Here is a 72,089-nt window from a genome sequence, read left to right on the forward strand (position 1 = left end):
GGATCCGGCATGAGGTATTGTTATACTAGGTTTAAAACTCTGGGTTTATTTGTTCTAGACCTGGCTTACCCGAGCGGACAACTCGAGCCGAGGGGGGTTGCGTACCGGTAACCAAAAGATCATCCGACTTTGCAACTTGTTCGAACCTCATTCTATTTGGGATATGACACTAACAGAAAGAAGTCACTACCAGCGTGCACTCCTCAAGAGAGAGAAGAGAGGGATTTCGTAGCAATTTATATATACAGTTCATATAATATCAAAGCGGTAAAAGCAACAATTAGCACATTAGGCCCAAACATGTGATAAAATCAGATAATAAATAAAGCCAAAATAATAACAATTATTCTAAGCTCGAATTCTGAACCCTGAACTAGAGATTCTGGGTTCGATCTCTAGCAGAGTCTCCAGAGCTGTCACACCTCCTTTTTACCTACACCCCGAGGAAGGGAGTATATAAGGGAGTTTTTTCCAACTTAAAGTGACAATCGAGACGGGATTTATTATTAAAAGATTCAGAGTCTCCACTTGGGAGATTTATGGTGTCCCAAGTCACCGGTTCCAATCCCGAATCAAGGAAAAGGTTGACTCTGTTTAACAGTACGTAAACCAGAAATTCGGGTAAGGAATTCTGTTAACCCGGGAGAAGGTGTTAGGCATTCCCAAGTTCTGTGGTTCTAGCACGGTCGCTCAACTGTTATATTTGGCTTAATTATCTGGTTTAAACAATTATGAACCTATGTGCAAATTTTAGTTTTAACCACTTTTATTCATTTTTAAAGAAAATTGCAATGTTATTAAAACACGTCTCGAACCACGTCACATAAATGCACCCGTGGTTTTTGACATATTTTAACATCGTTGAGATTTGAATTTGGGTCACATAAATGCGCACCCGAATTTAGGAAGGTAATATTATTAAATGACGCATCTAAAGCAACTACGTATTTGTAACTTTGCGAGGGCCATGAAAATTTGCTAAATGGCACTCCTCGAGTTCTAAGAATTTTAAGGGATATAATTAAGTGAGGGCTACGCATTCGGGATTATAATTAGCGTAGCGCACCTCAACTCCATTTGTTAAAGGGTATTCAAACTAAAGTTTGGAGGGCCATAACTATTATTATCTAATATGGTATGCCTCACATCCAAACGTCTAAAATTCTTTATTTGACATTATGAGGGCCATAAACCATTAATATTTTAATATGGCATGCCTCAACTATAAAGGGTTATTCTGAAATCACGTAATTATGGGCTATTGCTTGGGCGGATATCATTCATATTGTTTTTCAGGCCCTTGGACCATGCCTGTTACGAACGAGACTGGCAGCAACGGTCAAATAATAATTGGGCCCAACTCGGTTCCGAGAATGAACTACAAGCACTCACTCAGAAATGGGCTACGAGTCCAGGCCCAAATGGGTTGCAGCGTGCTATATGTTCAGTAACATAGCACTGATGGAGAGATCTGGGCTCCAGGCTAAGCCTAGAGGTAGAGAAAAGAACAAACAATATAGCCCAATGCCAAATCTGACTCAAGCTAACACGTTGGTCAGAGATATGCCTTTAATTATTGCCGCAAAAGAAAACAACAAGATGTAAAGAATTAAGCTAATCTGAGAACTCTCAAGTTTGAAATTAAACCCTACATCTATTTGAAAGCCTTTATGAATTCAAGTCATTCATTCATGGGCAAAGCAAGGCAAGGTACCAAACTTGGGCATTTTGAACCATGTGGGTAACTGAACATCTGGGAATAGACATAAATCCTTGTAGGCTACACTTACTTAACCTCCTAACCCCCTCATATCTCTGAACGATTGTTCTAAGCTTTTGACCTTTCTGATCATCTCCTCGTGTTCGGGATTCTTGGGTGGCTTCTCGGTTTCTGCCGTGAGATCAAGATGAGGGGTGTGAGAATATGGTTCTGGAACTTTGAAGGTGGGTTCAGGGGGATAATACTGGTTGTCGTGAGTTTGGAACAGAGGTTCACTGGAAGATCGGTGTAATTTAGCAGGTGGAGGTGCCACAAAAACAGGTGTGATTGGTGGGGGAGGGTATGGGACTTGTTTGGGTGGTGGAGCTTGAGAAGTATAGGAAGTGGTGCCATAGCATTGTTGGTAGAGGGGAAAGGCTGGAGATGAGTTCACAGTGGGAGGCTCCTGAGGTTGGGCCGATGGTGGGATATAAGCAGGGTTGGCGGGATAAACTGGTGGTGGATGCCCTTTTGCCCCGGCTTGGTACATTTCAGCCATCTACTGCTTTAACTTATACATCTCTTCCTTCATTGCATTAACATCTAGTTCTTCCACCTCTTTTGATGGGTCAACAATACTTGCCTTCAATTCTTGGTTGGCCATGTTCAGCTTATCTTTTGATCGGGTATTGTATGAGTGAGTTGCCAGAATGCCGATCAACTAACCACCTACCTGAACTCAATACATCAACAACAACCTTGTTAGTGGTTAGGGCTTTAACAAATTGGTAACCGCACATTTGGGGAATGAATACACCTAAGCAGTTAACCGTTTCTATCATGCATTTGATCGGCTGCTTGCGTCATCCCGGCTTTTCCACTTACAACTTTCCTTCTTTTCCTCTTTCTTTTCATTCTGGCCTTTGCTTTTCTTTTTCATTTCCCTCTTGTTCTGCCATTGTTTCTTTTCTCTCTTTTTCTTTTCTTCTTCTCTCTTGTTTTTCTCTCTCTTTTCTTTGGTTATGGTCGAATCCTATGAAGATTGCCTACGTATCATGACCCCGCATGAATCAGACCGAGCGTAGTTCTAAGAGATAAGTGTGAAATAAAACATTTTTGGGATTTTCAATTTTCATAAAAAGCAAAGACTTTGATTACAAAGGCTCCAAACTAACAGACTCCGAGAGAAACTAACAGACGCGGATGAAGAGACAAAATACAGACTCCAAAAATAAACTATCATACTCCAACAAAAGAAATACAGACTCGAACACAATTGACAGACTCCAGCAAAAGAAAATACAAACTCAACACAACTGACAGACTCTAACGGAAAAGGAAATACAGACTCAAATGAGAAATCATGAATACATCAATGTTCCTGGTGCCCGCGGGACATCATTCGGTCTCGCTGCGGGCCTATATGCAAGATCCCTTTGAAGTCGGTCCAAGTCACTCATTATCTTCTTAACAAATGTAATCACTACCGCGAAGAAGGTAGTCCGAGTCATATCCTCACAGACTTGGCACTTCATAACAATGTAATAGGCGATGTTTCTAATTCTCTCTCTTATGACACCTTTTTCTTGTAACAAACGCCCGATCTACTGGGCCCTGGCTTCTAAAGTTTGCTCGGCCACATGATTCTGCTCCTGAAGTTGTCGCAAGCCTATTTCTAATTATGCCAATGCTGTGTAACAATGTTCTCTTTCAACCTTGAAGTCTTTCGCCTGTTTGATCATTTTGTTTTCTGTGGCGATGACCCTTTTCTTTAATCCTGCGACCTCATTGTCGTACTTTTCTTTCAACTGCTTAACCAAGTGCGCTCGTTCATCTGCGTTTTTAGCCAATTGCTTTCGAGCCCTGGCTAGTTCACTTTCTGCTTTGTTCAAATCAAAACTGTAGTCGTTCACTTTCTGCCTCAGGTTATTGATGAGCTTTTCATCTTTGGCATTTCGGGTGGGGTTTTCTGCTACTATTTTCATTTTCTGAATTTGGGCTCGAAGGGCCTCATTTTCTTTGGCTAGCCTTTTCTTTTCTACTTCGTCCGCCACAACTTGCAAGCCACTCTCGAATTGAAGCTCTCTGACTTGCTTTTCCAATTTTCCTATTGTGGCCCTGTACTCATTCTCCTTAGCCAACCAAGCCCACTGTTCTTGTGACGCCTCAACGAATTCCTGAATCTGAGGCTTTTTGGCTGGTCTTTCTGGTTCGGCCCTTGTAGTGTTCTTCTTTCTATACCAAGAAGATAGGCGGGGAAGACTTCGCCTCTAGATAGGTCACGCACTCAAGTGTCCACCGTCAAATACTGGCATACATTCCAAATAGAACGAACTGTTTCTTCATGAAATTGGCCGTCAGAACTAACCTCGACCGCATAAACGCTAAGATCTTCATCTGGGTGCATCACCTGACACCTTCCCAACTGTCTCATCACTCGGTAAGGAGCGTAGGGCTGAATACCTTGCAGACCCATTAGGAGGAAGTAATGACCAGTGGCGGGCATATACACAATTTCTTCAACAGGAAGCCAACCCAATGTCCATTCTATTTGTCCTGCAGTAATGGAACGAAGGCGGGATACCCAATCTCCAAACCCATCTAGCAGCTTGAACCCTGAAATCCTTGTGTCAAACTCTTCAATGCAACTTTTCTTTATAGATCCATAACTCATATACTGAGGGCGATGACACAAGTGCTCAATCATCCACATCTGTAATAGCACATTGCATCCCTCGAAGAAATCTGCCCCAGCTTTACATGCTCTGAGAGCCCGGTATATCTTAGACACTATCATAGGGGCAAGAATGCTCTTGGCGTGGTAATCAGGACCTTGACGACTCCAGCCACCCACAAATCGATATTCCCGTCTTTTCAGGGAAACACCACAAGGACGAGAAAAGCTACCATGAAGGCGAAATGCCTATGCTCACCCCATTTTGTTCGGTTTCCTTTGCTACAAACCCCTCTTTTCGGATCGTTGAACCCTCCTACATGCTCGTACCTCTGATATATAAAGCGTAGAGTGGAAAAACCACCCTCCAACTCGGCGTACGGGACTCCCTTGCTTATCTTTAACAAATCCATGAATTTGTGAGAGTTAACGGCTCTTGGAGCGATCAGATACTTATGTCTCAGCCCTTCAGTACTTCCCATATAACCTGTTATCTCTTCCAAAGTTGGAGTGAGTTCAAAATCGGAGAAGTGAAATACGTTATGAGCCGGGTCCCAAAACGTAACCAAAGCCTTTATGATATCTCCTCTAGGTCTGATTTTCAACAACCCGGTGAGACCTCCCAAATGTAGATTGACTTTATCTTGCTCCGATTTTCCCAGATCCTCCCACCACATATGCAACTCCAAAAGGATCTTGTTCATGACTATTATCGGCAAACTTGGACTCCTGCTCATTCTGCACATTTATTAGGGTGATTAAGCAAAAAAATCAAGACTCATTTGACTCAAAGACAAAATTGACACTCTTTTTTTTTATTTTTTTCTTCATTTAAAAATAAAATTCGGTTTTGCAAATACGGCCTTTCAGCACCTCGGAGACGAAGATTTTAAGGCTGTGTTGGCTAACCGGTGAAAACCTTGAAAAAATAACCACAGGCGGTTGTTCTTGCAAAAGCAGCCTTCCGGCGCCCTTTTAGGGACATTCGGCTATTTCTGACAAGAATAGCATCACCCTAATTACTTTCAAATAAAAGTAAAATTTTTGTTCTTTTGGGCTCTTTTGCAAAAATAAAAAAAAAAGTTGGACCCGATGGGGATTGCCTACGTATCCCACATCCAGTGGAAATCAAACTGGCGTAGTTCGGGCAAATAAAATGGACTATTTTTGAAAACCAAACTTTCTTCTTCTTTTTTTTTCAATTCGTTTTTCTCCTCTTTTTTTCAAAAATTCGGCAGAGTTTCGGTGCTTAACCCCCTACACTGGTATTTCTTTTCCGAACTCTCTCATTTTATTCAAAAGTCGGTCAGCATACAAATCCGAAGCAAATAAATGCACAAGTATCAAGTAAGATGCATCAGGATGGTCTTTTTATTTCGGGTGCACCTGTCCTAGACAGACCCAACCCCTGTGTTGAGTCTCCAAAGTTAAAATGCACATGATGCAAACAATCGTTCCTACTAGGGATCCGGCATGAGGTATTGTTATACTAGGTTTAAAACTCTGGGTTTATTTGTTCTAGACCTGGCTTACCCGAGCGGACAACTCGAGCCGAGGGGGGTTGCGTACCGGTAACCAAAAGATCATCCGACTTTGCAACTTGTTCGAACCTCATTCTATTTGGGATATGACACTAACAGAAAGAAGTCACTACCAGCGTGCACTCCTCAAGAGAGAGAAGAGAGGGATTTCGTAGCAATTTATATATACAGTTCATATAATATCAAAGCGGTAAAAGCAACAATTAGCACATTAGGCCCAAACATGTGATAAAATCAGATAATAAATAAAGCCAAAATAATAACAATTATTCTAAGCTCGAATTCTGAACCCTGAACTAGAGATTCTGGGTTCGATCTCTAGCAGAGTCTCCAGAGCTGTCACACCTCCTTTTTACCTACACCCCGAGGAAGGGAGTATATAAGGGAGTTTTTTCCAACTTAAAGTGACAATCGAGACGGGATTTATTATTAAAAGATTCAGAGTCTCCACTTGGGAGATTTATGGTGTCCCAAGTCACCGGTTCCAATCCCGAATCAAGGAAAAGGTTGACTCTGTTTAACAGTACGTAAACCAGAAATTCGGGTAAGGAATTCTGTTAACCCGGGAGAAGGTGTTAGGCATTCCCAAGTTCTGTGGTTCTAGCACGGTCGCTCAACTGTTATATTTGGCTTAATTATCTGGTTTAAACAATTATGAACCTATGTGCAAATTTTAGTTTTAACCACTTTTATTCATTTTTAAAGAAAATTGCAATGTTATTAAAACACGTCTCGAACCACGTCACATAAATGCACCCGTGGTTTTTGACATATTTTAACATCGTTGAGATTTGAATTTGGGTCACATAAATGCGCACCCGAATTTAGGAAGGTAATATTATTAAATGACGCATCTAAAGCAACTACGTATTTGTAACTTTGCGAGGGCCATGAAAATTTGCTAAATGGCACTCCTCGAGTTCTAAGAATTTTAAGGGATATAATTAAGTGAGGGCTACGCATTCGGGATTATAATTAGCGTAGCGCACCTCAACTCCATTTGTTAAAGGGTATTCAAACTAAAGTTTGGAGGGCCATAACTATTATTATCTAATATGGTATGCCTCACATCCAAACGTCTAAAATTCTTTATTTGACATTATGAGGGCCATAAACCATTAATATTTTAATATGGCATGCCTCAACTATAAAGGGTTATTCTGAAATCACGTAATTATGGGCTATTGCTTGGGCGGATATCATTCATATTGTTTTTCAGGCCCTTGGACCATGCCTGTTACGAACGAGACTGGCAGCAACGGTCAAATAATAATTGGGCCCAACTCGGTTCCGAGAATGAACTACAAGCACTCACTCAGAAATGGGCTACGAGTCCAGGCCCAAATGGGTTGCAGCGTGCTATATGTTCAGTAACATAGCACTGATGGAGAGATCTGGGCTCCAGGCTAAGCCTAGAGGTAGAGAAAAGAACAAACAATATAGCCCAATGCCAAATCTGACTCAAGCTAACACGTTGGTCAGAGATATGCCTTTAATTATTGCCGCAAAAGAAAACAACAAGATGTAAAGAATTAAGCTAATCTGAGAACTCTCAAGTTTGAAATTAAACCCTACATCTATTTGAAAGCCTTTATGAATTCAATTCATTCATTCATGGGCAAAGCAAGGCAAGGTACCAAACTGAGCTATTCTGCGGATCATGACAGAACAATCTAACATAAAGAAGCTAATGGATGGACAACATAACATAAACCTGATTTGCTAAGGAGGAAAAAATAAGGAACTAATCTGATGGATGTTTAAACACGACTAAAAAAACATCTCCAAAGTTCAGCAGAACTTCAACAAAATCAGACCAAAAGTGTCATAATCCCCAACACATACGTATCATCCTAAGTCTAAGAACATTCTTGAACCCAAACACCATTCAAAAGAAAACCCCAAATGCAAGCCTTATAACGAAATACAATATTAATAACATGAACGAAATATACATAGTAAAGCTAAACTAAGGACACATGGACAAAATATAACACATTCAAACAGTTATTCGACAATAGAAAGCTAGCATTTGCCATTTCCCTTCAATTTGCTTACATGGCTTCACATTTGCACTTCATATGCTAGTCAAGAGTCAATACATACCTGGGCATAAAAGAGAAACAAAAGAAATGAAGAAATGAGTAGCCAGCAGCAGCATAACAAAGCAAAAATTAGTCCCAGCAAAACCAGCTCAAACCCAGAAAATGATGTGAAGCAGTAAAGAATAAACCAGTTTCAACTGAACAACTTCAAAACCAAACTTTTTGAAAATCAAGCTCAATCTATTTCAACCCCTAGTGAACCAGACACTACTTCAGAAGTTGAGAACCTCAGAAAAATTCAATGAAACAGTAGTTTTTCTCATATTCTTCAGCTGTCTTTTTCTCTCAGAACTTTAGCTCTTGAAGTCTATGAAATAGTAAAATTTATGCAGCTTCTGTATTTTCTGGATTTCCAGCTCTCAAACTCTGCCTTGAAAGGCAAGAAAAGATGCCTTTATAGGCAAGGCAAGTAGGGCAGCCTTAGGGAAATAATTTCTGCACTTAGGCCCTTCTCCAAGTTTCATTTTAGCCTAGGTGCCCTTAGTTTACTTTTCAGAATTCAAGATAGCCCCCACCCCATCTTCCTAGAAGCTTCCCTATTCAGTTACCATGAGATTCCCTAGGCCAATTTCCTAGACTACCCCCCATGACCCTGAAAATTACCCCTCCAACCAAATACGGGTCAAGTTGACCCTGGGTTTAGTTAATTCAAAACCCAATCCAACCCAACGAGCCTGAAACCTAAAGGTACAAATCCCAGGCCCAAATCAAAACCAAATTATCTGAGGCAAAAAAGAACAGAAGCAATTCGAACAATTTTCAAATCCAAATGATGAACTAAAATTAATAAATCGGAACTAATCTAATTAACAGATTAATTGTACTAATTAAAGAAAAAGGTTTTCTTAAAACTAACATGCATCGCAAAACTACCCTTCAAGAACTAAACAGAATAGACAGGAGTTCAGAAGAAGAGACTGAAGTAGAAGAAGAAAAACAAACGGAGTAAAATTGGAGAACAAATAAATAAAGAAAAATAGAAATACCTAAACGTGCCTCGGACCGTAAAAGGTGGTGATGGATCTTTGAACCTTCAGATTCTTGGCTCAATCTGAGACTAACCGTGTGTTTTTTTATCAAAACACACGGATACCATCAGAATGAACCTAAAACTTTGAGGAAACCCTGAATTGGAAAATTTGGAATTTTTAGGGTCAAGCTCTGATTCAATATTCGAGAAGCTCGGGCAACATTCGAGGAGAATCTACCCGGGATTTGGGAAGAGGGGGTCAGGGTGGTTCTGTGGTGTGATTTTGGGGCCAATTGGACGAGTTAGGGTTTTGGTCGTTCTCTTCGATTCAAGATTCTAAGAGTTCTAGTAGGATTCGAGGGAGGGATTTTGGAGATTTGGGAAGAGGAGAAGGAGGGAGTCTACGGTGTTAATTTGGGGTCAAATGGAGTACCGCCGCCGGCGGAGACGATTTCCGGCAGGCAATTCCGGCAGAGGCAATGAGGGTCTAGTGAAGGAGATGAGAGGGGGTAGGGGTATGGATTCGGACACTCTTATACTTATCAAACCCCTACTTCAGGGTCGTTTGATCATATCAACCTCGACGACCCAGATTAGATCTAACCTAAATGGGGTCGGACCGGGTAGAGGGCGGGTCTGGGCTTGGGTCCACCGGGTTTCAAAGGGAGAGATTGGTTTGGGCTGGGAAATTTGAATTTTGGCCCAAATTTGATCTTTCATTCTTCCTTTTCTTTTTCTTCTTTTCTTTTTTTTTTAAAAATCATTTTAATAATTTCTTCTTTTTTTTAAATTAAATTAAAATCTAAATTAAATCCTAAAACCTAATTAACTTATCAAAAACACTAATTAAACCTAATAACTACCACAATTAATAAAGAAAACAAATTAAAAGAAAACTATGCAAAATTCAAAATTAAAATTAAAAGTGCAAATTAAACTATTTTTTTCCTTGTAACTTTTCCATTTTATAAACAACTAATTTGCTAATTAATCTTAAAATGTAGACTTAAATTCTAAATGCAAATATTACGTATTTTTGTATTTTTCATTAATAAAATAAACATGCACAGACAATATGCGAACAATTAACAGAAAATGCCACAAAAACCCACAAAATTGCAAACAATGGAAAAATTATTTTTGTTTTGAATTTGTGGGAGTAATTCGTATAAAGGGCAAAAATCACGTGCTCACAGTTAACATTTCGACCTGCTCGAAATAACACCCCTACGGCCAAGGTCCATCGCCAAAATGAAGAGTTCGACTTCGTTCGAACTATGACGGGTTAACATTTCAACCAGCTCGAAATAACACCCCTATGGCGAAGGGCCATCGCCAAAATGAAGAGTTCGACTTCATTCAAACTACGATGGGTTAACATTTCGACCAGCTCGAAGTAACACCCATACGGCCAAGGGCCATCGCCAAAATGAAGATTTCAACTTCATTCGAACCACGACGGGTTAACATTTCGACCAGCTCGAAATAACACCCACACGGCCAAGGGCCATCGCCAAAATGAAGAGTTCGACTTCGTTCAAATCACGACGGGTTAACAATTTGACCAGCTCAAAATATAACCCCCATGGCCAAGGGCCATCGCCAAAATGAAGAGCTCGACTTCGTTCGAACTACGACAGGTTAACATTTCGACCAGCTCGAAATAACACCCCTACAGCCAAGGGCCATCACCAAAATGAAGAGTTCAACTTCATTCAAACTACGACGGGTTAACATTTCGACCAGCTCGAAATAACACCCCTACGGCCAAGGGTCATCGCCAAAATGAAGAGTTCGACTTCGTTTGAACTATGACGGGTTAACATTTCGACCAACTCGAAATAACACCCCCACAGCCAAGGTCATGCCAAAATGAAGAGTTCGATTTCGACGGGTTAACATTTTGACCAGCTCAAAATAACACCTCTACGGCCAAGGGCCATCGCCAAAATGAAAAGTTCGACTTCAATCGAACCACGACGGGATAACACTTCGACATTAGCTCGAAAATAACATCCCTATGGCTAAGGCCGTTACTAAAGGAAAAAGTTTGACATAAGTACGACATCGCTCGAAACGCAATGGGTTAACATTTTGATAACTCGAAATAAGTACGACTACGATTAAGGTCATCGTCAAATAAACAAACACAACAAGAAAACGATTTAGAGGTACACAATAAAAAGTAACTGCTCCATTACAACTGTTATATTACAAAAGTTTTTACAAAGGGATCAAGAACGCCCCCACAAAAATGGCAAAGCAAAATAAATACAACTAAGTCTTATGCCACATCACCCCCCGTGGCATACTCTTTATTGTACCAAGAATCGGAGGCAAGCTTGTCCGCATCGCCGAAATTGACATCATCTTTGTCAGGAGTGTTGGGGTTATAACCACACACCTCTCGAGCGGCACATGCTTTATTACGCACCTCTCAGAGTTCTGCCTCAGATACTTTCCCATCGGCATGAAGAAACTTATATACGTCAAGCTGGGCTTCGGTATGGACCCATAGCTCATATAATTCTCAAGGTACGAAAGGGTCGATCGAAGCATGAGACGTAGAGGGTTGCGACTATCGTCGCACGTCCTCCGCCTTCATAGCAGCAACTTGTTCATTTAATGCGGACAACTTCGCCTCCAGATCTCGGATACGCCCCTCAAATCTCGCCTCATTAAGCATAGATGCCTCCACCTCCTTGTCTCGTTCTGATCTGCATATACGAAGGGCGTCCTCTAGAGCCGCTGCCTCAGAGATGGTTGTCGCCCTATCCCTTTCAGCATGAGCCAATCCATCAGCATTCGCACTCAGCTCACCTTTAAGATCGCGACCTCTGCCTCCTTCCTGTCAAGCTCGGAAACTAAGTTGGCCACCTTCGCTTAGAGGTCGGCATTCTCGGCCATCACCCCCTTACTCAGCTCGAGCTCATCTTTTTTGGCCTTAAGGGCCGCCTCAAGTTCACTACAACGGTCAATGGCCTTCATCAGGTCCTCATCTCGATCTCTCAGCTCTTCGACCTTCTGTGCCAATTGTTTCTCCTTTTGCTTAAGCCCATCACGGAACAGCTAAAAGTCGTTGTCCTGAGTAAAGAGATCGGCCAATGCATGATGCTTGGTGTGGTATTCCTGATATTTGGTGGTCATCTTCCCTAAATGGCCGTCCTCCGCTTATCCCAACATTTACGCTCGATCTCTATGATAAGGGTCTAGTATGAAAAACAATGTTGAAGCGGAGAATGGGTTAAGGATACAAAACAGAACCAAAAAGAAAAAGAAAAAAATGTAGCATTTACTCGTAGAGCCATGCCGGAAACGCTCCGTGATAACTCTGCGTCGCTCATCGCCTTAAGTGTCGCACTCTCAGAAGCAGCGCACATGGGGAAAACACTGACGGCGCCTTCTCACTATTCAACAACAAGTCGTAGTCTCCAAGAACGACAATATGTCGATTAGAACCCTCCGTCCTTACTTATACACGAGTATGACGTTCCATGAACTCTCGTGCATCTTTTGGGTTGACGTCTGAACTCAAACTGTCGCCCTCAGCATGTATGACACCTCCAACGGCATATGACGTGCCACCCTTGGCATAGCGCGCAAATCCCCCTCCTTGGTATATTCCTTTGGTCCGGAGAGACCTTCCCGCCAAAATGGTATCCGCCATAAAAATAGGCACCGGTGACGCCTCCGACGCACCAGTTCTGCCTTTTCCAGCATCAGTGACAACTTTCTTCCCAAGGTTTACCCTCCTTTTTTTTCTCGACGGAGATTCATCCCCATTGGAGGGCTCATCCACAAGATGATAGACTGGTCGGGAGGAGATCTCATCCCGAACAATCATGTCACGAGAAGAGTATCTAGCCTGTACGGGCTGAGCACAGCCCCCTCAGACGGACTCTGCTAAGGTAAATTGCATTCCCGCCGATGCGACGGCCTAGAGAAATGCGGGAACTGGGGATTTCTTCCTAGAAGCCCTACGACCTGTCGTCACACGGAGTCGTATTAATAAACGGCGGCAAACAGCCAAAGGTCAAAACAGAGAAGAATATTTTCTGGATGGAACCTTTGGCCCAAAACGTTTCATGAAAACAGGCCAATCTCGAGTCTCCACCGCGTGAGGTAATAAGCGGGCTACCCAGTTCTCGATAACGGTGATGGGATAAGGTGCATGCCTCACAGCTGCACGGGAAAATTAAAAATAAGTATAAAGTCGGAAAGAACAAAAGTAACTTACAAGTACCAACACCTACGGTTATGATTCCACCGTTCTGGGGATCCAGCGGGTCTGACACCAAATGCTCTGTTCTAATAAAGAAGTATTTATGCAAAATTTTGCGACTTGCCCAGTCGTCTGTTCCGACCACCAGTCCCCTGGTCCCATAGTGCCTCAAATGTATCTTAGTTCCCCTGTGAAAACTAGGGGAAAACAAATGTAGAAAGTGATGAAGTTCAACTTCACACCCCACCAACTCCGCTACTTCGTCAATACCAGAAATATCTTATACGTGTACGGAGAAAGCTATGCCAGACAGACCTCATAAAATCGATAAGGGAGTGGCCGATCACAAAGGGGTACATGTAAAAAGTACAATATCTCGATCTGTGGACATCCATGAAGTCCCCCCCTCCAGCCGGAACCAACTCGATATTGGAGGGAATGTTATACATAGATCGGAGGTCATCTATGTGAGCCTGTTCAGTCTCAGAAACCACCGGAGCAGGAGAAAGGACAGGTTCTTTAAGAAAATCATTCTGAGACATGGGGTTTCTCGGTAGTATCTCCTCCACGGTGGGAAGGATGTCTCCTTCTTCAACTGTCGTATCTTCACTACCAGAGGGAGGTTCCATAGATAGCGGGATGGCATCGGAAATCTCTTTGTGTGACCGATATGTTCTAGGGATCTCGATGGCAGAAGTGTAATGATAAAACACAGAGCAAAGAACGGTGAACAGAAGAAGGTGAGAAGAAAGATCACGAAAACAGAGCTGGAGATACGAAAAGAAATGGCTAAAGAAGACAACACATACACTAGAGAGGAAATGACCAAAAGTTCTTGAAAGAACCAAACCTTCATCTATTTATAAGGTTGTGTGGCTCTAGAATCGAAGCGAAAGGTTGCCAGAAGCACCAAAACCAAAGAGACAAGCCAATTGGTCTCTGCCTCGGGAAGACGCACAATGATGAGGCGCATGGGAGTGACATCATCTCCCAATATGCTATACTATCTGGAATGCCATGGAATGCACCACTCTTTCGTTAGTGATCAAACCGTTACAACCCGACCGCCAAATTTCTCCGCGGGTATGGGTGGCGTCCGCTTATCAAGGACGCACAGGGTCGCGACCTCAACAAGCGGAGGGACTAACTGTATGGGTCTAAATTTGGCAACCACAACCATTACCGAGTAGGACGAGGAACGAAGTTATCATGATTTACTGTCTGATGGTCGTCGTGGTAAAAGGCAACTATTAAGGGCGGTCAGTCGATGTATGACTTCCACGACAACGTAATCTTAGTGGGAGACATTAAGAATATGCCTTTCGAATATTCTGTAGGTTGTACTTTTTAGGGTTTTTTAGGAGATTATCCCTTATAAATAGGAAGGGTGAGTAAAGAAAAGGGGGACACGAGAAAAAAGACAAGAGAACACTTTGTAAAAGAATCCTCTGAGAGTGAATACAAAAGCAGTCTTGTTTATCTGAGAAGATCAAAAGATTCCCCAAATATCTCGTATTTATTCCCCTCCCCCCCCCCCCCAACATCGATTGCATCTTTTAAGATTGATTGCACATTTAAGTCTTCTCATTTATGAGCATTCATTTGGTTCCAACATCTTTGTTACGTCATTCATCTTGCTTAATCTCTCTATCGCTTGATCTAGATTTTATTGTGTTTAATTAAGATTGATCTCATCTTTATCATTAGTTGTTTTACTCATAACGGTTTTGACATCTTTTGGTCAAACAGAGCTTATGTCATAAGCTCGACCACTTGGACCAACCTTAGGCTAGAGTGCAATGGAGGTCACCAACCTAAGCCATGGGCCGTCTTGATCGCTCGTTGACCCCGTCCAGATAAGAATGTTTCTCCATTGTCCTTGAATCTTTTTTATATCTCCTTACTATTGTTCCATCTTTTTCACTTAACGATGTGGAACTAAGTGATCTCCTTTTATTCACATATCGTCAAACTTCCGTTTTTCATAGACTTCCCAAAGACAATAACTATTTCTGTTTAAAGAAAAATAAATCATGAATAACGAAAATCAACAACAGAGTATGCCATTTGCTTTCAAGTAGTTCTTCTGTCATTACAATTGGTACAAAAACATTGACAATAATCACAAAAGATTAATTCAACTTTAAAATAGGATGGTTTGGTAGTAGGAGCAAATTATAAGGTACAATTTCCACCCTGTTGGATGTTTCCATATTCAGTTTTTATGTCTGTAAATCAGAAAAAAAATTGGAATTTACAGTCCCATGGGTTCATGCTCCTCTTGAAAATCCAAGTTCTTGATACAAATTGCAATAAGCATGCCTATAATAACCTATAGTTGATGTGGACTTAACAGTTACAAGTATGTAAACGAGACAGTTGAAAAAATTAGACTTTGGATTGGGTAGGGGCCGCACGAACGCAAGCCCCACTACCACAAATTATGACATAGGTTCGGCCACTTGGGCCGACCTTAGGCGAGCGCCCTCCAGAGTGCAATGGAGGTCATCAACCTAGGCCATGGGCCTTCTTGATCGCCCATCGCCCATTGATCCCATCTAGGTAAGTATGTTTCTCTATTGTCCTTGGCCTTATTTTATAGTATCTCCTTACCACTCTTCTATCTTCTTCCCTTAACGATGTGGGACTGAGTGATCATTCTTCGATTTGCATATCAACATTGAATTTCAATTTTTCAGAGACTTCCCACAGTCACCACATCTGCTATGTAATCCAAGTATTCAACCTTTGCCCAAACACTTAACCAGATATTCTTCCTTGTGAATATTAGATTAAAACAAGAAATTAATAACAAAATAATGACTGGCAGTATTCTCCAATTCCTGCTGCTTAGCTTAATAAAGTTTAGGTAACAATACAAGTTTAACTGTGAAGCAGAAGACATAGCAAAAAAGATTGAAGAGTCTGTCAGACAGCCATTAGACCATCCCAGGCACCATAGTTGGAGCTGAGAACGATCATCTACTGCACCATGACCCGAGGGCCATGTCCTTAGTTATTTTCAAGTTATTGCTTCACAAGACATAGCAAAAAAGATTGAAGAGTCTGTCAGACAGCCATTAGACCATCCCAGGCACCATAGTTGGAGCTGAGAACGATCATCTACTGCACCATGACCCGAGGGCCATGTCCTTAGTTATTTTCAAGTTATAGTAATTCTGGAAAAATAGCAAAAAAGAATAAATAGTCTGTCAGACTTGGTTTTCTGTCTCCTTAGAACTCAAGGATACAGTGGTACCACTAGCCTATAGAACAGATCCTGTTCAAGTAAGGTCGTGTCCACCCATGTTGCTTTACTGATATATAAATACTTCATTGCCTGGTTTGTTTGTCGATGTGGTACGTGGGACAAAAAAGGAAAGGAATATTTAATTAGTATTGTCAATGGTGGCAAAAAAGGAAAACCACAACTATGTTATTATCAACATCGGATGTTCTAATTCTGACGTTAATGGCTGCAGAATTCTACCACTTACGGGGTATTTGGTTTCCAATTTCATGTGAATTCTTAATTTAAAATTTAAGGGATTTATAAATAATCCGAAGTTTCTTTTTAATATGTTCAGTGAATACATACATATTGTAGGTTCTCGATATAACTTTATTTTGAAGATAACTCCCTCAATAAATCTTTTTACTCCAAAAAACTATAATGTACCTTCCATCAACTATATAAATTGTTAAATAAATATTTAGGCATGTAATAAACGTAGATTTTTCTTTCAAAACATGTACGTATTATACTATATTTTGAGATGACATCCTTTAGATACATAGCCTACCTATGCCTGTTTCTTCATAGATTTATGGAATTTCTGATGCATTTCAAAAACTTGGCAAATATTTACTGGTTGAAAAAAAGGTATTGCCCTAAACTCCAATAAAATGCTGAATGATCTAGTGTAACGTTCACTAGTGATTTATCACCGAGGGTTGTGGTGAAACGGCTTTTTCTCGTACCAACCTCTCTATATTTAGGGTAAGGTTTGTGTACTACATACCTTCCCTAAACCCCACTTGTAAAATTATACTGGGTTTGTTGTTGTTGTTGTTTGTTGTGGTGAGACGGACATAATTCATCTACCCTTAACCAGAAGTGTCGAGTTCAAGCCCTAGGAATATAAAAAATCCAGGTAAAGAGCGCTTCCTTCTTTAATGTTATGCGGCGTGAATCCAAATTAGTCGCGACCCCAAAACAGATACTAGACACTAGACGAGAAACCAAAAAAAATACTGATTGCAGGCTCATAGGTGCCTACTTGTTCCTTAATTTGCATGTATTAAGCATATAGCTAGCCAAAAATTGATCAAACACATTCAACAGTTGAACATAGGATACTAACTTAATCATTAAGTTTGGAATAAGTATTGATTGTAAAATAGTAAATACCATCCTATCGTTAAAACGGCTTGGAACCAACAGCAATTTTGCACATCATTGGCACAAAAGCAAATGTACAGAGGGAAAGGTGGAAGTAAATATAAAATAAGAACTATGCTTTGCCTAAACTGGCTTTTGAAATTTCTAATTTCTAAGACATGCCAAATGTACAATGAAAGTTAAGTCAGGAAATCGCGTCTAAGGTCATCGGATGTTCAACACTTATTGATGATTGTTTCTTTCTTTCAAAAGGAAAGAACAAGATCTTCCAATGGCAGAGAATAACAAGAATACTGACAATTGACAGTATTACTTTGTAGTTTTCTCTATGGAGATACATGATACATAAAGGGGATTTATATAAGGGTACAATTTATAATTGCTTGCCCTATTTAACTCTCACCCGCTAGTATTTATTACATTGATTACCCATTACGTGAGTGATTTGTAACAATTGTAGTAATTATAGTGAGTCGCGTATAATCAGGGATTCAGCTGATTTTTTTTCCATATTCGTGGCTATTAATGATCTTTCTATTTTTATGGCTCCCAATATCTTTAATTCTCAGCGCGTACCTATTTTCTCTTATGTAGCTAACGGGTACAGCATCTTCGTAGTCGATCCCGTGGTTATTGCTCATATCTTCTTTGCACATCATTCTTCTTTATTGCTTCGTCTCCCATGCCACCTGTCATCATAATGTTGATCCGCGTGGTGATCTATTTTTCACCAATACAGATAATATTTTCACTTTTTGAATATTATCAACTAAATATTCGGGAAGTTTATTTATAGCAAGAATGTTTTGTTGCCTCTCCCGAGATCATTATGATCCTCATCGGAAGTGAAGAGACCCATGTCTCTTTCATTTAATGCTCGAGACACGTGTCCTATTATGATTGGCCCTGCGGTTTGCAGCAGTTGGCCTTGTCAATTTGATTTGACGGTTACACGATGACGGCTCATAATGACCTTTTTTTCTTATAAATAATGAATCATCGTTCTCTAAAACTTCTTATACTTTCTTTCATCTTTTCCTTCTTCCCCAAACTCTCTTAGTGATTATCTTCATACATCTTTCTTTCTCCTCCTTAACAATGGCTTCTAAATCTTCAAATCGTTCAGCATCTTCTGATCCTCTTCGTACTATAATAGTAGATGACCTCCCTTCCACAAAAGCTCCTAATAGGAGTAAAAGTAGGGGTGGTAGGCTTCATAGTATAGGTTCGATAGCGAATAAGATCACCTCCTATTCTAAGAAGAGTTCTTCAAAGTCTGCCTCCTCTTCTAAAGCCAAAGCCTCTGCTACTCCCAGATCTTATTTCAAAACTAGAGATTCCAGCGAACCATTGCCCCAACCCCTAGTTTTTAAATTTTTTCCATAGGAGTTCTCTTTTGTTTCTCATTATGAGGTACGGAACAAAGAGGTTACCTCAATAGTAGGTCGCAATCATGTTGACTGTTACCCATCTCTTATTAAGTCTGGAATTCTTTCTCTTGTTCGTAAAGAGTGCTATTGGAAATCCGACTTTCCAATCGTGGCTTTTGGTGTAGATGATCGTATAACCACTTATCATGCAGTTTATTAGTTTGCCTACACATATCCCTTTACTCTTGGCTTCCAACCCCTAGTAGATCCATTGATTCTGGAATTTTGTCATTATTTCAATGTGTGTCTTGGGCAAATAGGCCCGATAGTACAAAGGCCAATAGCGTGTCTTTACTACTTGTCAGCTTTAGTTTCTGCACCTTTTAATTTCCATCATTTTCTTCACCTTTACTCTCCTAAACTCTTCCGTTTTGGTATCTTCACACTTGTGGCAAGGCGCAAACGAATCTTGATTGGCCTCGATAATGATCGTGACAGGGGTTGATATAGCCGATTCATGGTTGTCTCAACTCGTATGTTGGTGTGAGAAGAGAACATGCTTTTTTCCAAAAAATAGAAGTTTTCCTGTAAGCTTTTTTTACATACGTTATCTATTATCTTCTTCACTTCTAACTTAGAATACTAATTCTCTCGTATGTGTTTTTTTCCTAGCAATCATGAAAGTTTTTGGTGAACTCCTCAACTTCCATGGATGGGTTGAGTTACAGTTATCTATTACCCCTATGGAGCAGAGAACTTGGAAGTTTCTTTCCAAAAGATCAAATGGAAAGTTAAAACCCATGTATGTTACTTTATTTTACCGCGTGTATTTTTGTTGTCATTTTTTCTTTTGCCACTCTTACCTTTTGGATTTTAGGATTTGGAATCCGCAGTGTTCGTCCCTCTTCTGCTCCTCAGTTAGACTTAACGCCAGTACTACCCAGGAGCATATTTTGAATTTGTCCTCTTCGAAGAGTAAGAATAAAGAATCCATTGCATCGACCTAGGAGGTAAGTTGTTTTGGAAGATGAACAAAGTGCCCCTCAAACCCAGCCATTGTAATCTGTACCTTTTCATTTGGTTAATGAACCCGAAGATACCCCACTGGTGATTTCAGATGAGGAGGTTGTTGAACCAACTTTGAACCCTCCTTTAGTTCTAGTTGAGAAGCTCTTTGCTCAAGGATTTGAAGGCGACGAGGACTTTGGTTTTGTTTATGACGAACCACCCCTTGTCACTCTTCCCATGAGTCCTATTGCTCCCACTACTACCCATCGAGACGAAGCTGGACCTTCCAACAAAGGTGGAATGAAGCAAGTTACAATTGAAGTCCCCGAGGGTATCAATCTACTGAGGAAACCTAATCGGGGTGATGTTTGATTTGATACCTCTAATTGTCCCTCTTGAAAGGGAAAAACTAGAATCTCATTCTTCTATCACCCTTATGAATGACGTGATTCATTCTGCTCTTAAAGTATACTTCCTTACCTTCAATCCTTTCATTTCTCCCTTCCACGTGTATATAACATCGTTTCTCTTCTTTTTTTATAGATCAATCTAACGGGCACGGATCTGATGAAAAGGTTAGCTTGGACTGAGCAACATGTTGTTGAGTTAGGCACGGAAGCTGACAACGGGAAGGAACAGCTTAGGAGCCTTCAGTTAGAAAAAGTTGTACGTGCCAGCGTTAAGAAAGTTTTGGAGCAACAACTTAGGCTAGACACTGCTGAATTGGCAGTGGTGAAAGCATCAGTAGCTCAGGCGAAGAAGGAAAAAGCAAGGGTAGAGGCTACCTTTTCTTAGCAGCATTCAAAGGATATTGAATAGATTCGAAGTTTGAAAGAACTTCTGAATCAAAAAGAGATATATGCGGGTGAACTAGTTCAAGAGCTTACCCAGGCTCAGGAAGAACTTCGTGCCTCCTCCAGCAAAGTTACTTGATTCTTCATTGGAGTTTTTGAAGGTTTCCTATGATGCCGCTGAAGCTGAGAAAGAAAGGTTGAGGGCTGAAATTAAACAATTAGAAAGGGATTACGAGGCTTTAGAGGAGAAGATGACTTTGGATGTTAGCTGGGCTTATCTCTACACTCGCCTTGTAACTTTGACCGAAGCTAGCCAAGAAAGTTTTGATCTCGAAGCTGAACTTGCTAAGGCTAAAGAAGCTATTGAAACTACTCAATAAAGTCAAAGTTTTTCCACACCTGAGGATAAAAGTTCCAAAGTGTGATTTTCGCAAGGAAGATGCGGAGGCAGATCCTGAGCCTTAAACTTCAAGCCTCCCAACTGATCCTTCTTCTGGTGACAACCTTCCTCCCCAATGACAAATCCTCAGCCTTCAACTTCAAGTCCCCCAATTGATCCTTGTTCTGCTGGCAATCTTCCTCCTTAAGATGCTCCTTAGTTTCGTTTTATTGAAGTTTTCGTTTGCCTTTTGAAGACTCTTGACAAATTATCAATATCAATTTTCAGCACATTTTATATATGCTTTATTTTTTCTTTTTATTTTGGAAAAATACATAAGTTGCTCCCTATACTTGTCCCGAAAAGTGAGTTTCTTTCTCAAACTTTACGGGTGTCTTTTTTTCCGTCCTATACTTGTCCAAGCTGAATTTATTTCCAACTTCCCAAGCTCTCTCCCAGGATGTATGTAGAGTGTGGCATACACTCTGCCCTCTGATGATGCCACATAATAAGTTTTATTTTTAAATGGTTATTAGTCTAATAATATAATTAATTAAAATAATATTTTACCTAATATACCCAAATATTTACCATAACCCGTTTATTCCATTTCATTTAATTTCTTCCCACCATAAAAATTTCCCAAAAAAATCCAAAATAATAGTCCCTGAAAGAACATTGCTGAGCGCTTGAACACGGGCAACTCAAAGAACCCACTTACTCTTTTGTTCTTGTTGAATTATTTCGTACGTAATTTTATTTGGGCCTCGTCAATTATTAAGCTAAAAAAATATTTTTTTAGGTTAATAAGAAGAAACATTACTCCAGCAAAATTGGAGAATGAAGAGCGATTTTGGTCGTGAGGTATAATCTTGACGTGAATGATGATAGTGTGTGGGGTATAACTTATGATCTTAAAGAGATGAATTGAAAAATGAGGTGATATTAAGATTTCCAAGTTTTATTCTTTAATTTTTCATCTTAAAATAAATTTTTTTTTGGTTAGTCTATAAGTAAATAGGGTACTATTTTTGTTCATAAATGAGTACTTGTTGTTCCCCTCGGGTAACTCAACACAAGCAGATGGGCAAAAAATGGAGGAACGATAGCTGAAGACGAAAAGAGGAAAAGAAGAAAAAAGATAAAAGAATAAGAAAAGAAAAAGGTTAGTATTTCCTTTAATACAACTAATTAATGTAATTAGTGTGACTGCCCAAAAAAAAAGTGACTGCCAAATGAAAACAATATATCTTTATTATTTAATCACTTTTTAACTATTTTTCTATTTGTCACGCGCCTTTTGTAATGTGAAAATAATTCCTTGTCGTTCCATCTATTAAGGAGGAAATAAAATCAGTTTGGACAAGTACATGGAGGAAAAACGACACCCGTAAATATTGAGCGGAAAACTCACTTTTCGGGATAAGTATAGGGAGCAACTTATGTATTTTTCCTTTTAATTTCTTGAGCCTTTTATTGTATTATTTTAGTAGAATGAATGCTTTAATATGTATGTAACGACCCGACCCATCGTTTTGAGCATTTGGACTTCGCTCTCCAGCTCTTGGGCATGACTAGTCCCGTATGATGTATTATGACTTATGTGAGTTGTCGATTTTAGTTTTCAAGTTAATCGGAATAGATATGGAAGGATGATCCTCAACTTGAGGCTTTAAATTTGAAATATTTGACCAGTCTTGAAATATTATGACTTATGTGAGTTGTCGATTTTAGTTTTCAAGTTAATCGGAATAGATATGGAAGGATGATCCTCAACTTGAGGCTTTAAATTTGAAATGTTTGACCAGTCTTGACTTTTAGTATTCGATCACGGATTTGAATTTTTATGACTTGGTTAGCTCCGTTGGGTGATTTTGGACTTAGGAGCGTGTTCGGAATGTATTTTGGAGGTTCATGGTAGATTTAGGCTTGAATTGGCGAAATTGGAAATTTGGCGTTTTCCGGTCGGCAGTGAAAATCTTGATATTGGGGTCGGAATGGAATTTCGGAAATTGGAGTAGGTCCGTTGTGTCATTTGTGATGGGTGTGCAAAATTTCAGGTCATTCGGATGAGGTTTGTTAGGTTTTTGGATCGGTTGCAGAATTCGGAAGTTTGGAAATCCTTAGGCTAGAATCCGAGGGTGATTTGACGTTTTGATGTTGTTTTGAGTATTCCGAAGGTTGAAATAAGTTTGAAAGGTGATATGTGACTTGTTGGCAAGTTTGGTTGAGGTCCCGAGGGCCTCGGGATGGATTTGAGTGTTTTACGGGAGAGTTTAGCTTTGGGTGTTGCTGCAGATTTTGATGCTTCTATCACTTCCGCACATGCGGATTGGGGACCGTAGGTGAGAGGATGCAGATGTGGTAAGGAAACCGCAGGTGCGTGTTCTGGCCATCAGGAGAAGAACTGCAGATGCGGTTATTTTGATGCATCTACGGCACCGCAGGTGCGGTTTATGGGCGCAAATACGGTCCGGGATCTTTAAGTGATTTTTCTCACATGCGCACCTAGGACCGCAGGTGCGGAATCCCTGGGGCAGAAAGTATATAAGTTACCCTTCGCGAAATTTAGCCCATTCCACCATTTTTGAAGTCGAGATTGAAGCTCTTGGAGGGTTTTGAAGAGGGGATCAAAGGGAAACCTGTTGAGGTAAGATTTTTGAATTTAATACTCGATTCTATGATGATTTTCAGTAGATAAGCTTGAAATTTGTGGGATTTAAGGGTGAAAATTGGGGAATTAGGGCTTAGAACTTGAGAGTTAAAATTGGGGATTTGAGGGGTCATTTAAGGTCCGATTTTGATGGTTTTGGTATGTATAGACTCAGGAGTGAAAGGAGTTTCTAGTTTTTGCGATTTTTGTTAAATTTCGATATGTAGGCCCAGGGTCCGGGTTTGAGCAAATTCGGGATTTTGGGTCTAATTTGATAATTTTTGTGTGGGTCTTGTTCCTTTGGCATTTATTGATGATATGATTCTGATTTTGGATAGATTCGGGGTGATTTGAGCCGAGTCGAGAGGCAAGAGCATCGCGGTGTAGATTTCATTCGTTTGGGGTAAGTAATAACTGTAAATCTTGTCCTGAGGATTTTCACATCGTTGCACTACTTTGAGGTGACGCAAATGCTAGGTGACGAGCGTGGGGACGTGCACCGTTGGGGATTGTGACTTGGTCCATCCCGTACGGCTATTAAGTCGCATATTTGAATGGAAACTATTTGACACGACTGTGATTTGGAAAGTATTACTACGTTTTGGGCTGAATGTCATAGTCGAGCCTCATGCCAACTGTTTGGACCCTTAGGGGCTTTTTACTACTATTTCTCACCGTTTTGACTTAATATTTGTACTCAGTCATGCTGTATTTTACTGATTTCATAACTCAACCTTATTTACTCAATATTGACACTATAAATGATATTTTGGGCTGAACACCATATTTTACTGTAAGCCCGAGTGGCTTGAGAGGTTTCTTACTTAATAAGGCCGAGAGCTTGTGTGGTGAGGATATTATGGGATCGGGCTGCACGCCACAGCAGGTTGTTATTGATTCATGATATTGTGAGGTCGAGGGCCTGATTGATTTATGCCACAAGGTGGCTTATTGTTATGAGGTCGAGGGTCTGACTAATTTATACCACGAGATGGCTTATTATAGCGCTTGGATTGTAGGAGCCCCTCCGGAATCTGAACACCTCCAGTGAGTGCGGGTACCCAGAGTGAGTGATATGATGTTTCCCGAGGGGCTGATCTTGATTCATGTTATGCCCGAGGGGTTAATTACGAGTGACTGTGAGGTAGCCCGAGGGGTTGGTTCAAATTGATGTTATGCCCGAGGGGCGGTTTATGATACATGTCTTGCCCGATGGGCTGTTTCTGATTTATGTTGCCCGAATACGAGTGAATTTTGCCCGAGGGGCTGATTTGTTTTCACTATTTTATCACTTTGTTTAAAAAATTTGTAGAAAGATATTTTCAAAGGAATTTTAATAAGACTGGATTTTTGACGAGATGATTTGATTTATATACTGTTTTGAAAACATATTATACTTATTGTGGTTTTATAATGTGGATTATTTGGTTTCTTACTGCTCAGTCTCTATTTACTTTTATTACTTACTGAGTTGGCATACTCATATTAGTCCTTGCATCTTGTGCGCAGATTCAGGTATTTTCTGAACCCGGTAGCTGGTGTTTATTACTCAGTGGCAAGTCCATCGGAGTTAGCAAGGTAGTTGTCTGTCATTCGCAGCCTTGCTCTTCTCTCTCTAATCTTTCTTAGGCTGTTTTAGTATTTTCCAGACTGTGGTAGTATTTCGTTGTATTCAGACTTTAGTAGATGCTCGTGACTTATGACACCCCGATGTCGGGCTTGTATTTCTTTCCGCACTTATGAGTTAGACCCTTGTTATGGGATTTTATTTAATTAATTGTTCAAACGTCCTTATTTTTGAAAATATTGATTGGTTTTGGGATTGTGTCGGTTGGCCTAATTCCTTGATAGGCGCCATCACGACCGAGTTGGTTTTGGGGTCGTGACAAGTTGGTATCAGAGCCAGGTTACATAGGTCTCACGAGTCATGAGCAAGTTTAGGAGAGTCTCGCGGATCGGTACGGATATGTCTGTACTTATCTTCGAGAGGCTACAGAACCTTTAGGAAATCCCACATTCATGAATTCTTATCGTGCGACATTGATTCAGCTTGAAATGGAACTCTTGAAATTTCTTCCACGCGTTCGTATACGCGCATGAGCGCGCGGTATTAGCTGTGCATCATCACCTTGTGATTCCCTGATCGATGGGCGAGATGTGATTTCTATGTGTTGATGTTGGGCCAGTCTGGAGGAATTGAGTCCAGGCTTTGCTTGTAGCTTGAGCACTAAGGTGTTGATTGTGTGAGTACGTGCTTTTGGATTTATATGTCTGGTAGTATCCCTATTATTGGGAGTGATGACTGGTAGTTACGTGATGAGTATGATGTGACTACGAGATGTGTTCATATGATTTGAATGTGACGAGAAGGGTCTGCTTGAGGGTAGAAAGAACTATCTAGTGCTTGATCTCCATTGTGATTTGATGCATAGCACCGAGTTGTGGGTGTGTTGAAGGACCTTTTCATTTGTCTAGTTGGGAAGTGAAGTAGACTTCACATTGTGATATGAGTTCAAACTCGGGAAGATTAAGTGATGGCGTGATGTTTATGACAGTGGAAGGGTATGAAGAGATGTTAGTTTGGAGCGAAGCAAGTGGATTATCTCCTGTGCGGTGTCCTGAGGGCGTGTGAACCCTATGCTATTTTGTTGGGAGCCCTCTTTTACTAGTGAAATATGTGTGTTGCAATTTGAGTTTGGATCGTTTATGAGAGTGGGCATGACTGTTACGAGGTTGAATGCGAGATTGCGGATGATTTGAAGTAATAGATGGTCTGTGTTGCACGAGCTTATGAGGGATTGAGTTTAATCTCACTATGATATTATGGCAGTAACAGAGTATAGGCATTGTGAGTTATTTTGTGTTTTGATCAATAGCTTTGAGCCAAGTGGGGGAGTCTGCTATTGATTAGTTGATTGCATGGTTATGTGCTATGTTGGTTCCCATTTGAGGCATACTGGTGAATCAGTTATGGCTTACAGAAGTTAAGATCGAGGATGACTTGAATAAATGAAATTTTGGATAGGGGTTGTGTTATGCTTTATGGGTGTATAAGAATTATGGAATGAATTGAGTTGTTATTGGTGAAGGATGTAATGTACATGGAGCAGGAATTTATTTGGTTGCAATAAGGTGGGGTTACTTTTTTGGGGTGTTAGAGTGCTAAGGGAGCACTGTCCGGTCCATTCGATCAATCTAATTGAGGTTTGAGCAGAGTGGATGACTCTCGGGGATGGTTCTAATGGATTTAAGGTTTAAATGTAACAATTGGGAATTCTTATAAATGTGTATTTGGCTAGAAACGGAGGTTCACATTGGAGGGTGTCAAGACTCGTGGCATTTTATATCAATTATGGATTCTGCATATTAGTATGAGGAAGGTGAAGGTAATGGTTTTGGATTCGCAAGAAGTCTCTTCAAGGTAAGTATTTTGAATGTGGTGTTTTTGGGGATATTTAAGAGAGTATTCAGCGACTTATGAGCCTTAGACGGTGTGTTTTTATGCTTGGGTCTCGTTTGATGAGTCTGGGTTGAGGATTGCAGTATTATGGCGAGGGGAAAATATCAATTTGAAGGTAATTCAGAAGGAACTTGGATAAATAGGGTAGCTTAGTAGTATGTCGGATCGGCATGGTAATGGGTATGATTAGTCCTTTGGGTGTTTTTGAGGTAATGAGGTTCTACAGGTATTTTGTGGCAATGCTCTTGGGTTTTTGGTGACCTGCGTAGCTTGGTTGAGTTAGAAGGATTCAGTCCTGACGGTTTGGTTTTGTGCAAATGGGATTCGGAGAGCTCTTGATGGTTTCTACCATGGTTAGAGATGTATATTTTCTACTGGCATGAGGATCATGTGATGTATAGTAATTTTCTTCTATATGGGATCAAATGGAAAGCTCTTTGCTAGTTGAGTACGTAGTTGTTTGTGGCTCGGAATGGATTATGAAGTCCTCATATTTATTATGGATGCCATGGTATATGTGGTATGTTGTGTAAGGTTGAGATTTGCATGTGTAAGGTCATGGTTCAGTTCTGGAAGGGAGGTCATAAGTTCTTATGCAGCATGGACAGTTTTAGATGACTAGGTAAATAATATTACTAATTGGTGTGTCTTGACGGGGGTATACATTTGAGAAAGGGCAATGTGTTTGAGCTAAGGATACTTTGTTAGTATTGCGGCAATCACTTGTTTGATCGAGTGCTGATATTCGAGGTTGCTAGGTGGCATAGAAGAATTTTAGGAGTATCACTCGTGGAATGATCGAGTATCAGAGGTGCGTTAGATGTACGGGCGGTGGAGTTGGGATCAGACATGGTGATTCGTGTGCTTTATGGATTTGTAGACTGGGAGTTCTCATAAACAGGTTATGTTGCGGCTGTGGACCGCGTGTATCGGCCTTGTGTGGTGACTATCAGGGGTTTGGGGACCCGAGTGGATCATTTGTTGCTTAGTATGGTGGATTTTGATGTGATATTGGGTATGGATTGGTTGTCTCCGTGTCGTGCTGGATATACTCTCTTTGGATTGAGTAGCAAGGTTCGACGGATTATGTTCCCAATAGAGTGATTTCATTTTTGAAGACCCAGCAGATGGTTGGGAAGGGTTGTCTTTCTTATTTGGCCTTCGTGAAGGTGGTCAGTACAAAGACTCCTACCATTGTTTCAGTCCCGGTGGTGAGGGATTTTTCCCGGATGAGTTTTCTGCAGACCTGTCTGGCATGCCGATGGTCAGAGATATTGATTTTGGTACTAATTTGGTGCCGGGACCTCATCCCATTTCTATTTCACTGTATCGTATGCTACCGGAGGAGTTAAAGGATTTGAAGGAGCAGCTTTAGGGACTCATTGATAAGAGGTTCATGAGTAGGCCAATATAGATGTGTGTTCTGCATCGAGTCGGATTTGTTGACTCTGAATTGCTATTGTTGAGGGAGGTATCGTTCGATTGTCGTTGAACTTATTCGTGTTCTAGAGTGATCCATGAGTTACTCTTCTGCGCTACGAGGAGTTGTGATTCGTTGGTTTTATGCGCAAGTGATAAGATTCTATTTGGGGCTTTATAGCGGAATTTGAGTGAGACGGGCATTTGGGTGTTGCGTGACGGATTGCGCATTCGATATGTTCTCTCGGGATAGTATGGCATTGTGTTATTTACTTCTTTGTGGTTATGGTGATTCACTTTTGGTACTAGACATCAAATTGTGCATGGTAGTTTATTTTGGGCATGGTTAATTGAGGTGTTTCATGTGGATCAGTATTTGGATAGGGTCGCGCATTGTAGCGAAGTTATGTGGAGGTATAATCCTTCTGGTTAGATTCGTGTGTTCTGGTTCTACGGTGTCTTATGAGTTCTTAGCGTCATGTTGTGGTGGTACTGGTGAGCTGGCGGTACAGCTTTCTTATTTGAGTCACTTTCCATGTTTTGAGGACATATGGACTATTGCTTATTGGTGCACGGGTTGTGGCTTGAGATTGTATCGATGTATCATGTCACTAGAGTAGCTGTAGTGGATGAGATGAGGTCATTGGGATCTTGAATAAATACTATCGAATTCGATTTCAGCATGTGGGGAGGATAATATCGAGATTCGGCTTAGAAATTTGCTATGGTCCTTGCCATAAGAGAGGGAACTCCATGACGGGTTGATCTAAAGAATGGTTATGATTTTTGTGTGTTTCTTTCATCATTGGTAGTATACGAAAGTATTGGAATAAGGCTTTGTTTGATAAGAGGTTTCTTACCGGTGTTGGGTTGTTTGAGCAGTTGCTGTGATCAAAAGTTATCGCTATGAGTGTTTGAGTTATGTGGTATATCATGTGATTACATCTTGGGTTATGGATATGGTTTGATACAGCTTGTTTAGACTTACACAGCGTATAGATGAGAGATTCTGATCTTATAGCAAAGCTCGGAAATGGAAATTTGGTTCGAAGGTTCATGGGCTTGGTTGGATTGCGAAATTTCAGTTATGTTGCGTTATCAGACCTATATGGAAAAGGGTGATGTGGGATCACCCCTGGGCATGGTAAGGTTATACAGTGATTTGATGGCTTTTGGACAACTCTGGGCACGTTCAAGGATGAACGTATGTTTAAGTGGGGGAGGATGCAACGACCCGACCGGTCGTTTTGAGCATTTGCACTTTGCTCGCCAGCTCTTGGACATGACTAGTCCTGTATGATGCATTATGACTTATGTGAGTCATCGGTTTTGCTTTTCAGGTTAATCGGAATATATATGGAAGGATGATCCTCAGCTTGAAGCTTTAAATTTGAAAGGTTTGACCCAATCTTGACTTTTAGTATTCGATCTCTTTGAAATTTTTATGACTTGGATAGCTCCATTGAGTGATTTTGAACTTAGGAGCGTGTTCGGAATGTATTTTAGAGGTCCGTGGTACATTTAGGCTTGAATTGGCGAAATTGAAAATTTGGCATTTTTCGCTCAGTAGTGGAAATCTTGATATCGGGGTTGGAATGGAATTCTAGAAATTGGAGTAGATCTATTGTGTCATTTGAGATAGGTGTGCAAAATTTCAGGCCATTCAGATGAGGTTTGTTAGGTTTTTGGATTGTTGCAAAATTCGAAAATTTGGAAATCCTTAGGCTTGAATCTGAGAGTGATTTGACGTTTTGATGTTGTTTTGAGTGTTCCGAAGATTGAAATAAGTTTGAAAGGTGATATGTGACTTGTTGGCAAGTTTGGTTGAGGTCCTGAGGGCCTCAGGATGGATTTGAGTGGTTTAGGGAAAAGTTTGGCTTTGAGTGTTGCTACAGATTTTGATGCTTCTGTCATTTCCGCACCTGCGGACTGGGGACCGCAGGTGCGAGGACGCAGATGCGGTAAGGTGACCGCAGGTGCATGTTCTGACCATCAGGAGAAGAACCACAGATGCGGTTATTTTGACGCATCTGCGGCACCGCAGGTGCGATTTATGGGCGCAGATGCATTCTGGGTTCTTTAAGTGATGTTTCGCAGATGCGCACCTGGGACCGCAGGTTCAAGTCCGCAGGTGCAGAATCCCTGGGCAGAAAGTATATAAGTTTCCCTTCGCGAAATTTATCCCATTCCACCATTTTTGAAGTCAAGATTGAAGTTTCTTGAGGGTTTTGAAGAGGGAATCAAGGGGAAACCTGTTGAGGTAAGATTTTTGAACTTAATACTTGATTCTATGATGATTTTCAGTAGATTAAGCTTGGAATTTGCGAGATTTAAGGGTAAAAATTGGGGAATTAGGGCTTGGAACTTGAGAGTTAAAATTGAGGATTTGAGGGGCCATTTAAGGTCCGATTTTGATGATTTTGGTATGTATAGACTCGGGAGTGAAAAGAGTTTCTAGTTTTTGCGATTTTAGTTGGATTTCGAGAAGTGGACCCGGGGGCCGGGTTTGAGCAAATATGGTATTTTGCGTCTAATTTGATAATTTTCGTGTGGGTTTTGTTCCTTTGGCATGTATTGATGATATGATTTTGATTTTGGATAGATTCAGGGCGAACTGAGGCCGAGTCGAGAGGCAAAAGCATCGCGGTGTAGATTTTTGTCCGGTTTGAGGTAAGTAATGACTGTAAATCTTGTCTTAAGGGTATGAATCCCCGGATTTCACATCGTTTCACTACTTTAAGGTGACGCACACGCTAGATGACGAGCGTAGGGGCATGCACAATTGGGGATTGTGACTTGGTCCGTCCCGTATGACTATTAAGTCGCATATTTGACTAGAAACTATTTGATACTACTGTGCTTTGGAAAGTATTACTATGTTTTGGGCTGAATTTCATATTTGGGCCTCATGCCAACTGTTTGGATCCTTAGGGGCTTTTTACTACTATTCCTTACTGTTTTGACTTAATATTTGTACTCAGTCATGCTATGTTTTACTGATTCCATAACTCAGCCTTATTTACCCAATTTTGATACTATAAATGATATTTTGGGCTGAAAACCCTGTTTTACTGTTAGCCCTAGTGGCTTGAGAAGTTTCTGACTATGTAAGGTTGAGGGCCTGTGTTTGAGGATATTATGGGATCGTGTTGCACATCGCAGCAATTTGTTACTAAGTCATGATATTGAGAGGCCGAGGGCCTAATTGATTTATGCCACGAGGTGGCTTGTTGTTATGAGGTCGAGAGCCTGACTGATTTATGCCACGAGATGGCTTGTTATAGAGCTTGGGCTGTAGGAGCCCCTCCGGAGTCTGAACACCCCCAGTGTATGCGGGTACCCAGAATGAGTGATATGATGTTGCCCGAGGGGCTGATCTTGATTCATGTTATGCCTGAGGGGCTGATTTCGAGTGATTATGAAGTAGCCCGAGGGGCTGGTTCTGATTGATGTTATGCCCGAGGGATGATTTATGATACATGTCTTGCATGAGGGGCTATTTGTGATTCATGTTGCCCGAGGGGCTGTATACGAGTGAGTTTTGTTCGAGGGCCTGATTATGTATTCACTACTTTTACTCACTATTTTATCACTTCGTTTGAAAATTTGTAGGAAGACATTTTCAAAGGATTTTTAATGAGACAGGAGTTTTAACAAGATGATTTGATTTATATACTATTTTGGAAACATAATGTACTTATCGTGGTGTTATAATGTGGATTATGTGTTTTCTTATTGCTCATTCTCTATTTACATTTATTACTTACTGAGTTAGCGTACTCACATTAGTCCCTGCACCTTGTGTGCAGATTCAGGTATTTTCTGAACCCGGTAGAGGGTGTTGATTACTCAGTGGCAGGTCCATCGGAGTTAGCAAGGTAGTTGTCTGTCGTTCGCAACCTTGCTCTTCTACCTCTCATCTTCCTTAGGCTATTTTAGTATTTTCCAGATTGTGGTAGTATTTCGTTGTATTCAGACCTTAGTAGATGCTATGACACCCCGATGTCGGGCTTGTGTTTCTTTCCGCACTTGTTATTTAGACCCTTGTTATGGGATTTTAAATTAATAGTTCAAACGTCCTTATTTTTGAAAATATTGATTGGTTTTGGGATTGTGTCGGCTGGCCTAGATCCATGATAGGCGTCATCACGACTGGGTTGGTTTTGGGGTCGTGACTAATATACACGTCTTAATTATAAAAGAGGACACTTTTATGCAATCGACACTAATGAAGATGACATCTCATCTTCATGTTGGTGTACAAATATGAAATAATTTGAGAAGTTTTATTTGAACTTTCAAAATGAACATTAATATATATCATCTTTACAACTGATATATTTTGGCATAATTACAAGTAAATTTTGGGAATGTATTGTCCCGTGACTATTTTTATAGTCAATTTAATAGCCCTTGGGAGTTGTTGTTGAATATTCAATTCTTCACTTCCTATTAGATCTTCGAGCTTGAAATTTTTCTTCTTCAAAGTTCTTCAAATTTCTTGATATTTTTCTTCTTCGAAGTTCTTGAGATATTTGCTCAATGCTTCTTCCATATACATATATATATGTAGGGGGCCCACCCCAGTGTTTGAGCTTAAAGTATGAAAACTTGAACGATGAATCAACTTCTCTCCTTGGTCCTTTTCCTGAAAATAAATTACACACGGGACTCAAGGAAAATATTTTAGACGAAGACTGCTTAATCATTTCCATCAGAATTATTGTAATCTTGATCGAGAATAATTATATATTTCACGTGTCTTTTTGGGTCTAATGTCATCTTTTGATTTGCGTTAGTTTTTTGTCTATCATCTAAAAAAGTTAGTAAAATTTATAAGAACAAATAAATAATGAATTCAGAGATATCTGATCGTGGGTACTTGCTCAAAAGTAGTACTTCTTCAAGTGTATTGCATTTCAATTGGAAGGTAACATTTTTCCATTCATGGTCACTAACTCATACGCTTTTTTCCAACAATGCCTCGGACTCGATATGGTCCTTCCTTGCTTGGACCTAATTTCCTTGCATTCACTGTACATGTTGACTGAAATACCTTCCTAAGGATAAAGTCCCCAATCTTGAAATATCAAAGATTTTCCTTTCTAATATAATATCGTTCTATCATTTGCTTTTGAGCCGCCATCTGTATTAAAATTGACTTTCTTCATTCTTCTTCCAAATACAAGTTTGTGCAAAGTTCCTCTTCGTTTGATATTTCATTTGTATGTTTAAACCTCAGGCTCGGTTCTCCTATCTCCACCAGAATTAGGGCTTCAGTACCGTAACCGAGTGAAAAAGGAATTTTTCCTGTACTTGTTTTGGATGGCGTTCTATAAGCCCATAACACCCCTGGTAGCACCTCAGCCCACATGCCCTTTGCTGCTTCTAAACACCTCCGCACACTATTGACAATTATCTTATTTGTCGACTTTGCCTCCATTAGCTATGGGATTATATGTTGATGATGTTATTCTCTTGATTTTCTAACCTTTGAGAAATTCAGTGATCTTTGCTCCCACGAATTGTGGCCCCTTATCACGTGCGATCTCGTTTGGAACCCCGAACCAACAATTTTTGTTCCTCCAAATAAAGTCCATAATTTCTTTTTCTTATACCTGTTTGAAGGCACCTGCTTCCACCCACTTAGAAAAATAATCAATTAAAATTAATAAAAATTGTACCTTTCCTGGTGCTTGCCATAAAAGACCTACAATATCCATTCCTTATTTCATAAAAGGCCACGGTGTGATTACTGAATGAAGCAGTTCCACTAGTTGATACATATTATTTGCATACCGTTGACATTTACCGTACCTTCTTATGAAGTTTTCTACTTCATTTTCCATTTTTGGCTAATAATAGCATGTTGTTATCAGTATTTTTACCAATGATCTTACACTTGCATGATTTTCACAGTGACATTTCGTGCACTTATCGCATCACATATTCAGTTTGTGAGGGCCCAATGCACCTAGCTAGAGGTCCTCCGAATATTTTTTGATACAAATTTCCTTCTATCAAATAGTATCGAGCTGCTTGCACTCGTAGCTAGTTGGATTGCTTTTTTTCCTCGGGTAATATTTCATACTGCAAATAATTCATGAATTTATTTCTACAATCCCACATTAAATTATTAAAATTTTTCTCATCCTTGGATTAATTGAGTGCGGAAAATACATGCACCACGATTGCATTTTTGAATTTGCCACATCAGCTACTGATCCCAGGTTTGCCAACGCATCTGCTTTGATATTTCTCTTTTCTTGAAATTTAAATGGCTTTCCCCACTCAAAATTGATGCAACAAGTCTCGTACCTTCTTCAAGTATTGCTGCATTTGTGTCTCTCTATCCACGTAGTTCTCTTGCATTTGATTAATCACTAGTTGAAAATCGCTTTTGATTTCAATTTGGTCAATTCTCATCTCTTTTGCAAGCTCCATATCACGACCCTGGTTTACCCTCCGTGAACCATCGTGACGGCACCTAGTCTCTACGACTAGGTAAGCCTAAAATGCAGAAGGTAAACAAATTCGCGGAGGAAAAACAAATTGAAATAGAGTAATAAAAACAATGTTTAAAAGTGCCGCTCGGCATACACAATATTTAACTCTCAAAAACTAATACATATTCCCAAAACCCGGAAACCCATGAATCACAAGCTAAGGATACTATATAGTGCTCTAACTCCATAATAGTCTAAAAAAAAATACAGAAGGGTTGTAACTACAAGAGAGAATGGAGAGAGACTCATCGGTATGCGGACGTGGCAGATATATCTCGAAGTCTCCGAAGGGTCGCCTCCCTCAAGTATGGTAAGTCTGAGTCGAAGTACCTGGATCTGCACATGAAAAACATGCGCAGAAAGGGCATGAGTACACCACAACGGTACTCAGTAACTGCCAAGCCTAACCTCGATCGGGTAGTAACGAGGAAGGTCAGGACCCTACTGAAGTTAAATAAAATATAAAGTTCGACAGTGTAGAACAGAGCAGTATAAATAAGTACAGCAGTAAAAGTAACATAGGATATAAATGACAACAACAACTATATAGAGGCAAAGTAAGTACAGAAGGAAATACTTCTCAGCACCAAATCATAACAACCGGGGATCTCCCAGGATATCGTCCTTTAGTCCCCAAAAATACATATTCAATAGATCTCCCAGGATACCATCCCGTAGTCCAACTCATAGCGCGAGGGGATCTATCGGAATCTCGTTCCGTAGTCCAAAATGTAAATACCTAGTACTAGGGGAATCTACCGGGTGTAGTCCCGTAGTTCCATATAACTGTGCAGAGGGATCTACCGGAATCCCACATTCGTAGTCCCAAATGTAAACAGACAAGGGGGAGCTACCGAAATCCCACATCCGTAGTCCCAATGTAAATACACAGCAGCAACAGGAAAATACTCAGAAATGTCAAATTCCATATAAAGGCAAACAAGTAAGTCCAACCTAGTATGTTGCACAGAATTCAGGTAAAGCAGTTTGAGCAAATAAAGAAATTAAATCACTTAGAGATGCTTTCCTTTGCAAACAACAAGCTTAATAGTGCAAGTAATAAAAACAGGAAAGAAAACATACTAGTAATTACTTAATGAAAAACCGGATTTTCAACAACTAGCACAAGTACGCACTCGTCACCTCACGTACAAGGCATTTCAATTAACAATAGTACCAAATCCTAAGGGGAAGATCCCCCACACAAGGTTAGGCAAGCCACTTACCTCGAACCAGCTCAAAATCAACCCGAAACCACGTCTTTGCCACGAGTACAAAACTCCAAATGGCCCAAATCTATTCAATTCCATTTCATAATATAAATAACACTTCAACTAACTGATTCTACAATTAAATTCTAAGCTAATACGCGAAATTAGGTAAAATGACCAAAACGACCCTCGAGCCCACGTCTCAGAATCCGGTAAAATTTATATTTCCAGAATCCTCATACTCTCACGAGTTCAGTCATACCAAAAGTACTAAAATCGGACCTCAATTGGTCCCTCAAATACCCATTTTAAGGTCTCTTAATCTCAAGCCCTAATTATCCCTTTTTCCCAAAAAATTTCACTACTAATTAGGTCTTTAATCACATATAAACGAGTTATGAAGTCAAAAATATTACCTCCAAGTGATTCCCCTTTGGTTCCCTCAAAGATCACCCTCAAAAGCTTCAATCCCCTTCAAAAATGGTGGAAGAATGAAGAAGGGTCGCGGATGGCTATTTAAATACTGCCCAGGTATTCCTTCTTCGCGAATGTGGAAGGCCCCTCGCGTTCGCGAAGCACAATTACACTTGGTCCCAGATTTCTTCATCGCGAACGCGATTCAAAACTTCCTCCTCCTACGCGAACGCAGGACAGCCATTGCGAACACGTAGGTATAGAACTCCCAGCTTCGCGAACGCGAAGATAATTTCCTCACCAGGCCCAGCTCCTCTTCGTGAACGCGAGATCCCACTCGCGAACGCGAAGAAGGAAACTAGAACTGACTGCTGCAACATTTTCTGCAATTTCCTAAGTTCCAAAAATAATCTGTTGAGCATCCGAAATACACCATAGGACCTCGGGACCTCAACCAAACCTACCAACATATCCCATAACATCATTAAAACTTATTCCAACCTTCGGAATGCTCAAAACAACGTCAAAACACCAATTTAGCATCGGATTCAATCCTAAGAACTTCAAAAGCTCTCAAAATACGCTTTCGATCAAAAAGTCTATCAAACCTCGTCTGAATGACTTGAAATTTTGCACACACATCACGTTCAACACTACGGAGCTACTCCAACTTTCGAAATTCCATTTCGACCCTCAGATCAAAATCTCACTATCGAATCGGAAACTTCAAAAATTCAACTTTCGGCATTTCAAGCATAAATTAGCTACAGACCTCCAAAACACAATCCAAACACACTCCTAAACCTGAAATCACCCAACGGAGCTAACAAAACCATCGAAATTCCATTCCGAGACCTTCTTCATACTGTTCCGACTACGATCAAATTTCCTAAACTTAAGATCTCATTTAGGAACTAAGTGTCCCAAAACTCTCCGAAACTCAAAACCGAACATCCCGGTAAATCAAAATAGCAGAAATAAATACAGGAAAAGCAGTTAATAGGGGATCGGGGCATTAATTCTTAAGACGATCGGGGTCGTCACACTCCAAGCCTGCAACCACTTCCTCATATTCGACTTCATTGTTAGTAATGGGGTAACATTTTATCGTTTGTCTAATAATATTTGTTGAAAGAGATATTAAGACAATATCCAAACCTTATTCCTTTACATTTGTTGATCCACCAGTGTGTACAGTTCAAGTCCCCAGATTAGATCTGATAGACGCATGTACCTCATTTCAGCTTCAGGAGGTAAACTTGAACTAAAATTTGCTAGTACCCGTGACTTTAGGGTAGTTCGTTGTTGATAAATAATATCATATTCACTAAATTTTATTGTCCACTTAGCTAATTTTCCTAATAATTTATGTTTATTAAAAATGTTTCGTAATAGAAAAGTAGTCACGACAGATATAAGATAACATTAAAAATAAGGTCGTAATTTTCTTGATGCCATTATTGATGTTGGCGCTAATTTTTCACTTTTTAGCTTCTAGTAATGCCTTACTAACATAATAGATAGTAGGATATTGCGTACCTTTTTTTTCCCTGCCAGTATTACACTTACTACAACTTCAGATAAGCTAAGTAAACAAGTAATCTGTCTCCATCCCTTGGCTTCGATAACAAAGGAGGTTTTGTCGCTTTCAAATTTTTCAATGCCAACTATCCATTCAAACTTATTTTGATTTTTAACAATGAAAAAAATTTGAAGCATTTCTCTGAAGATTTGGATATAAATCTCCCCAAGGATGATATCCTCCCAGTTAGCCTCTGCACTTCTTTTTTACTCGTGAGCACATTCGGTATTTCTTCGATTGCTTTAATTTGAGCCAGATTTACCTCAATCCCCCTGTTACAAAGAATAAAACCCAAAAACTTAGCTGATGTCACTCCAAAAACGCATTTTTCTAGGTTCAGCTTCATATTATACTTGCGAAGAATAGCAAAAGATTTCATTCAAATGCTTGAGATGATCTCCTGCTTGATTTGATTTCACCAACATATCATCAATGTAGTCTTCCATGGTTTTCTCCAGATGTTCTTAAAATATTTTAGTCACCAATCTTTGATACGTAGCCCCAAAGCTATTTAGACCAAAAGGCATGATTTTATAACAATAAGTCCTTATGTCTGTAATAAAAGAAGTTTTTTCCTCATCTCCACGATCCATCTTAATCTGATTATATCCAGAATAAGCATCTAAAAAATTTAAGAGTTCATATCCAACAATAGAATTAATTAGTTGATCTATATGTGGTAAAGGAAATAAATCTTTGGAACATGCCTTATTTAAATCAGTATAATCTAAACATACTCATCAATTACCATATTTTAGGTACTACAACAGTATTTGCTAACCAGTCGGGGTATTTTACCTCACAAATTAAACAAATTTTTAAGAGTTTACTTACATTTTCCCGAATTACCTGATTTTTGAAAGCTCATTGCTTTCTCTTCTTTTGTTTCATCGCTGGGTGTAATGGATTTTCATTTAGCTTATGAGTCATTACCTCCGGTAAAATTTTTGTCATATCTGAGCGGCCAGGCAAAACAATCGGAAATAGTGTATAAAAATTCAATTACCTTACCTTTCAACTCCAAGCTTAGGTTTATCCTAATATAAACTTTTTTGTCGGGCCGGTGAGTGAATAAGATAACCGTTTCGAGCTCTTCTATTGTTGTTTTAATAGTTTCATGTTCTTCTGATTCCTGGATCACATCAAGCCTTACATCCATGTCTGTTTTGTCTCCCTTATCTGACGTGAGGTAGATATCATATTTTTCTCAACTGGATGTTATAATTGCTATTTTTCTTCGTTGTTTTTGGTTGTTCCACATGCTACAGCCACCGTATTAGTTTCTCGTGCTGCTCGTTGATTTCTCTTTATCTGACGAATTTCATTGTGACAAAAATTTGATAACCTGATGTAAAGTCGACGGTACTACATCCATATCATGAATTCACAAACTCTAAAATCATGTTTTAAGTCACGTCTGCATCCACCAGTTGAAATCTGGTATCTCTCACTACTCATTCAGCAAATATAGACAACATGGCATTTTACCAGATGTTTCTCATCTATCTTTGGGTGATTCCTATTGAAGCATATACTTGAGGGGGTGAGTGCAGGGTGGACGATTTTAAAGTGGACTCCCCATTCATTAGATAAAGAAGATCACCAAAATTTCGCGGAATATATTGTCAATAAATTGAAGTGCGTCTTGTCATTAACATCTCGTAAATATTACGCTATAGTTAGGGCAGTCAAACCGACTCTCATTCATTATGACACTTGAATTGCCGAATCCAGACAAAGAACAAGCCTTGGGTATTACCTGAACAATTGCTTGCATTTTATTAACCACATTTTAGTAATATAATATTTACTGAGCTACCTAGATAAATCAAAATGTGTTCGATATTAGTATCATGAACAAGTAAAGAAATTACCGATGCATCAGTGTGAGGGATAAACAATCCATCGACATCCTCATCATCGAATATTATGTTTTCTCCCTCTAAGACTTGCCGCATTCGCTTCCCGTGAGTCACCGATATTTTGGCTTTTTTGCCATATATATTACTCCATTAACCTCCTCACCTCTAGTTATTACATTCACCGTCATCTTTGATAATGGGGGATTTGGTGGCTCTTCCATGTTCTTCATATGAGACTGCTTGCCTTTCTCACTACATAGATTTGAGATAACCTTTTTCAATAAATAATCAACTTCCCTTGTAAGAGCATTCGATCTGCCGTTCTGTGCCCAAGATAATTATGAAATTCACACCAATATTCTTGGCTTCTTTTGCTAATATCTGCTCTCATTTCTTTGGGTCACCGTACCTCATTGCACATGCCTCTTAACACTGTTACTAACTCGGAAGTACTTACATTGAAGTTGTAATCACCTATTTTTTATTGAGAATTTTGGTCGTTGTTCCTTGTCATACCCCGTTCCTTTCCGAATTTAGAAGAAGAACTTAGTTCTTTCTGTCGTGATCTTTGATCAAATCGTGCATGTTCCGATTTCGGCATAAGATTTTGCTTTGGTGGTCCTATGTAAGGCTCGTACTTATTTTTTCCGGTCCTTCATTCTGGTTTTGATCGTCTAGATCCGAACCTATACTCTACTTTTAGTTGGAATACTGTATCTTTTTCTATTCGAAGTTTTATGTTGTACCCGTTATAAACATCATTCCAAGTTGTTGCTGGAAATTCTCGCAAACTTTCATTCAATATTCCTGTGGCTTTTGAGCTTCTCTCATTCATGTTGCTCGCAAATGCTATTGCTGCCCAATTATCAGGTACGCAAGGTAACAACATCCTTTCTCACTGGAAGCGATCCACGAATTCTCTGAGCAATAATGTACTTCCATGTTTTACCTTGAAATATCTTCCATTCTTTTTTCTACTTGTTAGGCTCCCGAATGTGCTTTAATAAATGAATCTGCAAGCTCAACAAAAGAGTCAATTACATTTTCAAGGACAAGGGAATACCACGTTAGTGCACCCTTTGTAAGGGTTTAACCAAAAAAATTCATCAACACTGATTCGATTTCCGGTTTGGTCAAGTTATTGCCTATGACTCCTGTAATAAATGCAATAACATGATCTTGTGGGCCGGAAGTCCTATCGTACTTAGGAATACCGGTCATCTTAAGTTTTTTGGGTATCAGTAATGTTGCACTTGATTTTCATGATTGTTGTAAATATTTGTCTATAGCAACTCTTTTGGTCATGGGTGGCATTCCCGATATCTGCTCTATTCTCTAATTTTGTTCCTTGAGTTGTTTCTACAAGGTTAGAATCTGATTTTGTAAATTAGAATTATTTAGCGTACCTGAAACTACGGCTCAAGAATTATTTGGAATTTCCCTGCTTCTAGAGTTTTCAAGTCCAGAATTGGATTCTTCACAGTTGTATTAACTGGTGGTGGAGCCTGAACAACGGCAATCCACCTGTCAAAGCACGTAAAGCTTCAACTATTTGATGTGCAATAAATTGTTTCAATTCATCTTGTAAACTTGATTGTTCTTCATTTTGTTGCCCAGCATTATGATTAGTAGATCTAACTAGTGAGTTTTCACGTGAACGTTGTGGATGAGTTGCGTAGAGGAGACCCTCCTAGTTCATACCCCTATTGATTAATTTAATCAGCTCGAGACATAATTTGTTACTAAAGACAAAGTATGTAAATGAAAAGTAAAAAGATTATTAGATTTTTCGATAACGGAACCAATTTGTTTAACCAAAAAAATATTTTTTGTAGTCAAAGCAAATAAAAGAATAATTTTGGTTTCTAACAACCAATTTTACTTCACTTTTCTAATATAAAAGAATAATGAAAAATAAGACCGAGAGAATAAGGATATAAAAATCTTATTGATGATTGTTGCTTTCTTCCAATAGGAAAGAACAAGATCTTCCAATCACACAGAATAACAAAAATATTGACAATTGATAGTATTACTTTGAAGTTTTCTCGATAGGGATACATGATAGGGAAATGGATTTATATAAGGGCACAATTCGTAACTTCTTCCCCTATTTAATTTTCGCCTGTTATTAGTATTTATCACATTGATTACCCATTATGTGAGTAATTTGTAATGGTTATAGTAATAATAACCAACCCGGCATAATCAGGAATTTAGTTGACTTCTTTCCATATTCGTAGCTATTAATGATCTTTCCATTTTTATGGCTTCCAATGTCCTTAATTATACCTATTTTCTCTTATGAAGCTAACATGTACGGTATCTTCGTAGTCGATTCTATGTGTATTGCTCATATCTTCTTTGCACATCATTCTTCTTTATTACTTCAGCTCCCATGCCAGTCTTTTTTATTTTTTTAAAAAAATCACATTGGACTAAATTATAATTTAAGTTATATTCTTAACATTTAGAACTTTGAGATCAACAAAAATTTTGTTTATTAGATTATTAATATGTAAGAAGTCCTAACATTTAGGAGTTTAAAATTTATTTAAAGTTTTAAATTATTAATATGTGCATCAATTTCCTTATCAATAGTTATCATTTTCAATAACTTGAATATTTAAATAGGAGATATTTATTTATCTATACTAATTTTAAAATTTATTTACCCTTACTATTGAGGTTTTAACTTAATTACAAGTTCATATACAAATTATCAATTTTATACAAAATAATATTTAGACTCTAATGCATTCTCTCTATCTTCCACCTCATAATTAAAATTATAAATTAACACAAGAATATTTAGCCTCTATCTCCTCAACTTCAGCCATACCTTTACAAACAAAGAGATTTGGCCATCAAGAATTCCATTACGTTTTCTCTTTTTATTTTCTATTTTTTCCTATGTTAAACAATGAACACGAATGGTTACTTTTGAACGAGGGAAGATCGTTAATTTCTTTTAACTTTTTGTAATTAACAAAAAATAGTATTAACTAGAAGCAAGTAGATTGAATTGAAAACTAGGTTAATCCATTAAAAAAACTCCATTGAATGCCATGAAAAAGCTTCGAAGCTTTGAATTCGAACATCGAGTTTTACGAAATTATTATTTGTTTGGATTGGGTATAGTTGCAAATGATTGGGAATATGTTTTATCTCAATTTTGAGAGAATTTAGTGAACATTCAAGGTGGTTTTGGTTGAAATTTCATATTGAAACTTGAAAAAGAAGAGACAAACAAATTGTATATATTTTGTATGTCGGGTGTAGAAACGATATACAAAAGATATACAACTAACATAACTATATATAAATTGTAAGTAAATGGTAGTTTTTGACCAAATTCTATACAAAAAAATTATATTTAAGTTGTAGATAAATTATAGATATATTATAGATTTTGACCGGATTTGTGTATATTTTGTAATAAAAACCTTAGTTACTTTATATAAATAGAAAAACTTAGACAAAACCAAAAATAAGTTTAAAATCTGAAATGTATACGAAAAAGTCCCAAAATTTATTCTCATCAATATAGATTATAGGATGCGCTAGTCACATAAAAGAGTTGTTCTCGATTCTAGGGAGGCCGTTAACAGCTTCACGACTTTTAAAATTAAGAATAGGAAAGATTAAGTAATAAGATAAGTTTTTACCGTGTTGAGAATAACGATTTTAGGCCTTCATAGCTTTTTACAATATTGAATTTAAGAAAATATTTTTTTAGATCTCTTACGTGTAAAAGGTAGATCTTATCTGTAAAACGAAATCTCTCATTCCATATATATAAAAAAAAGATGAGGTTATAAAACTAAATACAAATTTGTAATGGGCCACAAAACCAGAACAACAAGACCACATTCGTTAAACTAATACGTCTCTCGTGTCAAATAGACCACAATATCCTCACATCTTTTGAATCCTTGACACCAAGTTTACCCAAAGAGATTGAGACATTGGCATTACTGGCTCAGTGAACCATGATTGAATATCCTTCTGAGCTTCTGGAACTTCTATGTCATTCCAAATCACCGACAATTCTAAAAAGATTGAAGTTTTATAAGATTGCACCGAGGTAAGAACTGAGAACGATCATCTACAGCTCCATGACCCCAAGGTCATGGGGACTACAATTCATCCGCCAGACTCGGTTTGCTGGATTTCAATTCTAAAGATTCATACATTTGAGTAGTACGAGGTGACTTGAAATGGTGAAAACATAAGCTATTGAGAATGTATGCTCAAGCAATTCATCAATCACAAATGAATCTCAAGAAAGAATTATACTTCGAATTGGGTAGGGGCTGCGCGAACGCAAGCCCCAGCTGCCACAAATTATGACGTAGGCTCGACCACTTGGGCCGACCTTAGGCAGGCGCCCCTCCAGAGTGCAATGGAAGTCACCAACCTAGGTCATGGATCTTCTTGATCACCCATTGACCCCGTCCAGGTAAGTATGTTTCTCCGTTGTCCTTGGCCTTATTTTATAGTATCTCCTTACCACTCTTCTATCTTCTCCACTTAACGATGTGGGACAGAGACCTCCCACAGTTACCACATCTGATATGTAACTCAACCTCTGACCAAACACTATGCATCTTACTTGTGCATATTTCTCTCTGTATTAAAAGAACAAATAAATAACAAAATCATGACTGGCATTATTTCTCCTACTCCTGCTGCTTAGCTTAATAAAGCATAACGTTAACAATGCGGGCCGTTTGGTTGGAAACAAGTTATCTCGTGATTAATTATTTCGGAATTAATTATCTCACCCTCCCATAGGGATAATAAAACACTAATTAGTTATCCCAACCAAACAGCCATTAGAATAAATAGTCTGTCAGACAGCCATTAGATCATCTCAACGCACCTTGGGGCTGAGAACGATCATCTACGGCACCATGACCCGAGGGGCTGTGGGGCCTATTATTCAGGCTCTGGTCCAATAGCTATGCCTCATCAATCAACCAGACTTGGTTTTCTGTCTCCTTAAGGATACAGTGGTACCACTAGCCTATAGAACAGATCCTGTTCAAGTAAGGTCGTGTCCATCCATGTTGCTTTACTGATATATAAATACTTCATTGCCTGGTTTGTTTGTTGATGTGGTACGTGGGACAAAAAAGGAAAGGAGTAGTTAATTAGTATTGTCAATGGTGGCAAAAAAGGAAAACCACAACTATGTTATTATATAATTCGGACGTTTGTGGCTGCAGAATTCTACAACTTCCGGGTATTCAGTTTCCAAATAAATCATGTGAATTCTTAGTTGAAAAATTAAGGGATTTATAAATAATCCGAAAGTTTCTTTGTAATATATTCAGTGAATATATACATATTATAGGTTTCTAGATGTAACTTTATTTTGAAGATATTTCCCTCAATATATCTTTTTACTCCAAAAAACTACAATGTACTTTCCATCAGCTATATAAATTGTTAAATAAGTGATTTGCATGTAATAAACGTAGATTTTTCCTTAAAAACATGTATTATACAATATATTTGAGATAACATCTTTTAGATACATATCATACCTATGCCTGCTGCTTCACAGATTTATGGAATTTCTGATACATTTCAAAAATTTGGCAAGAGTTTTCTGATTGTAAGCAAGTACTGCCCTAAACTCCTAACAAAATGCTGAATGGTTTAGGGTGTGTTTGGTACGAAGAAAATGTTTTCCAATTTTCTCATATTTGGTTGGTTTAAATGTTTTGAAAAATATTTTCCTTATCAAGAGAATAGAAAATATTTATCAAAACTCTTTTTCAACCTTCCCCACCATATTCCCTATTCCCCATCCCCACCTACCCACCCCCAACCCCATCCCATCCCCACTCCTTCGCCCCCACCCCACCCCCACGGGCCCCACCCTACCCCCATCCTATATAGAAATATTTTTAATAGTACTTTCTTTTCATGTTATAGATAGAATACTTTTTTCGTTCACAAATGAACATTTTCTTTTTATTATATAAAAAAAGTACTTTTTTCATTTTAACAAAAATAGTACTTTCTTTTCACGATGTAAAAAAGTATGTTCTTTCATTTGAATAAAATGAGTATTTTCTTTTCATGATGTGGAAAAAGTATTTTCTGTCATTTGAACAAAATGAGTATTATCTTTTCATGATATGAAAAAAGTATTTTCTTTCATTTCAACATAATAAGTACTTTATTTTTTAACCAAAAAAAGAGTATTTTCTTTTTAGTTATGGAGCACAAATTTCAATATTATTTTTGCGTAAAAAAATAAAGCAGCACATTAGTTATTTTGGGTTTGTGTGAATTTGTAGAAGAATAATTAAATTCTTGAAAAAAATCGAGTCCTAAAAACGTTGGGTATTTGGATGGGGGAGGGGGAGAGAGCACATGAAACATGGGGATTTCTGGGAAGGGGGTGAGGAGAGTAGCATAAAAAATTATTTTCCTAAAAAATATTTTCTACTCTAACCAAACACTAGAAAATATTTTCCGGAAAAAGATTTTTACTCACCAACCAAATAAGGGAAAACAAGTGATAAAACCACTCATTTTCCATTAAAACATTTTCCTTCATACCAAACACACCCTTAGTGTAACATTCACTACTGATTTACTGTCAAGGGTTGTGGTGAGATGGATATAAACCATCCACCCTTAACTAGAAGTCTCGGGTTCGTGAAAATGAGAAAAATCCATGTAAAGAGCGTTCCTTTCTTTAATGGCCTTATACAGCGTGAATCCTGATTAGCCAAAGCGGGTACCAAAAAAATATATTGATCGCAAGCTCGCAGCTGCCTACTTGTTCCTTATTTGAATGTATTAAGCATATAGCTAGTCAAAAATTGATCAAACACATTCACCGGTTGAACATAGGATAATAACTTAATCATTAAGTTTGGAATAAGTGACGATTGCAAAATACTAAATATACCATCTTATCGTTAAAATGGCTTGGAACCAACAGCAATTTTGCACATCATTGGCACAAAAGCAATGTACAGTGAAAGAAAGGAGGAAGTAAATATAAAATAAGAACACTATGCTTTGCCTAAACTGGCTTTTGAAATTTCTAATTTCTAAGTCACGGCAAATGTACAATGAAAGTTAAGTCAGCAAATTGCCTCTAAGGTCATCGGGTGTTCAGCACTGTACATGTACATTCTCAGGTAAACCACCTCTGACAACTTCTAAATCAGCCTCCTGCAGAAGAAAACAGCAAAAATTTGAGCAACAAACACAACTTATGATTTTTTTCAACCACATTAATATAACGACAGAAGTACATTTAGAACTTTCGTCTTAAACATACCATGAACAGAGGCGGACCTATGTGTTATGTTGAGGGGTCACTGGACCCCGTAAACTTCGGTAGAAATCTTGTATTTGTATATGTATATATCTAGAAAATGATTACTTAATTTAAATTACTTGGCACCCTAAACAATAAAAGCCTTAAGGGGGCACCGGTTGAGCAGAATATTGTGCCTTATCACATTAAAATCCTGGGTCCGCCTCTGACCATGACATTTCTAAACCATCACATTTATATGGATGCAAGAGCTTGTCATTAACGGAAAAATGAAAAGACAAAAGTTAAAGAGTTTCCAAATGTAGAAAGGTATCGTTCTTTTGGAACAGACTAAAAATAAAAGAATGTCATATGAAATGGATTAGAGTGGGTAATTATTATTTCAAACACATTAAGGTAACAACTATGCCGCCTATGGCCTAAGCTTCTACTTCTCTTTTCGGTTCTGTAACTGACTATGCTTTTCTGTTAAAACATGACATTGAACTCCTCAAGTATAATAAACAAAAGCATACTCCTCAGTGAATGGCTGAATGATCAAAAGATAACATCATAATCCAAATCTAAAGAGCTTTCTTTTAGATAACAATGAAGAATTCCTTTTGTTTTGTAAGAAAGTAGTTCCCAAAAATCTCAAGCCAAGCTAAATGTCGTTTGTACTATATTGGTAGAAATATTTTGGATACATACCTCCACATTATAGTCAGGTGGACTTTACTCAAAAGCTAGAAAATGTTGCAGGAAAATTGTGGAAGCTGAAAACATAAGAAAGAGGCAGTGATCTACTGGAATTCTTGATGCGTCCTCAATCATGTTAGCATTACCGGGAACTCAACAATGCTAGGAACTCAGCCGGTTCTTCATTTTCTTTCACAACCTAGTTGAACATTGAGAAAAAACACATCATACCACAGGAAAAAAAAACCCGAAATCCCCTAAATAGAAGGAAAAAAAAAAACGAAGGAGGAACACAAGAAAAATACACATCTTTTGCAACTTGTGAGTGCTTATGCAACCAACAAATTAGCAAAGCTACTATCTGATAGTAATCTTAAATAAATATAGACGAGGGAATTGTAAGGACATGCAAATTGCGCTTCTGCTTTTCCACGAACATAACATGCAGTTTCAACTCTGAATTCTTGTAACATTACCAAATGCTCTATATCCACTAGATGAAGTACCCCATGCTATTAATTAACCCATCAATCAAAAGCAACGACAAGCTTCGCACTGAATTCAATGCTAAAATATGCCTTCATAAGAAAATTGATCAAGGACAAGCACAAAACACTTTTCTTAGAACGCTGGTATTGGGGCAAGAAGACTACAGGCATCATATGAGAAAATATGAGGGTGTTTGGATTGGCTTTTAAGCTGGTCAAATCAGCTTTTAAGCTCTTTTTAGCTTTTTCCACTATTCGACAAAGTTAAAAAGTGCTTAAAATAAGTTAGAAACTGCTTAAAACAAGCCAAAGTAATAAGCTGGTTGCTTTTTGGCTTAAAATCTATTTCTGTTGAAAGCCACTTTTTTTAAGCCAATCCAAACGGGCTCTATATCTTATGCTAAATTAACTAAAAATTACAGACTGATCAGGAAAAAAACTAAAAGCTAGAGAAGCTCAAAGGTGAAGGATGAAGAGCAATTTCCTGATTCTAGCCACATACTAATATAAAAATGCTTTCATTTTGTTTCTTTTTTTCGGGTTCGGGTTCGGGTTCGGGTTCGTGGGGGGGATGTTACAGCTGAAACACAGAAGAACCCATACATCAAAAAACTACGAGTGGCCGAAACAAAGAAAGAACATACATGAAAACTGTGAGAACAGTAGAGGCTCTAGAACTTAGATCAAGAAACGAAGCAACAACAATAGTACAAGAGTATGAACTAGAGATATACCTTAATGTTAGTGTCAATTGGCAAAACCATATGATGAAGAACATCAGTAGCAGCCTGTTTCCAGTCAATCCCTCCTGGATCATCAAGCCCTTTGCGGTTTACTTGCCGAATCTTGCTAGTCTCACAACTAAAAGACCTTCCTACCCAAACATACACAGTTCTACCTGCATCTTTTCCAAAACCTGAAGTTGGAATAACGAAAATATACGCACCCTTAGAATCCAAATCATCTATGCTACAACTAGCAAGTTTCTCCAAGCCAGGCCAACGATATACAACTGGTTGCACTAGGTAACAAGATGCTGCACCGGTATCCGCAATTCCATTTGAAACAGCCGTGCAGCTCCTTTCATTGCATGGTGTTTCCTCCCACGACTCATGAAAGCCACTAAACAAATCAGTTTCTTTATCAGATGGATTAACAATACTTAAAGTACCTAAAGACCTGTGCAGTTCATCAATTTTACTCCCATTTATCTCTTGTGGGGACTGTAAAATCTCTCCCAAAGTAGATGATTCTTTTGAAAAATCATTTATCGCTTCTGCTATACCAATGCCATGGCCTTGTTCATTGGCAACACTCTTTGGAGGACCAGCTTTCCTCTCAAAATCATCAGTCAGCATTGGCAGCTTGAGACACTTAGACAAGCTACCTCTCCGCTCCGCAATAGAAAGGGGAAACTTTTTAGATAACACAGGAGATGATTGTGAAGAAGCCTGGGAAGTGAAGTTGACATCAATATACTTTGAAGTTTTAGATATGGACTGTGGAGAAATCTTGGAGGGGAGAACAGACACACTGGAGTTAGATGGAGTTGAAGAAGTTAAATCTGCACAAGAGATAACTGAAGGTGATACCACCGGAGAATCAGACAGACATTTTGAATTGATGCTCGAATCAGACGAGATAGAGTCCGGAGAGAGATAAGGAGGTGACGAGGTTGATGACGATGAAGACGAAGATGACGTTGAAGATAAGGATATTGTAGATGGCGAAGAAGATGAACACGAAGACGACGAGGACAACATAGAAGAAGAATGTAGCTGTTTAGCTGCACAATTATCTAATGTTATAAACATAGAATCAGGATAGATTCTAGAGATGCCTGACTTTGATGAAAAGACAAAATCCCTCATATTCCCAGACACAAACTTTCGCCTTAGCAGGCTCCAGGAACTTTCTCTAACGGGAAGGCGGGTTTCATGATCAGTCTCACATGACGCAAAAGGAGGCACAAAGCCGCCTGAAGTAGCTTTCTGGAAAATCTCAAAGTCAACATTGTACATATCCACCTTTCTTTCCCCTGGACAGACCTTACTTGATGAGTCAACAACATCCCCTCCATTCTTTAATTTGTCCGTCAACGGCAGGAAATTGGAGAAAGCATCCCAGAAGTACAAAGGTTCCTCACCTTCTGTAACCGTTATGATCGGGCACTGCACTTTCTCGTAACGAACAATCTGGCAGACAGCCCCTCTGGCATCTCTTTCCATGATTGTTTCACATTTCTTACCGATCCAAACATATATCGCAGAAGGTATATGTATAATAAATGCACCTCTGGAATCTAATGCTGAAGGATAGGGGTCATTTAACATTTTTGGGACGAGATGCAAAGGATCGTATGGAGAATGAGGTGCGACTCTGTACATCCTCAACAATGAACTTGGACTCAAAGGAAAGGCGTGAACTCGTTTTTGGCATTGTAACAACTGGCAGGCAAAACCCATATTTGGATCGGCAATACCCCTTGCTGCCTTTACATACTCAAAGGCGTCGTCGAAACTTTGTCCTTCTCTCCACATACGATAAGCTATAACCAACGAGGTTGACCGAGAGACCCCTTGGCAGCAATGAACAAAAACCTTTCCATGTTGCTCCCTGACATCTTCGAAGTAGTCAAAAACATCATAAAGAATGCTCGTAATATCTTCTGACGGGCTATCCTGCAACCACAATGTCCGGTACACGAAATCAGACTTAAAATACTCAGGGCATACAAACCCCACACAGTTAAGAACATGGGTAATCCCATTTTGCTTTAGTATATCCTTATCTCGTGCAACTGCATCCCCACCAAGATAAATGTGATCTGCCACCTTTGAACACTCTTTATCAAAGAAAGCAATCTTTTCTCTTCTCACAAGCCCGCCATTCGTCTCTGGATTTCTATGTATGTTAGACAAATCCAGCTTAAGCCTCTCACTGTTGCTACTGGAATCCCTCCCACTTGGGGTAGAAGGAAGTGGCCACTCTCCAATATCATCAGATCCTGCTCTCGGCCACTCATCTAGACTTCTACGAGCAATTGCTAATGGCTGCAAAGGTGGAAGACACAACCTAGCCTTGAAACTCTGTTGTGATCTAGGGGTTAAAGGCCTCTTACCCTGCGAATTATTAGGATCCAATCCATCCCTATCAATATCCGGGTTCAGCGGAGGCAGTGAAGTCCTCGAAGACGACCATGATGCTGACCGCCAGTACATTCTACTCCGACCATTTATCAGTTGGCATGGCTCCTGAGAACCACCATCAGCCCCACCAGCCGAGGCATCTTCCTTTCCCGGCATTCCAACAATCAAAAACTAGGGGCAATGTCTAACAGCCACAGTAAAACTTCAAGATACTAAAATCCCTAAAATCTTTTAAACTTCTGACTTTTAAGTTCACATCCAGTAAAACTAACCCAAAAAGGCAAAAACCAAGAAAAGCAGACCCAATTCAGTAAACAGAACCACACTAAACTAAAGCTAAAAACCCCAACTTTCAAACCACAAATTTCACCTGCAAAAAACAGTTAAACAAACAATAAGTCAAACTAAGTCAAAATACTCCACATAACCATTTACTGAATATTAACCAATCAACCAGCTAAACTTCAATCCGACACAAGTTGGGTCAGCTATATTAATCTTTAAGCACCCATTTTGCTTTATTTTAAAAAAGAAAAAATTAAATCTTTTTACAAATCTGAGATTCAGAACAAGAACCTAGCAGCATAACACATAAACAGTAACAAGCCAAGATCTAAAAAACCCAAACTCAAAAAAGACACAATAATTTCAAAAAAAGTTCATATTTTTTTAAGATTCAAAAAAACCCAACTGCTAAAGTGAGTGTCTGAATATATTTTCACAGTCTCTAAGTAAATCCACACAGTAAAAATAAATACACACACAGTTTATGTTATGTACAAAATTAAAAGAAGGGAAAATCTTGGATTTGTAACTTACTCAACAGAAAGTTAAAGTAACCATCGTTTGAGACCCAGAAGAATAATTTGTTTGGGGGGAAGTGAAGAGTATAAACGAGGAGGATGAAAGGTCTGGTACTGTAGCTCAAAAGAAATGATAGAAGAGGAAAAAAGAGGGCGATGTAGCGGCCTTTCTTTTCTTTTCTTTTCTTTTTTCCTTTTATTTTACTTTCAAGTCTTATTAAATACCCTCTTCTAGTACTAGTTTATTTTGTGACACTATTATTATTTAAGTATTTAATTAACTAACGTAAATTATAAATTTATAATATAGTTCTAAATTTACGTAAAATAGATCTGTGTGATCCGGCCCTTCTCTGGACTTCGAGTTTGAACCGTGAAAACAACCTCTTGCAAAATACAGGATAAGGTTATGTATAATCAGTGGCGAAGCCACATGGTCACAAGGGTTCGTCGAAAAATTGCACTGTGTATTTATGTAAAATATTACGTTTTAGATGTATATAACACATATTGAATACCCTTTGTCAGGAATTTTTCTTCACTTCTTTCAAATTTGAATACCCTTGGGAAAATTCCTAACTTCGTCACTTCGTATAATAAATCCTTGCAATCCGGTCTCTTCCCAGACCCCACGCATAACGGAAACTTAATGTATCGAGCAGTCCTTTTTTTATATTTTAAATATGTATGTTTAACTCAAAAAGAACTTGAAAATTTGCATCTGGATTTATATAAAAAATTAAACAAGTTAATGATATATAATACAGAGTATGAAGTATTTGAGAAAATTAATGTTAAAATGTCGGTGTACGTTATATATTAGGATTATGATAATAGCAAATAAATTGTTAAAGTAATAGTTTGATTGAAAAAAATGGTGCATTGAAAATTTAAAATTTAAATAACCCAATAGATTCCGATCTTTCAAATTGTTAAATTCCAAGTATGATTCTCTAAAAGGAAGAAATTATATACTGAGTTTCGACCAAGCCTCATCGATCAATTTTGCTTTGGATTCGTCCTCGACTTTATTATTATAATAGAGGGATGGGATTCGAAAAAAAAGAAAGATAAAAATAGTAAATGAGTTATTCCTTTATACTTTATTGGATATTTTTATATGTTTGACCTTTTCAGAAATAGAAAAATTGATTTACAAATTTCATTAATTACGAGAGTTGAACTGAAATACAAATATTATCAAGATTTTGAAATTTCTAAATATGGACCATCCTATTAATTGAAGTAGAAGACATATTAAAAAAATTTAATTTAGTAGTAGAAGTAAATATTTAATATTTAGAGTCCATACTAGTAGTAGTATAGTAAATGTGGTCTCTCTAGTTAGTACGACTGATAAAATGCCCACAAAGTCATGTGAAAAGTAACTATTACAATAAAGTGGCTTCTGTTGCTATTTTTATTTTCCATTATTTACTTGTGACTTTGTAAAAGACACTATATTGTGTTTTAGGGGCCTTTATGGACACTTACGAGGGGAAAAAAAATAGCTAGATTTATAACTGATGATTGAAAAATAGCCACAGTTTTAAAAGTGATCGAAATTTAATCACTTTTTTATATAAAGATAAAATCTGAACAAAAACACCCTTAAAAATTCGGAAATATTCCAGCATAATACAGTCAAACCTCTCTATAACAGCCTCGTTTGTTCCGATATTTTTTGGCTGCTATAGTGAGGTGTTGTTATAAAGGACATATATTATAACATAACATAAAAGCCGATTCCGAAAAGCCGTGATTTTTGTAGTGAATTGTTGTTATATAAAAATGTTGTTATAGAGAGGTCTGACTGTATGTTGGAGTTCGATTCTTTTACATATGAGCTTCCAGCATAATATGCTGGAATTTCATAATGTGCTGGAGTTCCAACATTAAATGTGGGATTTATATGCAAGAGCTTCATAAACCAACATATTATGTTCGAACTTTCCGTATGCTGGAGTTCCAACATATTATGCTCAAAGGTAAGTTCTATAGAGTAGTGGTTAGACCGTCCATGTTGTATCGAGCTGAGTGTTGGCCAGTCAAGAATTCACATATCCAGAAGATGAAAGTAGCAGAAATGAGGATGTTGAGATGGATGTGTGGGCACACTAAGCTGGATAAGATTAGGAATGAAGATATTCGGGAGAGGGTGGGCGTGGCTCCCGTGGACTACAAGATGCGGGAAGTGCAGCTTAGATGGTTCGGACACGTGCGGAGGACAAGCCTAGATACACCGATTAGGAGGTGTGAGCGGTTTGACTTTGGCAGGTACGAGAAAAGGAAGAGGGCGGCCTAAGAAGTATTGGGGCGAGGTGATCAGGCAGGACATGGCGCAACTTCAGATTTCCGAGGACATGGCTCTTGATAGGAACATGAAGAGGTCGAACATTAGGGTGGTAGGCTAGGAGGTGGTCGAGAGTTCTTCCCTCTTTGTACCGGGTAGTCTGATAGAGTTTTGTTTAGGTTTGTTAGTGGTCTATATTGTATTCACATTGTTATTTTGCATAATTTTGTGTTATTGTCCTTTCATTTATTCGTTGTTGTTATTTTCTTTCTGGCATCTTTTGTTGTTACATGCCTTTTCTTTTGTTTCTTTTCTGATATTATTGTCTCTCTTGTTGAGCCGAGAGTCTCTCAAAAACAGCCGCTCTATCCTTTTCGAGGTAGGGGTAAGGTCCACGTACACTCTACTCTCCTCAGACCTCACTTATGGGATTTTATTGGGTATGTTGTTGTTGTTGTTTATACGTATGAGCTCCATAATCATGCACATTATGCTGGAACTTTCTGTGTTTCAGCAAAAAAGTGACTATTTTTCATTAACTTTACAAATGCTGGCTATTTTTCAATTACCAATCTGAAAACTGGTTACCCCGTACTATTTTTACCATTTACAATGTTAAAATTAAGAAAGCGTCTTTTTAGATCTTTTATGTGTAAAAGCAAATCTTCCGTGTGTTAAAAAAAAAGATAGGATCATAAAACTAAAAACAAGTTTGTAGAGGCTCACAACACTATTTGACCCTAGAATAATATAGTTGTCAACAAAGTCATCCTATAGCTGATGTAGTTACTTTTCTTAATAGCCATAATATTTGAACTTGCTTGTACGCATCTCGACTAATTTCACAACATAAGTTGTGAGCACCTAATTTTTGACAATATTTAATTTTTTGTCACTTCTTCTATGTAAATATTTTAGGGGTTTTAACCTACAATTTTTAGCTTTGTTACACTTTTTAATATACGGTAAAAATACAAAATTTTAAAAGGTGAATTATTACTATTACTATTATTTTTTTTTTTTAAATAATAAAAAAAATCCGAAAAATATTAGTTTTTTTTAATTTTCGGGTGAGATATAAAAAAAAAGAAAAAGGGAAGTATGGAATAAAAAAAAGTAAAAGTGGGTGGAATTCTCTTTTAAAAAGTAAAAGAAAGTGGAAAATTAAAGGTAAAGTTTTGTGAAAATTTTAAAAAAATAAAAAGTAAAGAAAGTGTGAATTAAAAAATAAATATAAAGGTAGCTGAAAATTAAAATAAATTAAAGTAAAAGAAAGTAGAATTTTAATAAGAAAAGCAAAAGAAAGTGGATTGTTTTTTTAAGAAAAGTAAAATAAGTGGAATCCTCTTTTAAAAGTAAAAAAAAAGTGAGATTTTAAATAAGATAAAAGTAATTAAAGTTGGAATTTAAAAAATAAAAGTAAATAAAGGTGGGATTTATTTTTATAAAAAAGAAAAGCAAATTGTAAGTGGGATTTCTTTTAATTAAAAAATAATAAAATATTTTTCAAAAAATAAATAAAAAATCTGAAAAATTTCGAAAATTTTGCTATAAATAGAAGAGAGAATCTGAGAAGAAAAAAAAAGGAGAGAAAAGAGAGGGGAGAATTGAGAGAAACAAATTTTTTTTCTTCTTCTACGCTACGACAATTTCTACTCGTGTTATTCTTTCTTTCGAAAATTTCCAACAATTCAACACCCCAAAACCCAACAAAAAATACTTCAAAACATCCCCTTTTACACGCCAAAGAGTGGTGTTAACAGTCAAGGTCGAGGATTCCGTTGGAGCTCTGTTCACCGGCTTTGATGATCATCTTTGTTTATGCTTGTTCGGCGTTCGTCTGAGTTATTGTACATATTCTTGGAGACTCATTTAATTGGAAATCTTGCATTAAAAGGTTTATTCTTCCCTCTTTTTTTATCTTATTTTATGTGATTTTATTTATTTATCTTTAAACTTTATAAATAATAATGTAAATCAATACTTAAATGTTATATGTTTAATCATGTTTCTGAAAATATAGTATTTAAACTTGCTAAAAGTTTGGAAGATTTGGACACTAATAAGTTTAGGCTTCAATTGTTGGGATGTAGGGTATTGGTATATGATAATTTATTTATTCAAATATCTAAAATCATACACTTTTTCCACAAACAATTCCATAACTTTTGGCCTTACAATAATCTTAAATTAGTTTAGGAAAATACTTCAAGTGCGCTAGTTTATTTAGGTGCGCTTTAAATAATTAAATATCATGGCTATGTGTATGGTCTCCGTGGCATAATTGTGATATGTAACAAAATAAGTATTAGAACGCGTAACTTATTTCAAGATAACTTTTTTTCATAATTTTAATCAAGCAATAAAGCGAACATAGGTAAAAGATGAGAACCAATAAAACACAAGTTATCCAAAAAATAGTATAAGCCAAATATAGTCAATAAAGCGACCGTGCTAGAACCACGGGACTCGGGAATGCCTTACACCTTCTTCCCGGTTAATAGAATTCCTTACCCGGACTTTGTTTTCGCATATCAATAATAAAAGAGCCAAACTTTCCTTTGAATAGGGATCAAATAAAAGGTGACTTGGAACACCCAAAAATCAATTTCAAGTGGCGACTCTGAATAACAAAATAATCCCTATTTCAAATTTGTCACTTTAATTGGAAAAAACTCTTTAACCCACAATCCATAACACACATTATCTTCTGGAGGGGTAGTAAAGGGGTGTGACAGCTCTGGCGACTCTGCTGGGGACCTTTTAAGAATTCGAGCTTATACATGATGACTTTTTATTTGGCTTTATAAATTTTGTATATATTGTGATTTATTTGTGCCTAATGTGCTGCCTGTTCGCTTTTTACTGCTTCGATATTGTTGAACTGTACACATAAACTAGCTTCTCACGCACCCCCTCTGAGTCTTCTTGAAATTAAAAATTGGGCATTTGCTTGACATAGCCCGCTTTCTTTGAGATAGCCGAGGTGCTTGTCACCCGGTGAAGGATTTTAGTCACACATGTTTTAGGCGGGGAGCACCACCAGTTAAGCCGGAAAGCAATGCTACCGGTACACTGACCCTCCTCGGCTCGAGTTGTCCGCTCAAGTAAGCCAGTCTAGATACCTTCTCCACCAGGATTTAAACCTAGAAGAACAAACCTCATACCGGATTTCTCTAGTAGGTTCGCTCTATGTGCATTACATGCATTTGACTTAGCGAAACTCGGCACAGGGGCCGGGTCCGTATAAGACAGGTATCCTATTTGAGACCATCATGTTCATGTATGTGCTACTTGATACATCATTTGGAAGGCTTACTTGCATTGTCGATCGGCTTTAGAAAATTGGCGCAGCGGAATTATTAAAAAAAGAAAAAAAAGGAGTCTTTCTCATAGTTTAGCGCAAATAACCTTTTTTAAAAAAAAAAATTAGTAGTTTGGCGCGAGGTGTAATATTTTCAATAAAAATCAAAAGAGAAAAGTACCCAGTTTCACTGAACTACGCGGGTTTGATTCTCACCGGATGTGAGATACGTAGGCAACCTCCATCGGGTTCAGCCCACATGTTTCAAAAAAAATCCTAATTTTGTCACCTTTTACTGTCTTGCCCTCATGCTCCAACTGTTTTGCCAAGACAGCCTTAAAATCTTCCTGGGAAGTGCTAAAGGCCATTTTTGTAAAAGTATTTACTTTATCCATATTTGTTCACCTTTTACCATTTGCCTTTATGACTGGCCATTTTTGTCGAAGCAACTTTAAACCTTTCCAGAAGTACCGAAAGACTGTTTTTGCAAAAAGTAGCTATTTTTATCTAGCTTTGTCTGGTTATATTTGCTGAGACAGCTTTTTAACCCCTATAGGAATAACAAAGGGTTATTTTCGTAAAAATAGTTTTTTTTATTATTTTGTCTATTTTTATCATTTTGTTCCTGTGTTTGGCTGTTTTTTGCTGAGACATCCTTTATGCCTTCTATGGAAGTATTAAAGGGCCGTTTTGTAATAATAGCCATTTTTCTGCTTTTATCATCTCAACTTTTGTGTCCGGTAATTTCAAAATATATATTGTAATTAAAAAAAAAGATCGAGTCCTAAATTGGCCAAAAAAATAATAATAATGAATGATCATAATTTGCATATAGTTTAGGTAAGTCCTAACCCTTTTTATTTTACTCTTAGGATCACCATGAGTTTTCACAAAGAAGCAGTCAGAAAAGGGTAAGGGACGAGACACCTCCTATGTTCTTGATCAGAGATAAGACCCCGAGTAGTCTCTGTAATTGGTGGGCTAGTTTTGCTACATGGGAACAAAATCAAGTATTTAAGCACCTCAAGTTCCTCACAAACATCATGGGAATTAAGCCTAACAGAGATTTAATCGAGGCTCTAGTGGGTTATTGGGACCCCGCGAACAATGTCTTCAGGTTCAAAGATTGTGAAATGACGCCCACATTGGAAAAATTAGGTGGGCTCACCGGATTGGGGAGAGACCTTCGTGGGAAAAAGCCTGCTGCTCCGAGAAATGTTGGTGTGAACAACTTTTTAAAGAAATTATGCCTCCGTCGAATTCCAATGGTTTGCTTAAATGAAGGTTGGGTTCTGTTGGAATATCTCTATGACATGTTTGGGGACGAGAAAGGGTTCGAAAATTTCTCGGGCATAGAATTCGTCAACCAGTTGAGTTACGACGCTTGGAGGGAGTTGAGAATCTTCGCGTTCATGATATCATTTCTAGGGATCATGGTCTTTCCAGAGCGTGGTAGGCGCATCAGAATTCGATTGGTTGCGGTGGTCTCATATTTGCAAAGTAGCGAGGATCATACCATTCTTCCCATGATTTTGGGAGATATTTTTCGAGCTTTGACCCGCTGCCAAGAGGGTGAAGATTACTTCGAGGGATGCAACATTCTGCTGCAGATGTGGTTCATAGAGCACCTTTATCATCATCCAATAGTAATAGATTTCAATGAAAACTGGTTGAATTACATTGGATGTCACCCAGACAGGGTCGCAAGTTGTAATCTTCCAGAGGGGGTGAGGGCCTGGCAGAAATTACTTGGTTCATTGAATGCTGATAGAATCACTTGGAACTATTATTGGTTCCCTTCTACTAGGGTCATGCATATGTCGACGTATCGCGTTCTTCATACTCATGGGTTTCAGAGGTTTCCAACCCTACGCGCCTCTATGTGTCATGCGCCAGTTAGGGAGACAGCAAAAGAGGCCCCCAATTGAGGACATGCGCCCGTTCGTGTGGGAATTCAAGGGAGAGGAACCTCCAAGGGAGTCATATGCACAAAAGGTTTGGTTTGGTGGTCGATTTTCTGATTTAGACGATATGGTAGCTGATCGTGAACATGGGGAGGTAAGCCTCGCATACCTTGAGTGGTTTCACAACCAGGCTATCACCGAGCAAAGGACAGAAAGATCCATATGGCACGCAATTGATTGGGAGAAGGAGATCGAGGTCAGAGTTAGAGAAACCAGAAGGGAAGCTGCACAAGAGTTTCAATCTCGTATTGACACTTTACAAGAAGATAAGGTCATTCTAGAGACAGCCATGGACGTACAACAGGTTGATTTTGAGCGGGAAAAGGCTCAATAGGCACGAGAGAAACGATCACTCAAAGCCCAAATTCTAAAGAAGAACATAGTCACAACCGCTCAACAATAAGAAGAGAAAGAAGCCCAGTTCAGGGTAGTTCGTGATCAAGAGCGTAGAGGTTTTGCTCCATTAATCCAAGGTCTGAGGGATCAGATAGGGGAAGTTGAGTCAAGCAAGGAGAGCCAGATCGCGGAGTTTGAAATAGAAAGGCACGACTACCAAAAGGTGATCAATCAGTTAGAAGTAGAGTTGGTAGAAGTTTGGCGCCAGAAAGATATGGCCTTGGGCCACGAGCAGGATGCACTGTATCTAGCTGAGACTCGTGGTCAGCAAAATCAAGAGTTGCATGTGGGTCAGGAATACATTAAGGGAAAGATCCTCAAGGTAGCCACATATACCTCAAGAGCGTGCAGGAGTTGTCAGGGAATGACGCCTGAGCGGCTTGCAGAAGTATCATTGAACGTTGCTCGTCATATATCTGCTGACCTGGAAAGAATATACCGCAATGTTGGGGGTCAGCCGCAGGAAAAAGCGCCTTGATTACAGCGATGCTGGTGGATTTCTACTGCAAAGATCAAAGTCCTTTTTTTTAGTTATCAGTCCTTTGTTATTCTTGATCCTGTAAGAGTCTTTTGGTGTTTTGAGTCTCGTAGTTTTGCGTTTTATCCTAAAAAGTCTGTTTGAGTCAACTCTGGTCTTGTTTATCTTTATGCAATTGCTTCTTCTTGAGTCTTGTATAAAAAATAAAATATATATATAAGAAAAAGATTTTGTTTAGAAAAATTCGAAAATGAACCCAAAAGATGCTTGTTTTGTAAAAAAAAAGGCCATGTCCCTGAACTACGTAATGATCTGATTCATGCGGCGACATGATACGTAGGCAACTCACAAAAGGTTCGATCAAAATATTTTTCAATGAATCTAAGCTGGGATCAAAATGGGGGGAGTGTAACTTGATAAAAAAAGGGGGGAAGGCGCCAATAAGAAGCAACTTGATAAGCCGGAATGAAACATGAAGCCTTCCAAAATGTATTTTAGAAACGGTGATGATGTTAGGAGCATGGCATGTTATGTGTAATTCATATCTATAAAATGTCTAACCCTAACACGTTTGTTGTCCCTTATAGAGAGTAAGTTTAAGGTGGTTGGTTTGTGGTGAATCTGGCAGCACATCATTACTTCACAAGATCTAAGGGACCAGTAGTAATGGATAACAACGATGAAATCGAGTTGGTCAGTGACAATCCGCAGGGTCACTCAGTTGAACAAGAGTCGGAAGAAATAAGAGTTGAGACAACAACTGTCAGATGTATATCAATCTTGGGTTTCCGGTCGACCTCCACCCCAGGGTCCTTCAGAGGGAACATCCACCATACCCCAGGCTACTCAGACACCGCTCCATGCAAGGAGCGATCCCATTCTACCACCAGGGTATGTGCCAAACTAAAGCCTTCATGCTACCCCCAGTACTTTTAATATGCGACCTCCAGTCGCACCATTTAGGAACACCCCTCTAGTTGTGTCTGGCGCACTGGTATATACAATACCACTGCCACCACCTGTGACGAGACCCAATAACGAGCCACTACCTCAGGTTTATGATGGCCAATACTACTCCCCAAACATAGATTTTAGGGCCTCAGCTACCTACAATCAGACTCCTCAGTACGAGTCACCAGCGGAAAATGAAAAGCCTACAAAGACAAGTGAGCCGGATGAGATAGCCAGGAAAGTGAAAAGTCTTGAACAAAACATAAAGAACATACAGGGAATAGGTGGTCACAAAAGTGTCTCGTTCAATGATCTGTGTATGTTCCCTCACATCCATTTGCCACCAGGTTTCAAGCCCCCAAAATTCGAGAAGTATGATGGACACAACGACCCTATCGCCCACTTGAAAAGGTACTGCAACCAGCTGAGGGGTGCAGGCAGAAGAGAAGAATTGTTGATGGCATATTTTGGAGAAAGTCTTATAGGGGTAGCCTCTGAGTGGTTCATTGACCAGGACATCCGTCACTGGCATGTCTGGGACGACATGGCCTAGCCCTTCGTCAAGCAATTCCAATACAACATTGATATTACGCCGGATCGTAATTCTTTGTCCAATATGAAGAAAAAGCCGACCGAAAGTTTTAGGGAATATGCCATCAAATGGAGGGAGCAAGCGGCTAGAGTTAAGCCACCCATGGATAACTACGAGTTGATCATTGTTTTTCTGGAAGCTCAAGAGCCTGAATACTTTCAGAACATGATGTCTGCGATGGGTAGACCTTTTGCAGAAGCAATCAAAATAGGGGAGATGGTCGAAAATGGCCTCAAGACCGGTAGAATTGTAAGTCAAGCTGCTATCAAAGCCACCACCCAAGCTATCCTAACTGGGTCGGGAGGTTTGGCAAATAGAAAGAAGAGAGATGAAGGGTCCATGATGGCTTCGGGATCTAAGGAGTTTATTATGTGCAATTTTAGCAGGGGCAATCCAGCTAACCTCAACATTATTATCCCCCGCCGATTCCTCAATACTCTATGGGCCCACCGCAATATACAGTGTTCAATGCTCAATCATATGCTCGGCCTCCTAATCAACAGGTACAGGCACCATATCCGAGGGCCCCCCGACCTCAGCAACAAAATTTTTGGGCACCCTACAATGCTCGTCCCAAGCAAGATTACGGTCGAGAGCAGAGGCCGGTGGAAAAATTCACCCTATTGGCTAAACCATACTCTAGTCTTTTTCAGAATCTGAAACAGATGGGCATGATTGGACCCATCGCTCCCCACCATATGCATCCCGATTCACATGGATTTCAAGCAAATTCTAGATGTGAATATCATTCAGGTGCCTCGGGGCATAACACGGATGACTGTTGGACTCTAAAAAGAGCTATAGAAAGACTCATCACTGAAAAGTTGATTGTGGTAACAAATGGCAAAGAACCTCCCAAGGTTACAAACAACCCATTGCCAGCACACAACGATGTTCATTTTGTAGGAATGATTGGACGAGATCTGGAATGCAAGCCATTTAATCGGGCAGTGATGACCATGGGAACAATTCAAGAGGGAACCAAATGGGATGTAAGTCCGATCCAAGATGTGCCATTGTTTGTGAAAGGCGCCCCGAGTTCACAAAATGTAACTTTATTTGTTCCCAAGGTCACGAGATTGGAAGTTCGCTCTAATGTTCCAAGCCCAAGGTTGTATGTCCTTGGAGGCCACCCCATCACAAGGCAGAAACAGGGCAGTACAAACGGTATAACAGAGCCGATCATAATCAGACCTGCCATGCAACCCCCTGTGACAAATACAAAAATCATTCCTTGGAACTACAACAAAACTGTGATGACGTACAAAGGCAAGGAAATCATAGAAGAAGTGGGGGAAACTGGAGGTTTGACTCGATCAGGGAGGTGTTACTCTCCAGAGGAGTTGAGGAAGGCCAAGCAAATCAGAGAGGGACAATTGCCAATAAAGAAATTTGTCACGGAAGAAGAGGTAGAAGAGTTTTTGAAAAAGATGAAAGTTCATGACTACTCAATCATTGAACAACTAAGAAGGACTCCTGCCCAAATCTCTCTACTATCTCTGCTCCTACACTCAAAAGAGCATGTCCGTGTACTAATCAAGACCTTAAACGAGGCACATGTCTCAGAGAAGACCACAGTGAATGAGTTGGAGAAGATGGCCAATAGATTTTTTGAGGTAAACAGAATCTCCTTTACTGATGATGAACTTCCCGAGGAAGGAGCCGGGCACAATAGGGCTTTGCACCTGGTCATCAAATGTGAGGGGCATTACGTAAAGCGAGTCATGGTCGATGGAGGCTCGAGTGTAGATGTATGCTCTCTCTCTACTTTGCAAGGCATGAAGATCAACACAGACAGAATCTGACCCAGCAATATTCGCATCCGGGCTTTTGACGGTTCAGCGAGAGATACCATTGGGGAGATCAACCTCACTATGATGATTGGGCCGGTTGACTTTGAAATTGTCTTCCAAGTAGTGGACATGGATACTTCTTATAACTTTCTTCTTGGAAGGACATTGATCCATATAGCTCGAGCTGTGCCATCCACATTGCATCAGATGGTCAAGTTCGAACACAATAGGCAAGAGATTATTGTTCACGGAGAAGACGAGTCATCTATTTATAAAGACCCATTAATCCCGTGCATTGAGGCCAAGGAAGGGTGTAAGTCCATTGTCTATCAAGCTTTCGAAGTGGTTTCTGTGGACCATGTTGAGGAAGGAAAGCCCATTCTGCATCCTCGTCTTTCCACCACATCTATAATGGTGGTTCCGGTTATAATGAGACAAGGTTATGAGCCAGGGAAAGGCTTGGGGGCATCATTGAAAGGAATTTCAGAGCCTATTGCTCCGTTCGATAATTGGGGTACTTTTGGTTTAGGCTTCAGGCCAACACAAGCAGACAAAAACAAAGCCAAGCACCACAAAAAATATGGATGGGTCTTGCAACAACCTATCCCTCACATTTTCTATACTTTTGTCAAGCCACGACTCTAAGAGGTTCAAAATTCCTCGGTGCATGCAAACATTGATGAAATTTGCCATGGTCTCAGCCAGATGTTTTCTGAAGTGAATATGACCTAGGCCGGTAAAGGCACTAGTCGTGCCGATATGCAACTAATTGACCCAGACACCATGCTCACCAACTGGGAAGCAACTCCTCTCCCCACAAGGAAAGAGTCTTGGTAGTTTGCTTTTGCAGCTTCTTTTTTGTATTTTTGGGTTACTTTCAGGGTTGTAATCCAAACATCTCAGTGTGATTGTTTTATTTTAATGTTAACCCTTCTATCCTTTCGAATTCAATGAAATGCAGTTCAGTTTTGTATTAAGTTTTGTGTCTTTCCCTTTTCCTAATTCTTGTCATTTTATTTCCATTTCAGTTTTGTTAATGTCGGCTTTAATAACATGACATGCATGAGGAATTCACGCCCAGATCTTAAAAAGCTGTCTAATATCAAAATAATGCATCAAGATGTGGAATATGATAAAGATGAGGTTGTTGAGGAAATAAAAAGAGAGTTGGGACAATTTGAAAACAAGACTAAGCCCAACCTCAATGAAACTGAGCCAATTAATATCGGAAGTCTTGAATAAATTAGAGAAATGAAGATAAGCATTCACACCGAACAAAAAACCAGAGATGCCTTGATTCAACTTTTATTTGAATACAGAGATGTGTCTGCTTGGTCTTACGATGATATGTCGGGTTTAAGTGTCGATCTAGTGGTTCATGAGCTTCCTACGTATCCTGATTTTCCACCAGTCCAACAAAAGCAACGAAAATTTAAAACAGATATGAGTGACAAAATCAAAGAGGAAATAATGAAGCAACTGAACGCCAATGTGATCAGAGCTGTCCGATACACTACCTGGGTGGTGAATGTTTTGCTTGTGCCAAAGAAGGATGGAAAGACCAGAGTCTGTGTTGACTGCAGGGACCTGAACAAAGCAAGTCCAAAGGATAATTTTCCTTTGCCAAATATCCACATTCTTGTAGATAATTGCGCAAAGCATGAGATACAATCATTTGTGGATTGCTATGCTGGGTACCACCAAATTCTAAAACACCGTTTTTACCATTCCATGGGGTACTTATTGTTACAGGGTCATGCCATTCGGTTTAAATAATATAGGGGCAACTTACATGAGGGCCATGACCACCATTTTTCACGACATAATGCATAAAGAGATTGAAGTATATGTCGATGATGTCATCATAAAATCAAAGACACAGGCTGATCACGTGTGCAATTTGAAAAAGTTCTTCGAACGGCTTCGAAGGTATGACCTTAAGCTTAATCCAGCCAAGTGTGCATTTAGGGTTCCATTTGGGAAACTCCTCGGTTTTATAGTCAGCCAAAGAGGCATTGAACGGGATCCATATAAGATAAAATCCATTCGAGATTTGCCACCTCCGAAGAACAAAAAGGAAATCATGAGTTTACTCGGGAGGTTAAACTACATAAGTAGGTTCATTTCTCAGTTCACAACCACATGCGAGCCCATCTTTAAGTTGCTAAAAAGGATGTCGCTATCAAGTGGACGGACGATTGCCAAAAAGCCTTTGACAGGATCAAGGATTATCTGTCAAAACCCCATGTACTGGTCCCACCTGAACCTGGTAGGCCTTTGTTTTTATATCTATCAGTGATGGATAATTCCTTTGGATGTGTTCTAGGGCAACATGATGCAACAGGGGAAAAGGAACAGGCAATCTACTATTTGAGCAAGAAGTTCACCAATTATGAGGTTAAGTACACCCTTTTAGAAAGGACATGTTGTGCCTTGACTTGGGTCGCTCAGAAGCTGAGACATTATCTTTTGGCCTACACTACTTACCTCATATCCAGAATGGTTCCTTTGAAGTACATCTTCCAAAAGCCAATGCCCACTGGCAGGCTCGCAAAATGGCAAATCCTGCTCACAGAGTTCGACATCGTCTATGTCACTAGCACCGCGATGAAAGCACAGGCTTTGGCAGATCATTTGGCAGAGAATCCAATTGATGATGCCACTTAGCACATACTTCCCAGACGAAGAGGTCAACTCAATAGAGGAAGTAGTTTCAGACGATCACCCTGTATGGAAAATGTATTTTGATGGGGCTGTCAACATCAAAGGAGTTGGGATCGGGGCAATCCTCATCTCACCTAGTGGACATCATTACCCTGTAACAGCCTGACTTCAGTTCTTCAGTACCAATAATACGGCAGAATACGAAGCTTGTATCATGGGTTTGAAAATGGCCATCGATCTGGATGTGCATGAACTATTGGTTATGGGAGATTCTGACTTGATTATCCGGCAAGTCCAAGGTGAATGGGAGACTTGAGACATCAAGCGTATTCCATACAGACAATGTGTGCAAGACTTGAGCAAAAGATTCAGATCCATCGAGTTCAGGTACATTCCCAGGTTTCACAACGAGCTAGTCGATGCCTTGGCCACTTTAGCCTTGATGCTCCCTTATCCAGGAAACACTCATGTTGACCCACTAGAAATCCAAGTTCGGAATCAACACGGTTACTGCAATACAATTGAGACGGAACCAGATGGTGAACCATGGTATCATGACATCAAACGTTTCCTGAAAACAAGAGAATATCCAGAGCATGCCAAAGGAGATCAAAAAAGAACTATAAGGCGGCTCGCCAATGGTTTCTTCCTGAATGGGGAAATTCTGTACAAGAGGACCCCAGATTTAAACTTGTTGAGATGCATAGGTGCTACAGAAGTAGAGCGGATCATGAGTGAAGTGCATTCAGGGGTATGCGGACCTCACATGAATGGATATGTTTTGGCAAAGAAGATTCTGCGGGCAGGGTATTATTGGCTTACTATGGAGCGAGATTGCTTCAGATTTGTTCGCAAGTGTCACCAATGCCAGATTCATGGTGATCTGATTCTCTCGCCTCCTTCGGAGTTGCATCCCATGTCCTCTCCTTGGTCGTTCGTTGCTTGGGGAATGGATGTCATTGGGCCGATCGAGCCAAAGGATTCAAATGGGAATAGATTCATTTTGGTTGCAATTGATTACTTCACCAAGTGGGTGGAGGCCGTCACTTTCAAAGTAGTCACCAAGAAAGCAGTGGTAGATTTCGTTCACTCCAACATCATTTGTCGCTATGGTATCCCAAAGACCATTATCACTAACAATGTTGTGAGCACGTGATTTTTGCTTCACGAGAAATTACTCCAAAAGAAATCAAAAAATATAAAACAAATTTCTTTTGTGTACAATTTTTGAGAATTTGCGTGGCATTTTGGATAATTATTTATAGTTTTGTATGTGATTGTTTATTTTTATTAATTAAAAATACAAAAAAAATATGTTACATGAATTTAGGATTTTTATTTTTTGCTATTAGGAGTTAATTAAATCATATTTGGAATGAAAATCACAAAAAAAATATTACTTTGGTAATTTTGTCATTTTTATTGTATAATGGTGTGATTTTGTTTAATTAATATTTGATGTTGTGTGTTAATTTATTGTTAAGAATCAATTAATGTCTTTGTAATATAATTGTTGTTTTATAATTTATTTTAGGATTTTGGTAAATTCGGAATTAAACTAAGAATTAAAAAGGAAAAGAACAAAAAATATAGAAAAGAAATTGGACTGGGCCATTTCATTTTTGGGCCAAAATCAGGCCCAAACAAGACCTATACCCGGTCCAAACCTTCAGCTCTCAAAGACGCATCAGACAACGTCGTTTCGAGACCAACAAATCTCGATCGTTTATCCATCCTCATCCAACGGTCCAAGACCTCACCCCATAACCCGACCCGTTTTCCCATAGATCGACCCAGTTCCCCCACTGAAACCAAAACGACCCCGTTTTATATAAGTGAAGTGATCCAAACCGTTGATCTCATCAGATCTAACAGCTGGGATTCACTCACCCATCACATATATATACTTTCAAATGCACCCCACACCCCCTTAAGCTACCCCCCTCTCTTCGTCTCTCTCAACAAACCAGACGACCCCAAGAACCCTAGCGCCTCCCTTCCACCCCCTCACCATAAACCCGGCGGCAACAATGCCGGTGACCACCAAAAGGACACCCCTGAGCTATCTCCCCATCCACAGCACGAATCCATGAACCATTCGCCTCGAATCACCCCACATCTTCTCGAATCTTCAATCGAAGTTTCGAGCTGACCATGAAACCACCACAATCCACCCCTAATTAACACCACACCACCACTAGGCTTCCCTCATCCCTAAACCATCAACAGATTCCCTCGAATCCCGTTGGATCTCCTCGAATCTTCAATCAAAGATCTCCCCTCCAAGCCCTAGCTGTCCCCTTAACCCCAAACTAATACCCAATAATCCCCTTTACTTCCTCGTCCTTAATCCCTGACTATTGTCACTTCTTTTTTGATTTTGATAGTTTCTGCGATTACATACCAAATTGGCTCGAACATGAGTAAAAACCGTCGAATGACGGATCTAGGATATCAACGTTTCAAGACGTAAGCATCAGGGTCGATTGGTTTCTATTCAGTATTGTAGGCCTATTTCTCACGAAATAGACGTATAATACTGACTAGGACTCAAGTTCGAAAGGGCATACTATTGGAATCCGAGAAAACAACAGTAAGTTCTTAATTCCTTTTGTTTCCTTCTATAGTTTTGTTTGTCTGTTTTATATTGTATCTTTGTTTTGATTTGTTTCTGGGCGTTTGTTCAGTACTTCTCTCCTTCTCATCAGATGGTTTATTGGGTCCAGTTTCTCTAATTGTTGTTTATATGCTGTAAACTGTTTGGTCAATTTATTAGTTCGTTATGTGTGAGTTAGTTTAACTTGATAGTAGTTTTAATCGATGCCTTGATTTCATAGTCCATTTCAGTAGGTTTCTTTTGTTGTTTTGTTTAAATAATATATGGCATTGGTTCAGGTTGTCCCATATATGTGATGTGTGGCTTCTTTGTTCTTTGATATTCATCAATCTTCGTTAAGTTTAGTATATTCGCAGGATTTCCTTCACTCTATTTAGCTTAATTTGGAATTATGAATTAATCATTCCCATAATGTGCCACTGGTGATTGGAATTTTGACCTGGATGGTTCAATAGGTTTGTGTTCTGATTCATGGTAATGCTGTTATTGGGTTTTCTGTTAAGCATCAATGAATTTTGATTTCAGTTTTAGTTTCAGCTTCAATGTTCTGCTAAGCTCTTTTTGTTTGTTGATGTGATTTTGGTTTGAAGTTCAATCCAGAATTTAGGAGTTTGAATTGGTTATAGCTGCAGTTTTAATATAGATTTCAGAGTTTAGTTTGGGATTTGAAAACTTAAAAAGAGGTTTAGAGTGAGTGGACTGCCAGTTGAGTATGTAGTGAATCATTAAATTAATGAATAATTTAATCAAAAGAGGGAATCTTAATGCAAATACATCCTGGTTGACATCTTTAAAGGTGGGAAGTCAGATGTGGGATGAATTAAAATATTAAAAGCTGAGAATGCACATGGAAATAGGTAGTGAAACCTGTTGTACAGTAGGATAAGCATTACTTTTTGAACTTCAGGAGATTTTTTAAATAAGAAAACCCATGCCTAGACAACAAAAGGTGGAAAGGACAGATTAGGAAATATACTTTAAGTCTGGGCAACCTGTTTATTTTGAGGAGGAGGGCTATAAAATGAAGGAGAGGAAGGACTGGACTGGGACTGGACTGAAAAGTAAGAGGAAAAAGGTTCAGACTGAATTCTTTTTTTAAGGGTCAAAAACACAAAGAATATTTAGTGATTTTAATCAGTCTGTTGAGAGTTTTGAGTTTGAAGTTTGTTCTTTGAAATCAAATTCAGGAATCAAACTAAAAAGGGTTTATTCTTAGACATATAAGAGTTCACTTTCAGTTTTTTTTGGGGGTCAATGTATGAGATTGTTGCTGGTTTTCAACTGGGATCCATTTGGTTGATGTTCAGTTGATTTTGGGTTTATTGAGTAGTGTTGTTCGATTTTCAAAACACTCCTGGTTTCTATATGTGTTTCTGGGTTCAAGCTTGACATAATTTGGGGCTGTTGAGTTCAAATTGCTGCTGTTAATCTTGCTTGCCTCGACTGACTCTTTTTCTTCATTGTAATCTCGAATCCAGGTACACTCTTGTCTCCAGTTGAATGTGGAATCTTGGTTCAAGTGTATAAATGATCCAGAAAGTCAATGACAAGAAACTTTGTTAATCTGAACCTATTAAGAATTGTTGTAGTTTTAATACTCCAATTAGATTACTTATGTTGTCAAGAACTATATTTAACTACTAGACTGATTTTGGTTGTTTTTTGGCTGATTTTGGATTAAGTTAACAATTAGTTTGGTTTCGTTCACATTGATAGTGTAATGCATGATTTTAGTAGGCTCCTGGGTGTATTCGAATGAACTGTATGAGATTGTATTTGGACTGAAAAAATGGATTTCGAGTTAGCTAGATCATGTGAATTATTGGATTGTTTAAGTATTAGATCCTCTTTTGTAGTTAGTCATTAAACGATTGTATGGTTAGTAATAAATTAGCAGGCAGTTAGAACAGCGTGAAGTAATTGATTATGTTATCATACGTCAAGCCCAAGTTAAGTATTAGACTAGTAAGTTTAGTTCGAGCTAGTATCAAACTAGTTAGCCTGTGCTGAGTAATCAATCTCCAGTAGGAATAAATAGATACACATCATTATTCCATGCGTTCAATTATCAAGTGCATATTGCAATAGCGTGAAATAACTGAGCATGCCGTCATTTTTTTTAATTTGAAATCTGTTTGGTAAGAATCAAGGATCAGTAGCTAATTAAAAGTCTTGAAGCGGGCCTATTAAATACCTTTCTCGTTTGGGAAAATTTTAAGGCCCGCGCTCGAACAGTCTTCGTTAATGGACCGTTGTTTCAATTCATATTCTTCGGGATTACTTTTGAGCCCAATGGCATGTTTATTTTAAAACTATTGCTTGACATAGCCCGCTTT

At 38.9% G+C, this 72,089-nt stretch overlaps 1 protein-coding gene, 3 non-coding genes and 1 pseudogene across 4 annotated transcripts; all 5 read right to left on the reverse strand.

Moving 5' to 3' along the window:
- Positions 1 to 15,615: 15,615 nt before the first annotated feature.
- On the reverse strand, positions 15,616 to 15,781 carry LOC142166679 (U1 spliceosomal RNA). Its single transcript, XR_012697082.1, has one exon. It is a non-coding gene; the product is annotated as a U1 spliceosomal RNA (small nuclear RNA).
- A 493-nt stretch (positions 15,782 to 16,274) lies between these two features.
- LOC142166723 (small nucleolar RNA U3) lies at positions 16,275 to 16,509 on the reverse strand (annotated as a pseudogene).
- A 28,071-nt stretch (positions 16,510 to 44,580) lies between these two features.
- On the reverse strand, positions 44,581 to 44,741 carry LOC142166613 (U1 spliceosomal RNA). The gene has a single exon (XR_012697016.1). It is a non-coding gene; the product is annotated as a U1 spliceosomal RNA (small nuclear RNA).
- Positions 44,742 to 45,120: 379 nt separating this feature from the next.
- LOC142166721 (small nucleolar RNA U3) lies at positions 45,121 to 45,332 on the reverse strand. The gene has a single exon (XR_012697117.1). It is a non-coding gene; the product is annotated as a small nucleolar RNA U3 (small nucleolar RNA).
- A 1,836-nt stretch (positions 45,333 to 47,168) lies between these two features.
- On the reverse strand, positions 47,169 to 52,895 carry LOC107821132 (protein-tyrosine-phosphatase MKP1). Its single transcript, XM_016647543.2, has 4 exons — positions 52,718 to 52,895; positions 49,484 to 52,268; positions 48,274 to 48,460; positions 47,169 to 47,474 (listed from the first exon to the last, which is right to left on the reverse strand). The coding sequence occupies exons 2-3, from the start codon at positions 52,052 to 52,054 to the stop codon at positions 48,404 to 48,406; spliced, it is 2,628 nt and encodes an 875-aa protein (XP_016503029.1). The 5' UTR covers positions 52,055 to 52,268; positions 52,718 to 52,895; the 3' UTR covers positions 47,169 to 47,474; positions 48,274 to 48,403.
- Between the last annotated feature and the right edge of the window lie 19,194 nt (positions 52,896 to 72,089).

The sequence above is a fragment of the Nicotiana tabacum genome, chromosome 11 (assembly GCF_000715075.1).
Source record: "Nicotiana tabacum cultivar K326 chromosome 11, ASM71507v2, whole genome shotgun sequence".
Taxonomy (NCBI): Eukaryota; Viridiplantae; Streptophyta; class Magnoliopsida; order Solanales; family Solanaceae; genus Nicotiana; species Nicotiana tabacum.

Coding starts and splice junctions, on each gene's coding strand:
- LOC107821132 (XM_016647543.2), bottom strand. CDS start 52,054: ATGCCGGGAAAGGAAGATGCCTCGGCTGGTGGGGCTGATGGTGGTTCT. Junction 48,461..49,483: donor CAATTGACACTAACATTAAG/GTATATCTCTAG, acceptor ATGTTCAACTAG/GTTGTGAAAGAAAATGAAGA.